The sequence below is a fragment of the Chenopodium album genome, chromosome 26, assembly GCF_948465745.1.
Source record: "Chenopodium album chromosome 26, dcCheAlbu1.1, whole genome shotgun sequence".
NCBI lineage: Eukaryota > Viridiplantae > Streptophyta > Magnoliopsida > Caryophyllales > Amaranthaceae > Chenopodium > Chenopodium album.
The window spans coordinates 10,413,885-10,485,973 of record NC_137859.1 but is presented as its reverse complement, the minus strand read 5'-3'; the positions used below and the strand labels follow the sequence as shown (position 1 = coordinate 10,485,973).

General features: G+C 34.4%; 4 protein-coding genes across 7 annotated transcripts; 2 read left to right on the top strand and 2 right to left on the bottom strand.

Annotated features, from left to right (window-relative positions):
- Positions 1 to 6,393: 6,393 nt before the first annotated feature.
- LOC145616783 (uncharacterized) lies at positions 6,394 to 7,632 on the bottom strand. Its single transcript, XM_081671512.1, has 5 exons — positions 7,627 to 7,632; positions 7,492 to 7,526; positions 7,199 to 7,424; positions 6,762 to 7,089; positions 6,394 to 6,698 (listed from the first exon to the last, which is right to left on the bottom strand). Exons 1-5 carry the CDS (start codon positions 7,630 to 7,632, stop codon positions 6,394 to 6,396), a joined length of 900 nt encoding a protein of 299 aa, XP_081527638.1.
- Positions 7,633 to 8,322: 690 nt separating this feature from the next.
- Positions 8,323 to 21,786, top strand: LOC145617950 (uncharacterized). Of its 4 annotated transcripts, XR_014107818.1 has the most exons (18): positions 8,323 to 8,425; positions 8,525 to 8,616; positions 8,737 to 8,845; positions 9,666 to 9,734; positions 9,810 to 9,965; positions 10,058 to 10,131; positions 11,424 to 11,526; positions 11,770 to 11,812; positions 12,179 to 12,241; positions 14,904 to 15,130; positions 15,350 to 15,470; positions 15,617 to 15,717; positions 18,031 to 18,144; positions 18,264 to 18,431; positions 18,527 to 18,670; positions 18,748 to 18,893; positions 20,255 to 20,570; positions 21,460 to 21,786. XR_014107818.1 is itself a non-coding variant. In XM_081672721.1 (17 exons), exons 2-17 carry the CDS (start codon positions 8,553 to 8,555, stop codon positions 20,404 to 20,406), a joined length of 1,854 nt encoding a protein of 617 aa, XP_081528847.1. In that variant the 5' UTR covers positions 8,323 to 8,425; positions 8,525 to 8,552; the 3' UTR covers positions 20,407 to 20,877. The 4 variants fall into 4 exon arrangements, 1 of the variants encoding a protein (XP_081528847.1); XM_081672721.1 differs by lacking the exon at positions 21,460 to 21,786 and having other exon boundaries at positions 20,255 to 20,877; XR_014107820.1 differs by lacking the exons at positions 8,525 to 8,616; positions 8,737 to 8,845 and having other exon boundaries at positions 8,371 to 8,425; positions 10,072 to 10,131.
- Positions 21,787 to 25,000: 3,214 nt separating this feature from the next.
- On the bottom strand, positions 25,001 to 26,597 carry LOC145618511 (uncharacterized). Its single transcript, XM_081673284.1, has 2 exons — positions 26,401 to 26,597; positions 25,001 to 25,642 (listed from the first exon to the last, which is right to left on the bottom strand). Exons 1-2 carry the CDS (start codon positions 26,494 to 26,496, stop codon positions 25,211 to 25,213), a joined length of 528 nt encoding a protein of 175 aa, XP_081529410.1. The 5' UTR covers positions 26,497 to 26,597; the 3' UTR covers positions 25,001 to 25,210.
- Positions 26,598 to 40,918: 14,321 nt separating this feature from the next.
- LOC145616115 (CLIP-associated protein-like) lies at positions 40,919 to 59,110 on the top strand. Its single transcript, XM_081670822.1, has 21 exons — positions 40,919 to 41,418; positions 42,135 to 42,290; positions 42,397 to 42,459; positions 44,343 to 44,411; positions 44,604 to 44,769; positions 45,068 to 45,229; positions 47,169 to 47,266; positions 49,938 to 50,012; positions 50,132 to 50,200; positions 50,301 to 50,386; positions 50,470 to 50,587; positions 51,301 to 51,399; positions 51,525 to 51,876; positions 52,035 to 53,836; positions 54,178 to 54,279; positions 55,392 to 55,496; positions 55,607 to 55,681; positions 56,115 to 56,183; positions 56,273 to 56,341; positions 57,951 to 58,052; positions 58,599 to 59,110. Exons 1-21 carry the CDS (start codon positions 41,086 to 41,088, stop codon positions 58,755 to 58,757), a joined length of 4,329 nt encoding a protein of 1,442 aa, XP_081526948.1. The 5' UTR covers positions 40,919 to 41,085; the 3' UTR covers positions 58,758 to 59,110.
- Positions 59,111 to 72,089: the final 12,979 nt, after the last annotated feature.

Sequence of the window (72,089 nt, the reverse complement as noted above, 5' to 3'; positions counted from 1 at the left end):
ATTGTGTTGAACTTCTAGGTTAATTTATTAACTCTACCTGTTGATCAAAACCCTTATAACTTTGTTCACATTTAAGTTGTTCCACATTTAAAATAATAAGAAATACGAAGTAATAGCTTTGATTACAACTCTAGCTTAAAAAGTTCGATGTCTTCCTAACATACCTAAATAAGCTAATTGGCCCGGCCTAGCTTATTACTTTTTACATGCAATTATACAATCCTCTTTTATAATGGTTTGTGAAAACTACACATCACATGCATATATATAGCTAGATCTAGTTATCTAATAAGCATAGGGAGTTACCTCTATTACCAAATCCTTTTGAAATGAAACCTCCTTTTCCTTGTAAATGGATCAAATTAAACTCCCCTTATTATATTAGTAGCTTATATATCCAAGCTCATTTTATAGTCTCTATAAAATTTAACGTACATATATTATCATCCAACAAATGCTAGTTGATGTTAGGGTTCCATTAATCATATGATCCCTATAAACAACCGAACACAATCTTTGCTATGGATAATACTTTGTTGACGTATAAACTTTCCAAATAACACATATAAATAAACAAGCCTTTAATCAAAGTGGAGTGTATGACCATCAAAGCTAGTTAAAGGCCCTCTTCAATACTTAAAAAAAATAATATTCACTAAAAAATAATTTCAGTTCAACAAAATAATTCCTGTTCAACAAAATGATTTCAATTCAAAATCAGTTACTATAATTTTAATTTACTTAACTGAAACGTTCGGTAATATAAATTTTAGTTCAATAAAAGTACTTCCATTTCATTACGAATAAAATAAGGAAAAGTGGAGAGTAAGAATAGTCGAAAAGCCATTAGACTTTATTTCACACATTATTTTAAAACTATTTCTAATATACAAAAATACGCTTTCTACCATGAAATTCATCAATATCTTGTTGATACAACAATAATAAAAAACCAAAAGAAGAGAGTAACTAAACAAAAGAAATTATTACATCATAATTAACGTGAAAATTTATTGAAATTACCAATAACAAATTATAGCGAGTAAAATAGGTTGACATTAGAACTTGTCCATTACTAACTGATCTGTATCAAACCACTAAAAACACGTTATATTATAAAAACAAAAATCAACCCGGCCTAATTTTTGGCAATGCGAAACAGAACTAAACCGAATTTTGCAAAACCATTAATGACCCATACTCACTATCAAGCCAAACTGTTGCAACCCGAAACAAAGAACAACCCAAACTGATTGCTTTAGAAACTTATAATATCCGACTCATTTAAATTGAAACCATTTGAATCCGACATAAACCCGATAAACCCGAACCATTTACAACTCCTAACTCGATATGTACAAATCGTTTACAACCTACAACTAGTTTAATCCAAGTCATTTCAACCAATACTTCGTTGTATCCAAATTAAATTGTTAACAACCCGCACTTGTCTAATCTACATCATTTTTAGTTTTTTACCCGCTAATCAGTACTCCATACAAAACAATTGTTTACCAACTGTTACCATATTTTTTTTCTTTAATTTGTATACCTTTATAGTTTTTTACTTAACTTATACATATATATATATATATATATATATATATATATATATATATATATATATATATATATATATATGTATATATATATAATGATTGAAACCCTTATAACCTTATTCACATTTAAGTTGTTCCACATTAAAAATAATAAGAAATAATAGTTTTGATTACAACTCTAGCTTAAAAAGTTTGATCTCTTCCTAACATACCTAAATAAGCTAATTGGCCTAGCTTATTACTTTTTACATGCACTTATACAATCCTCTTTTATAACGTTCTGTGAAAACCACACGTCACATGCATATATATAGCTAGATCTAGTTATCTAATAAGCATGGGGAGTTACCTCTATTACCAAATCCTTTTAATATGAAATAACAGGCTAGAGTCGTATCACCTAATCAAAAGTATTACCTAAATCCTCTAACTAAAGTAGATAGGGAGGTAGGGTCGAATCCACAGGGAAACTGGTCTTTCTACTCCTAATTAATTAATATAATCTAAATTATTAAAGTAACCAATTTGTTGTTTGTAATGTGAAATTAAACTACGGAGATCAAGTTCAGGGAGAAAAACAATAATAAGAAGGCCTAGGGTCACAGGTTCACCAATAATTAATATTCCAGGATAAAACATAACAATCAATAGTCAACATTGCACAAATAACATGATTAACAGGCTCTCGCAATTTATTAATCAACATAGATCTAACAGGCTCTCGCAATTTACTAGATCTAAATTCCTATTGAAAATAGCCTTTAATATTAAATTAACATCTGCTCGATTCATCAATTCAATATTGCTAAACATTCACAATCAAATTACATCTGCTCGATTCATAATCTAATTGCAAAGAATTAAAACAATTCAATAAGAAATTATCATGCAATATCAATGATCAATAATAACAAATTATCCCTTCATATTAATTATGGATCCCCATAAACCCTAGAATTAAACTACTCACACATAATTAAATCTAAAACATGCATAATAATAAAGTAAGCCATAAGGAATTGAAAGGAAGAAATTACTGAAATTAATTGAAATAGAAATCGTACCAAGACGGCGAAATTACAAAGTAAACAAGATCAAGAGTATGGTAGAGAGAAAAGTCTAGAGAGAGAAAATATTAAGTAGAGAGAGAAAGTGAAAAGAAAAGAGTCCGTAAAAATAATTATCCTAAAACGTACTTAAACAACTTCTAATCAAAACTCCTAAATAGAAACTAAGTGCTCGTCTAACAAGCTCCTCCAGAAACACGCGCCCGATCGGGCGCGCCTTTTGCTCGTAGCCCTTTGCTGCGCACTTTGCCCGATCGTGCTAAGCATCGCACGATCGGGCGCGCCTAGCACGTTGGCCCTATGATGCCTTCCTTACCCGATCGGGGCTATGCTTACCCGATCGGGCCCTTGTGGCTCCTTAAGGTTTTGGACTTCCGATTGGGCTCGACTCCTCGGCCCAATCCGGATCTCCTCTTCGGGTCTTGAATACTCGGTCCAAACCTCGGTATTCCGAATACCGAGCCCTTAATCACCGGCTCGATGGCTCTAGCCGGCCTTGGGCTTCAACGACGGTCATACTCCTCCAATGCTCGTAGTAGCTTCATAAAATCCCGGGAAAATACTCCAAAGGTGCAATTCCCTACGAAACTCAACCGAAACTACGAAAACACTAGAAAATGCATATTAGTAACAAAAGTGGCTCTAAGGAGCCAAAAACACTACTAATTATGACCAAGGGACGGGGGTAAAATACTATATAAAATGGACATATCATGAAACCTCCTTTTCCTTGTAAGTGGATCAAATGAAACTCCCCTTATTATATTAGTAGCTTATCCAAGCTCATTTTATAGTCTCAATAAAATTTAACGTACATATATTTTCATCCAACAAATGCTGGTTGATGTTAGGGTTCCATTAATCATATGATCCCTATAAACAACCGAACACAATCTTTGCTATCAATACTATATACTAAAAGACACACCAGCAATGACACGTGTCATCTCCTGGTGTGTCCTTAATTATTTTTTTTCTTTTTACTAAAAAAAAATATTTCAATTAAGGAAACAAATCACTTACAAAAATCATATTATTTATTTATTATTTTTTTTACATATTCCATATTAACATGTAGTAATTATTATATTTAAAATAAAAGATTTATTCACAAATCTTTCTAAAAAAATAATCAATTATATACCAAAAATCAAAATTTTAAAATAATCTTACAATAAGAAAAAACATTGCTCAGATTTTTTGCCTACTTTTGTTTTAGTTGTGTATTGGATGCTACAATTAAAATTGCAAATACCAAATTAACATATTTCATACTTTTATTATTTCTCGACTAATTTATGATTACACTGAGTACAGTAATACTTCTCAATCAATACTATATGACTATATATATAACTAAAGATCACCGTGCATGGCACGGGATCTAACCTAGTTGATAATACTTTGTTGACGTATAAACTTTCCAAATAACACATATAAATAAACAAGCCTTTAATCAAAGTGGAATGTATGACCATCAAAGCTAGTTAAAGGCCCTCTTCAATTCACTTTAAAAATAATAGTATTCACTAAAAAATAATTTCAGTTCAACAAAATAATTCCTGTTCAACAAAATAATTTCAATTCAAAATCAGTTACTATAATTTTAATTTACTTAACTGAAACGTTCGGTAATATAAATTTCAATTCAACAAAAGTACTTCCATTTCATTACGAGTAAAATAAGTCAAAGGTGGAGAGTAAGAATAGTCGAAAAGTCAAAACGGTGCATTAAAAAAAGGATTTTTTTTTTTTTTTTTTTACTTTTGTTACCTCTAAAACACATCACTTTCAATTTTGCTTTTGTTAAGAGTAAAACACATCACTTTTGTTACCTCTAAAAGTCAAAACTTTTAGCTTTAATTTTTCAATTTTGCTACCTATCAAAACTTTTAGTTTATTTTACTACCTAATATATGCACTTTTTTAAACTTTTGCTACCAGTACCTAACTCTGTTACTGTAGACGTTAAGGGGCCCCACTCCAACGGCTCTTTCCCATTCCCCTTCTGTTTAATTGAATTGTATGAACTTAATTCATCCAAACTTCAATTTTTTCACCCAGAATTGTTCAATCGATTAATAATCGAAATCCGACGCAATTTTTCCTCAGCAACGTTAATTTGGAGAGGGTTGTTGGTGATTAGGTGTTGATTTCGTCTACAACATAAGGTGAGTAGCTTTAATTTTTCCCATTTATTTGATTATGCGCAAATTAGGGGAAGGTCGAATTGTAGTTGATATAAAAATTTGAGCTTCTTAATTGTATTTGTTAGTGTTTGGGAATGAAACTGAATCTAAATTTGATTTGTAATTGGTTGTTAATTGCATTCTTGTTTGTTGGAATTAATTAGGGTTCATGTTTATTAGCCAAATTGGGGGTTTTTAATTGGGATATGAATGGATTAAATTGATGCTTATTTCTGATTCAAAACCTATTTCTGAATGTAATTTTCGATAAATTTGTTGTAAATGCAGGCTATAATGTCAATTGTTAGGTTTTCTCCCTCAAAACAGAGGAAGTGTGACTGTGGGATTCCTATGGGCAAGCTGACATCATGGACAAGAGAGAATCCTGGTAGGAAGTTCAAAGTTTGCAAATTTTATGATCCTAAGACAGAAACAAGGGGTTGCAAGTGTTTTGAGTGGGTTGATGAGGAAGATGGCACTAAGTAGCAACGCGACATAATCAATCATGTTGGACAAAAAATTGATGAAGGGAGAGATCAACATACTGCAATATGAACTTGAAGATTTAAAAGGCCAAAGAAGGTGTTTGGTAAATGAGAATGACAACCTCCTAGTGAAGTGCAATGCTCTAAATTCTGATAGGAGGAAGAACAGCAAGGAAGGGCACCATATCTCTCTTGGTGGATGCACAACTGCAGCAACAAGTGTCTTGTGTCTTGTTTTAGTGATTGTTGTTGTTTTAGTTGTATGCAAATGATACTAGAGTAGTGTTGTATTTAGTGGTTTTATTGAAGGAATGTATGAACCTATGAATGTAATGTCATGAATATTAATAAATGAAAGCTGAAATGCTATTATTTACCAATAAAATAGGCTTTCATAGCATAAGGAGCACAGCATAGAGTATGCAAAAGATTACATATCATAGCAAAATAAGCACAGCAGTGCATGTTCAAAGACTGAGTATAACATGGCACATGTGGCACATGAAAGTGTAACATAAGAGTACATGAAAGATGCTACATATTACAGTACACATGTAATCCCTTAAATGTTATGATACTGTGATTAACCCAAAAAAAAAAAAAAAAAAAAAAAAGAAAAAAAAACACAAATGTAGCCTAAGTCTAGTTTGGTTGCTTTTGTTGTACAACTATTGTTGTTGAGGCCTGTGATGCTTGGGTGCAGGTTGCATGATCTTTAGAGGTTGTCTACAGGTTGCTGGGTACAGGATTCTTGGGATTCTTTGTTGCAATGCTGTGAGGACCAGGAGTTACACCTCTATGTGAGACACACCAAAAAAACAAAAATAAGAGACACGATAAGCCACAAAAAAAAAAAAAAAAAAACCAAGAATAAGAAAATGCAATCAAACAGGCTGTTCAATTTAACAGAAAAGTCAGCATTTACCCACCTTACTAGCAGCCCTTTGCTCATTAATTCTTCTTTGTTCTATGTTCCAATCATCTTGGAGAATAGGCTTGCCAGGAGGTGCTTTAGGAGTGTGCAGTGGTGGATTGCCACAAGTCTTGGAATAATGACCAAGCTGTCCACAATTCTTGCATTTTTCTGGTTTTTCTAACTCTTAGCAGGTCTGTCAAGTTCTCCCTCACCTCTCTCCAGTTTTCTTTTCTTGGACTTTGGCCTTCCTAGCATGACTCTTATTGCTGGAGGTAGTGGCTCTCTGAATCCATGCTTCTCCCAATGCTTAGGCCCTGGCATGGGCTTGACAGGTTCGTCATATGCATACATATAAGTCCGCCTTGTGTAATACACATCAACATAGTCTTCATGATCAACTCTCTTGTCCAAGAGGCATGCAAACCCATGTACACATAGAATCCCAGTCAATTGCCAATGGTAACATATGCAAGTCCTTTTACCTAAGTCAACAAGCACCATATCACCAACCTCATATGAGTCTCCTCTTGAGACTTACATTATACAGTGCCTTGCAACCCTCTCAATCCTTTCAAAAATTTTAGTCACATTGGGCATTAGTTTCCCATCCATTTTCTGTATAGCCTCCCATTTGTCATTATGTCTCTTCATCATATACCTTCTTAACCACTCCATCTGAGTGAGTATTGGCTTGTCCCTAGCATCTCTAATGACAGCATTGAATGTCTCACATACATTGTTTAGCAGCATATTTGATTTGCAGTCAGTTGGGAATGCATGTCTAGACCAATGCTTAGAAGGAATGTTATCTAAGTACACAAAGGCATCTTCAGACAGAAACCTAATTGATTCCATAGCTATTTCAAAGTCAATCTAGCAAAACAAACACACAAAACCAGTAGGAATGAATGATTGACTGAACTATTCTCACATGAAACTAACTGAAAACAGTCACATACCAAAGCAAACCACAAATACAAACAATGCAAAGTTGATCAGAGCCATCTATTTCAAACATGAACTTCAAAATGGAAATAAAAGAAACGGGTTTGACACTCACAGCTGTAGTAGCCCTTATAGCAATCTTGAACAGCTCTTTGAAGGTGGAGCTTGTGAATTGAAGCTTGAAGTTGACCCATATATGCCTCACACAGTACCTCTTCTCAGCTAAAGGTACTGCCAATTCACTCAAATGCTTCAAGTAGGCCCTGTTCACAAGCAATCCACATTAGACTGAAATATTCAAATAAAAAATGTACTGTATTTAGGAATCACCTTTTGTCTGTCAGACATGAATGTCCAACCACCACCTTCACACACATCACTAAAGTCCTTTTTCAGGCACTCCAAGAACCAGCACTAAGTCTCTTTATTCTCCACCCTAATTTACATATGAAATTGCACAATTACCACCATTTTTGGACCACTTTAAGTAAATAGGGTTTCGTACCTTGTAGTCAAGCCTTGTCAGCAGATTCTTCGAGCAATGGTGTTAACGATTCCTTCCACCTGGTCGTCCTTCCTTGCTTCGCTGTACCACTCAAAAGGTTCCACGCAACCTTATTCAACCTCCAAATTGCAGATAATATTTGAAAAAGAAAGGTGGGAAAGTTGACAGATGATAGAGAAAGATTTGAGGTGAAAAAAAAAAGCTTCAATGGAGTAAATTTTTAGCGTTGAAGGAATTCAATGGAGTGAGAAAGAGAGTAAATGGGGTGGCAGGGGTTAGATTTGTGGAGAGAGAAGATGAAAATGTTAACTGGTAGCAAAAGTTAAAAAAGTGCATAAGTTAGGTAGTAAAATAAAATAAAAGTTTTGATAGGTAGCAAAAGTTAAAAAATCCTAAGAAAAAAAAAACGAAAGTATTTGTAATTTTGTATTGCTCTATTTTTTACAAGGGAGCCCCAATTAATCTCCGAGATTAACATTCCAAGCTAATCTCCTCTCACAACTTTATGCATTTGTTTTCGTGCCACCTTACTATTTCACTTTTATTATTTGGAAAAATAAAAGTAAAACAATATGTCGGAGAGGAGATTAACTTTTCATGTCGATGTCAGAGATTAACTTGAATTCTCCCATTTACTAACTACTGAGGACGACTATTTCTCTTCTGCGTTGTGCAACTGCAACAAAACTGCAGCTGAAGCTTAGGGCTATGGCATAAAAATGTCTCATCATTAGCGGATAATTACAATCACTAATTCTGGTAACTGCCTCATTTTTTTTTTCCATTTAGTTCTTACAACTAAATACCCAAATTTTACTGAAATTTTTTAATTTTCATCATTTACTTGACTAATTGCAGCATAATTGTGTTTAATTATCACGAAACAATGATAAAAACTCCATCTTTGGTGAACCTCTGCTTTGGTGCCCTTCAAAATCACATTCTTTATGGTATAATTATATTCTTAATTTTTCTTTTTGCCCAATTTTAGTTAATTATTAATTTGCAAATCAAAATTTTCATCTTTTTTTTTTGGGATTTTTTTTAAAAAAAAAAAAAAAAATTTGCAGGGGAAGATGATGAGATTGTGCAGGGAATATATGAACTACCCACTGAGCTGTTTGATGGCTTATTAAAGAAGTTGCCTGCATTAGCCCTTCAAAAATTGCAATTACAAATGTATGCTCTTTAATTTCCACTTCAATTCACAAAAATTCAAAAAAACCCACTTCTGATTAGGTTAAATTATTGTTTGTTTGCACTTCAATTTTCTTTATTTGATGTTTTTTGCTTGAATTTATTTCATTTATTTTGTTCTGGGGAGGTGAGGCGGGTGGGGCGGGGTTTGTATTGCTTATGTGTAGATAATCTTGTATAGTTGTATGTTGTTCATTGTATTGCTTATATGCCAGTTTTAGTGAGTTAATAATGTTTGGTTGACTTCGAATTTGGTTTGGTATCGACAAGTTGAAGTAGTGTGAGGAGTCCTGAGGACTATTGAAATAGGGCTCTTTATGTGTTTAGTCTTTGAGTTAAAAAGGACGGGGGTAATTCATAACAGTTTATTGGATAGTAAGAGGGGTGTGGACTGTGGAGTGCGGACCAATTAAGCCTAACCTTCTATTGCGGATGTCAAGCTTGCTGATTATAATCATAGTTATGCACTTTTGCTTGAACCAAACTCGAGTGGAGTGATGAGCTGCATTGCTTTTCATGTTTATTGAGCAAACAAGATTAGCTTTTAATGACTAGCCTTACTTGTTTATTTAAGCATCTTTGTTATAACAATTTTGGTATGTTGATGACTAGTGATGTTGATTATATATCCGTCATCCATCAATATCATCCCTTATGAAAATACACATCTTCTAGGTGCAAAGGAGGGGATACTTATTTTCGGCTATGGTTTGGGTGTCCCAATTTTGTTTGAGCATGAGTGTTGGAAATATTTCCACAAGTTCTAGATATTTATTTTTGTTTTATCTAAATATCCTGGCAGGCCTTTGGAGAGACAGACTGAGTTTGACCTTGAGTATGATTGCTCTGGAAATGGAAGGAAGCGTGTGAGGTTAGATTTTCATTTAATGGCATTCTTTCTCCTTTCTAGAAAAGTTGGACTGTAATATTTAATACTCTTGCGCAGATATGGCAGGTTCGAAATTGCATGGAAGGCATTATTTTCCTTACGCTGGCCTGAACTTGTCAAGCATTCCCAAGGGAATCTTTCGGCACCAAGTATGCTGGAATGTAAAGCAACATTTGACTGGCAATATAAGTATTGGGAATTACATCTTCAGAAGTATGTGAAACGATCAAACAAGTTACCTCCCCTTTTTTGTCAAAATTTCATTTGATCATTACTTATTTTCAGGATTCTCACCCAAATGTTAGTTGCTTTGATGCAGCTGCAGAGAGAGCAATGTTACCGTCTTTTGATGGATGTGTTGGGGATGTTCAAATTCCAGGTAGTTTGATGCTTTCTTCAAGGTTTTATCGGATGTGAAGTTTTGATGTGTTAGATTGGCTTTATTAGTTTATTTTAAACATTTTTGTATTGGACTGCCAATTGTATTTTATTTAGCCAATTCATCTGCTATACTATTATTGAATATGGGGCAATGGGCTAAACTTCTTTTGGTGGAAGCTCTGGCAATTAATTGAAGTTATGATCCAGCAGTCCAGCCCAGCTTGCCTATTTTGACTTTGTTTGCTGTTGGGTTCATCTATATGCTTCTGCAATTTCTTGTGTTTAAGTACTATCTTTTATTCTTATTAAGGACTATGATTAAAACGAGGTAACTCGTGTTGTATAAGATCAACAAAATTTTCTTAGGTGTGGTTAAGCTGTCACTTAGTCCTGTTACATCTTTTATGAAGTAGATTAATTTATGCTGGAGAGTGGGCTTATCACATTGTGGAACTGCTGAACCCTTTGTTATCTCCTAAGTTACAAATTACAACTATGTAGTGCATAGAAACTAGAAGTAGTTTGAAGTTTTCATTAAAATTAAATTTCTCTACATGGTAGTTGTTAATCTACGATTCTTTTTTATAGTGAAGAAATTTCTGGTGGGTCCTTTTACTTTTATGTGATCTGCTTAAGTGCATTTCTTTCAAACAAGGCTTAAATGATTTTTAATAGTTATTATCAATTTGGGTGACCTCCTTTTAGAGACTCAAGTGTTTGGCTGTACAAATGCAATAGCAAGCTTGAAAATAATATTTTGCGCCAAAGCCAATATTATTTACGTAGTACATAAAATTAGTAGTTTAATTTAATGCTACACTTGATATTATTATAAAAAAAATTAGCAGTATTAATTTACTAATGCAAGCTGATTAGTCTACAACTCAATGGAGCATAGAGTTCTGCTCCAGATACTGCCTAATCTCATTCTCAACTGCAGTTAATGCACAAATTTGGATCATGATGTGATTTATACTGTTTTCCCATCTGATAGTTGTACCCTTGCTTTAAAATTTGAGAGCTTGAGGTATTCATGTTATGCATTTGTGTTGCTAACTTACTGCTAAACTTTTTTCTTTTTGGTTTTTAGAGATTTATGACAATATAAATAATTTCGTCCTGAAACTCGCTGACAAAAGTAATTTTCTTGTCAGTTCCAATATGTATTCAGCTCTCATGTGTCCACCTGATATCTTTCATCTTGCTGCGTAACTTGGTTGTTGGATCTCTAGTTAAATGTTTAGCTTTTGCATGTTCATGTGCTAACTTATTGTCATGATTTTCTTCCAGATGAGCTAATCAAAATAATGGGTTATGAGGAACCAACCAAAGGATCAATGCATCATTACTCCAGATTGCGTGGTCATTGCCAAGACTTTGGATGTTATGTGAGGTGGACTACATTAAGCTATCCATGTCATCCTTGTGGATTTATACTTTTATGGGATAGATGTTTTGATCATCTTTTTCATCACTTCATGTGTTCTCTGAGGTTTTACGTGCATGTAGTGGTGACCATATTTTTGTTCTTCTATGTTAAAAAGATCTGTTTGCATGGCTAATATCATGTTGTAATTTGTAGTTTAGTTATCTTGAAACAGTTGAAGGTGCTTAAATGGTATTCTTGTTCTTGCAGATCTTTGAGACTTCAGAACATATTTTGCAATAAGGAAACTTGTGTAAGTGGCCTCCTATCTCCTGTTCTGAAAAGCAAAACATGTACTAGTATTAACTTGCAACTTGCTTTAAATTGTCAAGTTTTAAGAATGTTATCAGAAATAGTGTTACCTTATTCTGTAAAAAGAAGTGTGTTTCCTTGTATCAGAGATGGTTGCCTATCTCTTGATTTCTTCCCTTTCTCTTTAATTTTGTTTTGGGATTGATTTTCGCTTCTCTCTATCCCTTTATCTCTTTCTTTTTTCTATTTTTTTTCCTTTTTTTTCCTTTTTTTTAATTTTATTTTTATTTATATTTGGGTGTGCTTTGATTTCTCGTTTTTTACATAGCATTTTATATTGTTCGCTGATCATTATGCTCTGTTGCAGCAATTACTAGCAAACAGCAAGTTGCAAGGTTTGTTGCTAAGGAGAATTTCCTCCGACATGCATGTGAGTCCCCTTAAAATTTTGATTCTTCATAAGTTTGCGCTATATCCAGCTCCCTCTTTCTAGTAGCTTCATGTTGGAGCGTTTTTTATATGTACCATGAGTTCATGAAATTGTAAAAGCATTTACGACTGCTTATAATATGTTTGCTTTAATTTTTAATAGTACTAGAAAATTAACTGAATTATAGAATCACTCGTTATTATCTTTTCTATTCAAAATACCTGTGAGTGTATAGTAGAATTGAGAAGATGATAAGGAACTTTTTGTGGTCTGGGTCTAGTGATGTAAGAAAAGATCACCTTGTGGGTTTGGGATTGATGTGTCGTGTCATCTGGGAAGGTGGTGGCTAAAAGGACTATGCTTGTGAATAGATGGTTGTGGCGCTTCCCTCATGATTCAGTGTCCCTTTGGCACTCAGTCATAAGAGTAAATTCTGGTTAGCACAAAAATGGTTGGGATGCACTGAAAGATTTGTTGCCAGAGTTACACATGGTTGTCTTTGAATATTTATTTCAGGGGTGTTCACTTTATTCTTCCCTCTACTAAATTTCAAGATTGGGGCTGGTTCTCGGCCTCTCGCATTTGTTTTTGAATAGATGTTCAAAGAGGAGGGACCTTTTATGTTTACTAACCTGATTATACCACCAATGTCCTTATCTACATAATGCCCCTGTGTCTGGTTTTATCGCAAGAATGCTCTGGATCTGGAGGTTTCCACATGAGAGGGAGATGAAGGAGCTTCCTTCTTTGCTTGAGGATCTCAACCTTCAATTGACTGCAGTATAGGATTCAAATATATGGATGGGGAACTCTTAGGAGAGGTTTTTATGTAAATCTATACTCTGTTGTTTGACCTGATAGTAAATTTAATTGGAAAAGTCCCTTTAAAGGTGAGAGCCTTTTGTTTAGTGATTGGCAGTTGATAGAATTATACTGACATGCTTCAATGGTGTAAGTTGAGGCTATAGTTCTTTCACCTGATATTCTTTATTGTACCGAAGCGCTCTTGATTCTTGCTCACATGTTTTCCTTTAATGTAAAATGACAAGTTACTTTTGGAAGAGATTGTTTGCCTAGGATCTAGAATCTTGGTTTACTCTTTGATGGTGGTGAAACAATGCTCTTATGTCAATGTTGTTAAAAAATTTAATTTTCGAGGTTTGTTAAGGACAAAGGGAAGAAGGTGTTGTGGCACAATAGAGGTGACACAATGCTCTTATGCCAAATTTGTGATGATTTTAGTTGGAGCAAAACTTCCAGTCTCTTTCTAAAGCTTCCTTATCTTCTGAATTTGCACAGGAAAAAGTAACTTATCTAGCATCTATATGGGTTAAGGTGACTGGCCGGGGTATTTAAGAACTATTTAGTTGGTGTAGGTTAAGCAGGACTATGGAAACGATTCCAAGTAGTAATAATTGAACTAACTAAAAGTGATGAAATGGAATGCCTTTGATCCTGATATGGACGTTGTCTTTTGAAGTTTTGAATCCCCAAAAAACACCAACGTTTGTCAATACACTATTAACAATACTTAACTATCTAATAACTCCTAGATTGTTTTTGTATAATTGTAGATATTTCTTCTAGTTTTGGCTCTTTTCCCTTCTTACCATATTCTTTCCTAGTATAAATCTCTGCTAGATTGATTCTCCTCTAAAATTATAAGTTCTATGTTTTAATATGCTTAACTAATTTTTGTGAAGGTTAAAAAAGTGGTCCCAAATTTTGACACCACCTCCGATATTCCCTTGTAGTATAAATATAATTTGCTGGCAAAGGTTTCCCATTTGGGCCATGGGAAATTCCAACTTTGCAAGTACAAATTACGGTATTTGAAAGAAGTGCTTTACAATTTTGAGGGTACTTTACTATTTTAAGTTGACCCCCGCACTTTTCTGTTAGCCGACCCCAAATCATTTTGGGACTAAGGCTTTGTTGTTGTTTTTTACTATTTTAGGTTGACCCCCACACTTTTCTCTTTCTGAGTGGGTAAAATAACAGAGTGAGAGAACAGAGAAGTAAGCTAAAGCAGATATATATTTTCTAGACTGTGTTTGTCCCATTTTATGGAGAGTACGGACCCTTTACATATTGAATAAATTTCTTTTAAGCAATTTGTAACTGTAGGCTCTTTCAAGTACTCTGGCTCTAATTTCAGTGCTTGCGAAAGAGTGAATGCTCATATGTCTTGAGTATGGCCTTTAGTTTCAACCTATTCAATCATTCAATGATTGATTGAGTCTGTATTTGTAGATTTAAGTAGTTTAAAACAAAAAGTTTCATGTCCTATTATCTGTTAATATTTGATAAATCACCATGGGCATCTATTTATGAACCATAATTTGTTTTGTCAATGTGTTTTTGAAAGTAGGTCATCCTTTTGAAAGTAGTAACTTCTGATTCAGTATGTTTTATCCAGGGAACTCAAAATAAAACCTAAATCTAATCTTGAATTTTGATGGCTGTCTTGCATCATCTAGACAAATATTTCATTCTTTCTTTATACCACTGAATATTAAGCAGTGAAATGGTACAAGGTTGATTATGGGATATAGATCCTTTCACATAGCAGAAACAGCAAAGAAAATACCACTATCTAACTCAAAGAGGCATTTGTATGTACATCTGGTATTTTCTAAGAGTATGTCATATGTTGTTGCAGTGTGATGGGTTGTGTATAATACTAAACCAGAACAGAGAAACAATAACATCCCTGGAATTTGTCAACTGCAAGTTTTCATTGGCGGTTTTGGAGGCAATCTGTAATACATTGGAAATGGAAGGTACACAAGCACATGGAGTGAAACATTTTTCTGTGAAAGCATCAAAACTTTTAGAAGAAAATCCAGCGTCTTTTCCGCCAAAACTCGTATCCTTTCTGTCATCAAGGTACATTCCTTGTAAATGTTTTACTATTTTGATCTTAGAACTTGTTATTTCGAGTTGGAGTATTCTTCATTGTCTTGACAGAGACCCATGTTGGGGAACATTTTTTAAGTGAAATTCGAATCAACAAGCACATAGAATCAATTATATGATGCTTTACTTCTCAATAGTCTTTCCTCTAGTATGAGATTTGCTTTTTATTGAATTTCCTTGTCAACGCAGATCACTGGAGTCATTAAGCCTTTGTGATGACCATATTGGGAGAAATTATGCTAAATTGACTCTCATGGCACTTCTTGATGCTTCATCTGCTCTCTCCACCCTAGAGCTGTCAGGTAACAATGTAAGCAAACTTTATCATCCGCCTATTAAAAACCTTGTGTGCTTTCTTAATCAGAATCATCTTAAATTTGGAACAACTCACATTAAATGCTTGTCCTCTTTGTTGTGAAGTTCATTTTATCAATACAAGTTTTTACTTTACTGCAGATTTCAGGCTGGCTTTCTGATTTTCGTCGTAGCTCTTCCGATCAAGCCTTGTCTTGCAAAATAAGCAAGTCTTTGGAGTCTTTACGTGTGCTTAATCTAAGGTATAGACTGTATTACCATCACCAACCTTATTAATCAAATGTAAGGTGCAGACTGAAGTGATGCAACTGGTAATGCAATTTTCGATGACTATGAAGAAAAGTAGTCTACTTTGAAACTATGTTCTCAGGTTTTGTTCTAGCTGATTTGGGGGTATGAATAGTGTTTAGAGAGCCAAATATAGTGAAGACTTCATAAGTTTGCAGCTTCCCAAGAAGGGAAGTGTTGGAATTAACTTTTATATAAAGAATCTACATACTATTACATACTCATACAATTAACTTAACGTTTCTAGCATAAGCAATGTGTTACAAGCATAATACTAACAAATCTTCATCATCTACAACAACTTTGACACAAACACAAAGTTTTGTGACTTTTGTCATGCATTCCATGTTTACACATCTACGTTAGTACTCTTAGAAATATACATATAGCAAACCAGCCAGCCTAACGTTCAGCTTACTCTGCTAGACCAAGCCCTAAGAGCTCTTTTGTAAAACAACACAAGAACAACCTATTCATGGTATAATTAACGGAAAGCCTTGCAGATAATTGTTCTGCAAATATAACTTAGAATTCTCATCAACTTATTGATCAACTCACAGTAAGATACATTTGGCCTTTTCACTTTTCATTATTGTTAGATTTTGGAATTGTTATTGCTGTCAATGATCTTGAAATTGATGAAAACAAGGTTTGCAAAAAGCATCAAAGGATACACATATTAGTTATGAATCTATCTTATTAACTTTGATGTGTGCCTTCCCTAGCCAATTCAACCAGGTTACAAAATTTAGAACTTCAATTGAATCTCCTCTAATGGTTGGCACACAGCATCGAACTACAATAAGAGTTGACCACTTAGATCGATGTAAAACGTTGCAAGGAGAATTTTTCTCACTTTATCTCTTTCTCTCTCATATGTTCTATGTTGCAAAAAGTTTTTGAATTCATGTGTTTGTATGTGATCATATAAACTAATTATTCATCACTTGTATCTGATCCTATGAACTATCATTTAGAGTAATGCCCAGGACATACTTCCAACAAAGGGAGTGGTTTAGAAACTCACTTTGGTTTCGTACTTTCCACTCTCTATTATCAATGTTGGAATTTGACTTTATTGAGATTTTGGGATTATCCGTTTCCAGATTTGATAAAATATGCTTGGATAATGGTGGATGAGATAAGCAAGTGAACATTTTATTCAATCTCAGATGAATCCTTTCACAGAAACCCCATTCCTCCCAATTCAGTGCTTCTCAATTGATCTCAATTCGCTCATTGTGCTGCTTTTTCTAACTTCATTTTCTTCGATTCCCAATTTACCTTTTCTGCACCAAAACAACCTTGATCTGATTCAAATCTGGTTCTTTGTTCTGAATTAGAGTTTCTTACAGCTCCGTCAGCTACCTCCTGTAATTACATGCAATCGATTAATATCCCAAAATCTAGTTAAAGTCATAATTTATACTGTCAAAGAAAGGAGAAAGATAAATAAAAACATTTGTGAAATTCATATTCTCAAATCAATGTCAGTCTGGCAGAATTTTTTGCACCCTTGGAAGTAATGGAACAATTTAATGTACCTATTTGCCACTTGATTTTTTAAAAGGGTGATAAAATAATACACCCATTTGGCTAAGAATCTGTTTGGCAGAATTCCCATTGAATGGAAGCACTATGAGAAACCTTTTTTTACTGGACTGGTTTATTAAATGCCAAACAAAAATTTGATAAGGAAATCTAATTTATGACATGCTTTTACTGGCTTTAAAAATTTTCTGAGCTGTGATTTTGCTGATTTCCTCGTGCAAAAAAAAAGCGTCCCAAGAAAAAAGTTTTTTTTAATCAAAATTTGTAGCCCTGAACCCTTGATAAAGTGAAGGATTTTGTGCCACATCTATCTATATACACCCTTATTATAATCAAGACTTCACTATGCGAATTTGTTTACACTTAACTGCCTCTCTGGTGTTGAATGCTGTTGGGAATGGAAGAAGAATATTCTGTTGGGGAACTATGTGAAACTTCCCTAATGTAGCTTCACTCTGAGCTAATTAAAAGTGTCCACCTTCAATCTTTATTACTTCCATGAATTTCGTGATTGCAATAAGTGACTGATAGTAAACTCGTTTTCAATTTGTTTTTGGTTCTCTTTATGGCAGCTTTAGCTTTGTACCACTTTATTTTACTTGTTAAGATATTGATGTCATAAAACTTCGTCTATTTTTTGCCCTTTAATAAGTTCCCCCCTCCTCTCCATCCATATCTGTGGAAGTTGTCTTATTAAGACCTATCTCTTACTATAGGGGCAACAACTTGCGGAAGAATGACCTTGAAGACCTTGCATCTGCGCTCATTCATATGCCAGTTTTGGAGACTCTAAATTTAGATGACAATCCCTTTGAGGATGATGGGATCAAGTGAGTTTGTACTTTGTAGTCTTGGCCTTTTTATTTTATTTTATTTATTTTTTTGACAACTTCCTGCCCATTTCAATAGTGAGAGCTATAGTTTTATGAAACTTTTCTTGACATCGCAGGTGTTTAATCCCCTACTTTATCAGGACTTTTGAACAATTTTCCCTAGCCAATCTTAATTTGAAGAACTGTAAGCTCTCCTGTTATGGAGCAACTGAACTTCTGGAAGTTCTTTTAGCGTTAAAATACCCTCTGACTTCTCTTTCTCTGGCAGATAATGATCTTGGAAGGTTAGTGTTTTTTTTTCCTTTCAAAATCTCTATTTATTTTGGTAAATAGATGTTGTTTTATATGTAAATGATGATTTCTTGTCATATTTTTGAAGTCAAATAGCACCATTACTCGGAGATTTTATGCACACATCTATAAGGTCGCTTGATATTAGGGACATTGGCCTAGGTTCATCTGGATTTTTAGAACTAAGAATTAATATGCCAGATGTGGTGAAGCTAATCAGCATTAACATAAGGTACTTCTTAGACCCCTTTTTACGACTTTTCCAATAATTTGTAATCAATTTGAATGTTGATTGTGATGTTTTCATAGTGAGAATCGTGGGGGGATCCAAGCTGCGGAATTTCTTGAAGATCTTATCTCAAGAGCTTCAGAACTTGTTGATGTGCATGCAGGATACAATTTAATGCCATCGGAATCCTTGAAAATTATATGTTCAGCCCTCACAATTGCTAAAGGTATGCTACACTGATTATAGAAAATTATAGCAAAATTCAAATGGTAACCACAGCCTAGTAATTTTCTTCTACTTCTTGATTTATGAGCAAATGATTCATTTGGAAATGTACCAGAAGTCACCCCTTTATCAGTAGGTAACTGCATCTTACTGCATAACCATTCCAAATTTGTTAATTGACTCTATATTGCTTGATATATCAACATAATTTGCAATCCTATTTTTTTCTCTGGATAAAATTAGTTCTCCGGCCACTGTGTAGTTAAAGGAAATTTCTTTTTTGGTTGCTATGTCATTAATAGAACTGGAAGGACCCGCTGGCCTCTTATGATATAGCAAATCTATATTGGGAAAAAAAAAATAATAAAAATCATTCCACAGTCCAGATTAGCAGGGAAAGAGCTCCCTGGAATAAGCAATTGAAACCTTTGTTTCTAAGCACCCCACCAGGAAGAGATTGTGATTTGCGAGAAAATTTGTTTTTCTAATCCACCCAAATTCTTATTTAGTCGTCAATGAAGCTCCCAAAGCTCTTCAACTTAACCTGGGGATACAAAGTTAACGCTCCTTCTAGGTCCAAAAGGAATGATGATGCTGAAATAGTGCTCAGCATGATCCCCTCTCTGGAAACACAAACATTAGCATACATTGCCTTGTGTTTCCCTTTGCCATTAGTTTATCTGTACATTCTGTTTAGGACTGCAGTTTGAGTTAAGCTCTAAACTCAACTTTGTCCTTTCAAATCAATCTTCAAAGAACAGGGTCAGGATGGTTGTAAGATGTTGCAAAACAGATCTACTTTTAAAAAGCGATTTATCTTGATTTCAGTCAACAAATGCCTATTATCTGGTAGAGATTTTCATATGATTATATTAAAATTATTAACTTGTGATTACGACGTATACTTTCGTACAGCTCTCATGCTTTTTGACCTTCCATGTTAGCCTATATATTCATCATTCTTGTCAAGTGACTATTTGGAGTAGCTGCTCTAGGCTAGAGTTGATCATGGATCAGGTTGTTTTGGGATTCAGAATTTGATCAAATCTTCATTTGGCAGCCTTCTGTTTATGCTCTTTAACCTGGGAATTCGGGAAATATTTATAGGGGATGGGTTGCTAATATCGAAATATTAGTTATTCTTAATAGAAGGAATCTTTGCTTCAGAGAAGTGTACAACAACCTGTACTTTGTAAGCGATTAGAAATGTACAAATGTCCTATTAGAGTAGCTGCTACTTTCAGATAGCTACGGCAATTACCAATGCTGAATGATCTTCTACATTGATTAAATTGATTATATTCATATCAGGTTAGAATTATTTATCTGGTTCTAAAATGAACTTAAATTGTTTTGAATCAGGGAACCTTCAACGTATTGATCTTACAGGAAACCACAAGATTTGCCAGGCTGATCACATATCGACGCTTTCTGAATTTCAATACAATGGAGAACCAATTGTGGTGATCTCAACCTCGCCTTCCCAAGACACGCTCTATGATGATGATCCATAGAGCAGTGGCGTGTATAAGACGTACATTCCCTACTTACATCAGTATCCATGAGAACAATCACCGCTTTTTTGTCCCTTGCAATCCATGAATGTCAGCCATAGATTCTCGTTGTGATGTCAATTCATCATTTAATAGACAGTGCAACTAGCATGTAGAAGTTGAAGGTAAAGAAATTCCAATCATTTGTTAAAAACTCTTTTTACACATATTTTTGTTTATGCTACACTAGATGAAGCCCGTGCGATGCACGGTTTGTTTGATTATTTTTTTTATTTTATTTTTGTATTTATTAGCTAAAATTTGTTATATATTTAGATAAAATTCCTAATATTAAAAGATAATATTTAATATTTAATTATTTTAAACTTAAAAATCTCATTCTCCAATTTTGCTTACGTGGCATTTGAATTATTTAATTCTAAAAGAAATTAATAATCTCTTATTTAATTGGCTAAAACTAAAATTTATAATCCTACATAACACGCTAAGAAAATTAGATCCTACGTGGCGCTCTAAAATCTCGGGAAAAAACTCCCCTTTATATATATATACTAGATGAAGCCCGTGCGATGCACGGGTCGATTTTTTTTTTTTTTTTAAAAAAAGTGTTTTTCATATTTATGTGATTACATTTGTTATTTTATTAGTTGTACGAATATATCATTTTCTCCGTATTTGTTTTAAAATATTAGATAAAATTCCTAATCTCAAAAGATAATATTTCGTATTTAATTAATGTAACTATTAAAATCTCATTGGTCAATTATGCTTATGTGGCACTTGAATTATTTATTGGATATAGTTATAATTTATAATCTTACGTGGCACGTTAACTTATCTTAGGTGGCATAATCCTATTATAGCTTTTAAAAAATATTAATTCTATGTGACGCTCTAATTATTTTTAAAAAATAAAAATTCTACATGGCGCTCTAAAATCTCGGGAAAAAACTCCCATATATATATATATATTAGATTAGATTTTTTGGTACAAGTGTTGTTTATTTTATTTTATTTTTTTGGCGCTTTAAATTTTTTAATGTTTTTTGGCAGGATCACTGAAGCAGAAAGTCATAAACTAATTTGAACAATGTAACATACCTCTTTTTTTCTCATAAGATGTAACAGGTTTAATATTCGCTGTAATTCGCGTTACTTTGGTTTTCAGTCTGAAATTCTGAGAGGCAAATGCCAAAATGGCAATAGTATTTGTTCATGTGATATGATCATTGTTCAATCACGGTTAGAACAGTTGAGGGGATGTAGCTTCATTTAATGAAAACCCCACTGCCGTGAAGTTGTTCACTTGTATTACTACATCTTGTACCATTTATAAATTATTCGACCCGACAGGGGAAAGGGGCAACGTGTAGTATATTGGCTCACTTGTCAGTTGCGCTACGTTCCTGGAATGTGTTTCAGAGCTTATAGGAACGAGTACTTAACTAATATCATGTACGAACGAGTACTTAACTAGTGTCATGTACGATAAACTACATCATCATCATCATGCCTTGTTGGATCACTAGCTCATCCGTTTAACATCCAACTTTGCTCTCTTCATATTTTTCATCAGTTCGTTGCATTGCTCCCAATCTAAGCACACACCGAGAGAGGATCATATCGCAAATTCATAGTAGATGCATGCGAATATGCAACAATGTGTATGAGTATGCTAATTTAAGTGCATCTATATCGCAAGTATTATGTACTTCACCTTACGCTCCATATCTTACAAGGTGAAAGTTTGGTTACGATTGTAACCCTAGAGCATGGATGGATGACTATACACGAAACACGACACGAAGCGATGACTGCTTGCTTTGGCTGTATTACATTAAACTACTGCATTATTTCCTGTCGTTGACAATCATGCGCTAGCAAGATCCAGTAAAGTACTGCATGTCCTTATTCGTTGATAACTAAGTTTTCATGCACATAATATGTCAATATATGCAGTAGCCTCCATACTATGCTGTTTATTCTGCTCAGTCGTAGAAGTGCGTACTAAAGATATTGACAACTCTTGTATTTGGCTACACTAGTAAATTATTTTATTAGCTAGGATGTTGAGTTTATTCTATACTAGAAAATGTTGGCCTCAAATTATATATTTACAAATTAAGATAAGGTCCATATAATGAGTTATATGATTTGCATTAAACCGACAACATTTGGCTTGTTGTTAGTTTGTTGTCACTTAAGCAATGAAATTTCAACTTCATCAATTGAACATTTAGTACAATGTACTTTGTATCCCTTGTGTTTAATCATGAATTTATAAGGTACCTATCGAATGTCATGCTTGAATAATGAAATCAAGAATTGGGTAGTATTTTCTTAAGAATACTTTTAGACAATAAGATTGCATTTTGAAAATTGACTGAACTCCAAAAAAAAAAAAAAAAAAAGGAAAAAAAACTACTATATGATTTTAGTTGAAATATAGTGTTGAAACTCGTAGTCAACATATTCTTGTAAACCATGGTCTAACAGGTTCTATTTATTAGGTACGGTATTAATTAGTTACTCCATCACAAAATAAGGAAAAGTACTAAGTCTTATGTATGGCTGGTCACATCGTGTGGCAGGGGTTACTGCGTTAGTGTAATAGGGGTTATTTGGTCAATGTTAAAGGGCTACAATGTATTTATTTATAGCGATTTAAAAATAAAAAAAATTAAAAAAAAAAAAAAAGCCTTTGAATATTCATAAAGCAACACTCATTATGAAAACAAGGTTAAAAGTTAAATAGTCCAACCGAATAGAAATCTTCAAACCATCTGGCTTGAAATCAACTCCAAGTAGCATTGTTGATAACTAGGTATGGACCATATGGTTGCCCATAGTTAGCCTAATTCATACTCCTTCCTTAATTTTTTTTTATTATTATTTTTTTATTATTTGACTTTTCCAGGGAAAAAAAAAAAAAAAAAAAAAAAAAAAAAAAAAAAAAACAAAACTTAGAGGAAAAAAAAGAGGAAGAGGATAATAATAGAGCTATAAATCTATAATTGTATAATGGCCTTTGATTTCAAATCAATAAACTAGGCGGCCTAACTTTTCTTTTTTGATTTGATTATTAGGATTATTGGAATATATACAAACTTACTAACAACAAATATTTACAAAATTACAAATAATGGTTTTTGGCTCAAATGATGTCATGAGTCTTTACAATTGTCATTAAGTATTTAGTTTTAAAGGAACTTTAAATGGATTGAAATTATAGTACTAGTAGTTCGTTTGATATAATAACAACATCAATTAAGTAATCGCATAAATTCCTTACAAAACAAAAAAAGTAATTGCATAAATCAAATTCTAAAGAAATACCTCGTATGGTTAGTTCAAAAATAATATAAAACTATAAGAAATAACATGTAATGGAATATAAAGTATTAGTGCATATAAGTTAGTAAGGTTTTTATTATTAGAGATTAAGGGCATGTTCTGATTTACTGAACTGAACTGAACTGATTGAAGCTGAACTGAACTAAACTGAGTATTTTATGAGAGGAGGATATTTGGGACTGAACTGAACTTAAGCTAAAAAGAACAGACCCTTACATTCACTACCGATCACTTTCTATTAGCTTAGGCCCTATACTTTTAAATTTGGATGCAGTTAATTTTAGTTAATTATTATTATTATTATTATTATTATTATTATTATTATTATTACTACTACTACTATTAGAATAGGGTTTTAAGTTTAATCTATCCATCCTTTTTTTTTTTTACAAATTTGTGATTGCTTTTGTTATTTTCTTCCAAATTTTCGGAATCAAAACCATTCATTTCCCTTTTACTTTTCTTCTTTCAATTTGTCCACATTGTTTTTTTTTTTTTTTATTTTTTAATTTTTTTTTTTTTAATATATACTAATTGTCAACTTAAACCTAAAATAAATTGGAAGTTGGAAAATATTGACATTTTTGATTAGATTCTACTAAAACCTTAAATTTTGACCCTTTTTTTTTTTTTTTTTTTAACTTGCAGAAAAATCGAGTGTTGAATTTGGATCTCCGGTTGATGAACAAATTAGGCCGATGGGATGCACTGCAGTTCCAATTTGTAATGAACACAATTGCGGTTGAGTTTGTTGATGCCAACCAGGGGGACAAATGTGTTGGTGTGCGGAAAATAAATTATAAATCGCGCATCGCACTAGCACTATCTATTTTGATATACTCCAATTTAAATAAGCCTGCCATACATTAAAAAAGAGAAAATACCAGTTAATCAATTTGATAAACAAAATTTGTTTATCAAATGGCAAAATTGTAAATAAATTAACAATTTTGTATTAAATTTGGGTTCCACTGTTGTTGATTTATTTACGAAAATGCCATGATGACTGGACATATATGTTGTTTTATTTACCATTTTGCCATTTGATAAACAAATTTTGTTTATCAAATTGATTAACTGGAACTACCTCATTAATAAATAAATAAATAAAATAACAAGATCCAACTTCTCTAGTGGAAACTCCTACCTCTGGCCTCATTTATGTCATTATATACACCTTATATACACCTAATTTCACAGATGGTGCTACATGATATATAGCTCATAGATTATATTGTTCTACGCAACTTTTTCCTTAAACTCAATGTTTTCAATACACATGTATAAAGTATAAACAAAGTCAATTTAGAGGTACATGAAAACTTATTCTCATTATTATTGTTATTTTTATTTTGCAAATTATTATCAAATTAATAAAATAAGTTTAGTAAACACATTGCCTTAAGAGTAACGTCATTGTATATATATACACACAACACACACAATAACACTATGATTGGAATTGCCTTTGATAATGGTCTCCATATCGTTCCGGCCTAGACCATCTTCCATCCATCTTGTAATCTCTACTTGAACTATTGAGCCCTTCCCAGCTAGCTTGCTTTCCGGTACGACGTTCCGTGTTATCCACCGGAGATGGATCATCCGATGACGATGAATGACCTCGAGGCGGGGAAGAAGGTGGAGAAGGCTTACTACTCCTCCCAATGCACCACGACCAAAGGCGTGAACAAAAACACTTTGATCGTTTTTTCTTTGATCTTTCACTTCTTGGTGAAGGGGATGTGCAACAGCAACAACAACAACATGTAGAGCAGTCTGTATGTGTATTTGTATTTGTAGATACCCCTCTATTTGTTCTTCTTGCATTGTCATTAGAGGATGGAAACAAGCAACAACATAGAATCACATTGTTTTCACCCTGCATACACAAATACACGATATAACACGACTAATGTATACAATATACTACGTATTGAGCTTGTTGTGCTTAGTGTGTAAGGGAACCCCCACCTCCAAATACCCTAACTTAGTTAGATTTGAATTTAAACCTTTAACGTTTAATGTAAGAAGAAGTACTCTTATTGAGTAAGTCGACCCTTATTTGGTATAGACTATGTAAGAATGCACGTGTTTATGCTTCAAGACAAAGTATAAAAAGTCAATATTTGACTTATCAATCATGAGATTAAGGCAATCACCTCTTATTTCGAAAAGTTCTTCTTTAAAATTGAATGTAAGAGTAAGGCCATGATTATATATGAATATCTCTTTGATTCATTTTTTATCAACCATATATTTAGCTATTTAATTTTATACTATCGGTAATAATACAATTTTTTTTTTTTCCTAATCATTTGAAAATATGAATTTTCTTTAAAAAAAAAAAAAAAAAAAAAAAAAAAAACAGAAAATATGAATTAGGTTAATCCTTGTCCACATAAAAAATAAAAAATAAATAAATAAATAAGGTTAATCATCCTGTTTTTCAAGTTTAGCTAGACATAAAATTTTCGTTCGAAATCCTTCGTTAATTAGCCTCTCTTCATACAAACCTTTCATTCCAACATAATTACCAGATAATTGAACGAATTACCAAAAGATTTAAATAAACGCGAACAATCAAATTAAAATAAAACAGGGCAAAATTGAGCAATTTAATCAGTAGTGAGTTCGTACCGAACAGCAGTCCTCTATACAGCAACAATCACAATTACAATCACAATCACAATCGCAGCCGTCGCAATTGCAATCGCCGCAATCTAAATCTCCCATTTATACTTGAATCAAACCGAAGGAGTAACAGGGTGTTTAATTTGCTAAGAGTCAAAGATTATTTTAGTTACAAAATTAGTTGTTAATTTGGAATGAAAATTCAATTGCTAGTATAATAATATATGAAGAAAAGTATTTGACTGTTGAAAATTCGTTACTTACATCGCTAAGGTTATGATGATTCTTTATATTTGTAAATATAAAGCTTTATTCGACTTCCCTTTATCTCCCTAAATTTACATTTCACAAGTTCTTTCAATATTTACCTTTGACGACTTGTATAATATTCGAAAACTTTTGTTCAAGCATTGGATTTTTAATTTTTTTTTTTTTAATTCGCAAGTTCTTATACGTGGTTAGTCATATGGTATGATCACTTTACATAAAAAGGTAATTAATTGAATTATAGGGATTATCGTGATGACGTGATGAGCAGGCCCGTTTCTGAGATTTTGGTGGCCTAGGGGCGAATAAAAAAATAGGGCCCTTATAGGTTAATATATTAGGAAAAAAATCGGGTGTGCAAAATTTAAAAAAAAAATTATAACACTTTATTTAATGCAATTTTTTTTAATGATTACATAATAATAATTTCTACATCAATATGCTCTAACATAATAAAAATTTAAGAATTATATCACCTTATCCCGCTAGTTAAAGCCAAAATCCATCAATGATTTAAAAATCAATCATGAATTTTCGATTACACTACTCAATTCAATAATGTATGTAGAATTAGTAATACCTACAATTTCGTACAAGTAATTTTTAATGACACAGATTAGACATTAAGATATAATTGAATATTAAGTATTTAACTTATAAAATAAAAATATAGAAATAATTAAAAAAAATTAAAACACATAATTGTACTAAAAAAAAAAAGAACATTCTTATAATAATTAAGCTGTATCATAATTCAAATAAAAATCGAAACAATCATCAATATCATAACAATAGTAAAATTGAAAATTGACAAGCAAAATAGCTGAATAATTCTAACAAAACTAATAGTATAAAATTGAAGAATTTATTTAAGATTTTTAACTGTAATTGCCGGCGGCATCACTAACATATATATTGCTCTTAGATATGATAAAATAACATAAGCCAAAACGGTGAAATGAAAAATTGAGATGTAAAGAACAATTTTTTTTTTTGAAAAGCTCCAAAGAGCAAAGATTAGAAAAAATAATCAACCAAGATCAAGCTCAGCAAGGGACATCACACCTTGCGGGAAGTTCTCAACATACAAATGCTCGACACCATTAAGTGGGTATTGCCTCGCCATAAGGTGAGCAACACAATTTCCCACTCTTTTGATATGAAAGCAAGAAAAACTAACAAACTCCCTACTAATCGAACGAATATCATCAATAACCAAGTCCAAAGGAGTCATGCCATTCTTTGTCGAGTTGATCAGATTAGTCACAGCAAGAGCATCAAATTCTAACTCCACCCTTCCATACCCAAGATCTTTCGCAACTTGCAGACCCAATCTTGCAGCCATTGCCTCGAGCACCTTAACAGACGGCTTCCCCGCAATTCGCTTCACCTTGGCAGCCAAGATAACCCCCTGATCATCTCTTAACACTACCCCAATACTAGCAGCAGTTTCAGAGATTACAGCTGCATCAGAGTTAACTCTGACCAGCCCTGCAACAGGTGGCTTCCACATGGTCCTGGTCGCAGCAGCAGGAGCACGAAGACTCACAGCGTTGCAGTAGCTTTTGTAGTCCTTCACGAGCCTAAGAAACCCCAGCACTCCAATGTCTCTATTCTGCCAGGGGTTCTCAAACACCACCGAATTACGGTATGACCATGTTGCCCAAGCTAAAGCCGCAAACACTAACAGCTCACTCTTACTAACCTTCCCCTTCATCCATGCAAAACGATCAAAGAAATTCTCACTAGGTGCATCACGAAGCAGGTCAGCAAACGGAGAAAATTCCCACACTTGGTTCACATTCGGACAGGTAAAAATCGCATGAATAATGCTCTCTTGAGCACTGTGACACAAACCACATACACCATCATCCCTAATATGTCTCTGCTGCAATCTTCCAAGGGTTGCTAGTGACTCCGTACACGCTCTCCATAAAAATTGACAAAGTTTAGGGGGACCTCCAATATTCCAAATCGAATTCCAGATTTCAGCCCTATCCCCTCCAAGACGTGCAGTCCATCCTCGTACATGCCCCATCCTTGCCAACCAATAACCCGACTTGGTGGAATAAATTCCATCTGTTGTAGGCCACCAATACATCGAGTCCTCCACCAGATTGAGGCTCAATGGAATTCCCTGGGCTAGAATAGCATCTTCGGCAGTCAGATGTTGATGCAGAGCTGCAATATCCCAACAGTGCCTTTCATTATCAATAAACTCCGCAACACGAAGATTTGCAGAGCTCTCTACATTAAATGCAGGAATCTTAATCCCATTCTCACTTGGCAGCCAAAACTCATCCCACACATTAATGCTTCTACCATCCCCCACCCTCCATTTTAAACCATCAAGCAATATCGACTTCGCACCCCATATACTTCGCCAAACAAAGCTCGGATCATGACCCCTAAGAGACGATAAGAAGTCACCATTCTTAAAATACTTAGCTTTAAGAACCTTAAAGATAAGGGATTCCGGGTTGTTCATAAGCCTCCATCCTTGTTTTGCTAGCAACGCTTGGTTGAAAATTATCAAATCTCTAAACCCCATTCCACCTAGAGACTTTGGAAGACACAATTTTTCCCAACTCAACCAATGCATTTTACGTTCCGTACCCGAGGATCCCACCAAAACCGAGCAATCATAGCATGTATTTCATCAATAAGGGTGTCCGGAATGTGAAACAAACCCATCATATATGTGGGAATTGCTTGGGCAACCGCTTTGATCAACACTTCTTTACCCGCTTGAGAGAGCAATTTTTCCTTCCATCCTTGCATTTTCTTCCAAATTCTTTCCTTGAGGCAAGCAAAAACCGCCTTCTTTGATCTTCCCATTATAGTAGGGAGCCCTAAATATTTCTCATGCTTCTCTACTTGTCTCACACCAAGAACCGCTAAAATATCCATCCTTCTCATCACATCCACACATTTACTAAAGGACACTTCAGATTTATCGAAATTAATTTTTTGCCCAGATGCTCGTTCATATATGCCAATTATTTCAGCAATTTTCGAGCAATCCTGAAGTGTCGCTCTAGCAAATAAAATGTTATCATCCGCAAAGAACAAGTGAGATACTCTAGGAGCACCCCGACATATCTGAGCTCCGGTAATAGTTTTATCCTTAGCAGCCTTAGACAACAGAGCAGAGAAAGCTTCGGCACACAAGAGAAACAAATATGGAGATATTGGGTCCTCTTGGCGTAACCCACGAGAAGGAACCACCTTCCCATCAACCTGCCCATTCCATTTGAAAGCATATGACACAGAAGACAAACACATTAAAATCTTGTCAATCCATTCCCTACAAAATCCCAGCCTACTCATTACCCTTTCCAGAAAACTCCACTCCACCCGATCATATGCCTTACTCATATCAAGCTTTAACGCCATCGTACCCGCCCTACCCTCCTTCCTTCTCTTCATAGCATGAAAAATCTCAAAAGCCACAATAGCATTATCAGTTATCAATCTACCCGGAACAAAAGCACTCTGATGATGAGAAATAAGCCCAGGAAGAATAACTTTAAGACGGTTTGCGAGGAATTTCGAAATAATCTTGTAGACAACATTGCACAAACTAATAGGACGAAACTCAGTCATTTTTTTCGGTTCTTGGCACTTCGGAATAAGCACAATACATGTCTTATTTATAACACTGAGATCCCCCCCATTAGTCCACCAATTCTGAACAAAAGCAACAACATCATGTCCTACAATGTTCCAGCATTTTTGATAGAAAAGAGCATGCATACCATCAACTCCAGGGGCCTTGTTCGGGTGCATTTGCATAAGAGCTCCATGAATCTCCTCCGCCGTAGGCGTAATAGTTAACATGTGATTCATCTCGTCAGTCACTAAGCAATCAAGCCCTGAAATTGCCTCCTGGAAATCAGAAGGTGTAGAAGACTCAAAGATATTAGAGAAATATTCAGAAATAATTTCTGCAATTTCCTCTTCATTGTCGTGCATTTGACCACTATTATCCTCGAGCTCATGAATAAAATTCCTCCTTTGTCGATAACTCGCCTTGTGATGGAAATAAGAGGTATTTTTATCCCCATCCTTAAGCTCATTAACTCGAGACCGGGCATGCCAGTAAGATTCATCTAACCACTGCAACTCGTCCAACTCCTTCACAATCCCCTTACATCTTTCCAGCATTTCCGCATCAGGGTCCCTACTTTGCCACTCTTGCAATTCCTGTTCTTTCAAAACAATTTTTTTCTTTACATCTCCAAAGACTTCACTTGCCCACTTACTTAAATTATTTGCACAAACAGCAATTTTCGAACTAATGGGCCTGCCAGCATCACCATCCCACGCATTCTTCACTACAGACTGAAAATCATGGTTCGACAACCATAGCGACTCGAAGTGAAATCTCTTCTTCCTTCATTTCTGACGGGCAGCAGCATTTGTAACGAGCAAAATTGGTGCATGATCAGAATATGTAATGGGGTAATGCCGAACACACGTCCTAGGAAACAAGGTCCTCCATACATCACAAGCCAAAAATCGATCCAACCGTTCTCTCACAACTTTACTAGGATCGATCCCCCTATACCAAGTAAAAATGTTACCTGTATATCCCAAGTCCTCCAAACTACATAAATCAATAGCCTCCCTAAACATCTCCATCTTCCTTTCACTTCTCGGAGCCCCGCCTTGCTTCTCATTCTCACCCAAAATTTCATTAAAGTCTCCAAAAAATACTACAGGAAGATGGATGGAGTTTTTGAGGGATCTCATCAGCTCAAAAGTCAAATGTTTGTTTTCATTCTCCAGCCATCCATACATGTCAATCGCTGCCCAAATGGGGACATTATTTCTATCACGAATCTCTACCGCAAAGTGATGTGCCGAGTAAGACAAGGTAGTTGCATTTATATCCTTCCACCACAAACCAATTCCACCCGAGTTTCCGGTACTACTCAAGCAAACACCCTCCGTAAATCCACATTTATTTCTAATAGTCTCCAACCTTCTCGAATCAATCATAGTCTCCATTACGAAAACAATATTGGGGCTCTCCCTCCAACACCACGATTGGAGGGCACGAACTCGCCCGGGGTTGCCCAATCCCCGGCAGTTCCAACTGAAAATTTTCATTGTTGTTCGGAGGCTTGGCAATCGCCAACACCTCCTACTTGGATGTTACTGTCCCCAGAGTTTACCACATCAAACTTCACCCGTTTCTCACCTCCCTGCACACTACATTCATCATCCTTGTCAAGCCAATCACTAGCAGCCCTCTTACTTGATCCTACATCAACCATAGTAGTATCAAATCCATCATCAACATAACCCCCTGCTCCACCCACTTTCCCTCTTCGTACTACCTTCCTTTTCCCACTCAAAACCCCTTTTTTTCCTCCCTCATTCACCTTTTCCACATTGCTAACAGTTTGAAACATATTTCCCCCCATTAAGATACCATCTGGGCACAACAACCTAGTTTCCCCAAAAAGAACATCCCTAACAATCATATTGTCCCCACTCACCTCATCACCATTCATACTCCCTGATTGTGTTTGTTCCCCCCCCCCTACATTCTCAACACTCCTCCCCTCATGCACATTACAATCCATATTTCTGTTCTCTACATTTTCCCCCACCTCCTTCCCCCCTTCTCTCACCATTTTTGGTCTAAGAACCATCTTTTTGGACCTCTCTTCTTCCACCAAAGTCAGCTGAACCTCCCTTTCCACGGGTGTAGAGCTAGTCTTCATACTCTTTGGTGAGGCAAAATGCAGTTTACGAGCAGCCCCAACTGGTCCAAGTCTAATTACATTCGGTGTACTATAGGATTTGACGATTCACACTTCCAAGAGCTCAACTTCTCAACTAACTTCTTATCTCTCTCGCGGGCTGCCATGGCAGCCTTTGAGATCTTTAATGGAGATGCCCTCAACCAAGGCCCGTATTGATACACCACATCATCCCTAACCTCCCTATCAGATTCCTTCTTCGCACATTCTCTATCCGTGTGATCAAGTATACCACAATAGAAACAAAAAACAGCAAGACGTTCATATTTCACATCAATCCATTTGGTATTCGATTCCCCTGCTGCCATAAAGAGACCTCTTCTCAGCGGTTTCGTCACATCCACCGAAACCCTCAATCTCATGAATTCCCCCCATCTTAAGGGGTCAGAATCATCAAGTTCAATGAATCCACCAAGCCGATTCTCAACCTCACGCATAACCGAGAGATTTCGCTTGTTAAAGGGGACATCAAACAATCGAACCCACATAGGCGTTCGATCAAATAGCACCTATGACGGTTGCTCTTCTCCATTGATGTCTTTCAGCAGCAATAATTTCTCATCAAAGAACCAAGGCATCCCATCAATGACTCTTTGTTTATCCTCCTCCGATACGAATTGAAAAACGAACAGATTATTGTCCATCGCACGATTTAGGACATTGTCCTCAATCTTCCAGACGTTCGCAAGGGTTTTTTTCATAGCTTCTACATTAAAGGGTCTAACAGTGCACAACTTTCCAACCAGGGCTAGTCGGAAGAATTCAATTGATTTATCATCAGTTTAATCACCCCTTCCTTCTCCAACAACATCATTCTCCTCTTCAGTTAATTGGAATTTTTCCCAATCCTTAATCAGTTCCTCAGCCATACTCCCTAATAATGGTACCCACGCACGATTGAACACGAAAACTACCAGAAATTTGCAAGAGAGATTGGAATTGATTGAGAAAAAGCAAGAGAGACAAGAAAAGGCACGAAACCCTAAGCAAAGGACCACAGACCCCACTCAAGGGACGGGGTGGATTAACTTTTAGATGTAAAGAACAACTGAAACACTACAAGAAAAATCTCTTTTCGTAGCGAATATTTCGTAGCGATTGTACATTCGCTACAATATGCAAGTATGCTTGTGAAATAATTAAGGATGTCGTATCATTTTTACAATCGCCATGTTTTCCCATATAAAATAAATACGAAAAACATAATAATACATATCCATACTATTTTTACACATTTATATAATTTTGAGAGATCGTATCATTTACAATCGCCACTAAATCCTAAAATCGATACGAAAAGCCTTTTCAACACTAGATATATTATATTGTTTGACAAAGAATACATAAAATATGTCATAACTTATTGGTGAAACATTTAATATAAGAGTTTGAGGTTGCATGTTCGAATCTTGTAAAGATCATATGCATGTTTTTTTTTTAAAGAAAATGAGTTAAACATTTATAGCGATTGTAATCGCTACAATAATCACCACGATTGGATGTAGTTTTTCGTATCGATTATAGAGGCCAACCCCAATGATATTGAAAACCACTACTAAAGGCTAAGGCAACGGGGGATATTGTATCGAATGACCATTTGTTGGGAAAGCTTTTTGTTGCAATTACAATCGATACTAAACGTTAAAATAATCGCTACGAAAATGTTATTTTCTTGTAGTGAAAGAGTATAAATATATAAATAAAAAAAAATTGTAAGTATTAAATCTTCTAATCCCGTTGAAATTTATTGTGGAAAATATGTATATGGGAGAATCCATCTTTTGAAAATAAATTTGGGAAGGAAGATGAAAAATCAGAAAAATAAAGGTAATGAGAAAAATAAATTTGGGAAGGAAGATAAAAAAGATTAGACGTGTAAAATTGAATTGAGTGGGTGAATTTATTTGAGATTATCTACTTCCCAAAATTGAAGGAGCTATTTTCTAGGAGATGATTAAATGTGATTGAAGTTTCAAGGGAGTTAATTAATATTTGCACTTACAAATTTACAATGTACGTACATAATTTAATTGTTTTTTTTGTTTTTTTTTTGTTTTTTTTTTCTGGGACTTGCATTAGCATATGTGGGCTTCAAAATTTGGGGCCCTGGGCGGGCGCCCCGGCTGACCTGGTCCAAATATGGGCCTGGTGATGAGCAAATGAGATCACCTTGATCGATGTAGGGTTACTCCAATGGAAAAAAGGGGATACTTTCATAAATAAGTTGAGTTATTCTTTTATTAGTTGAAAAACTTAAAACAAAGAATAGGGGTTCCTTAATAAACAAATGGTGTTATTTTTTTAAATTAATTGATGTTACTCGTATAATTAGTTTGAGTTACTTGTATTACCCTTGTGAAAAAACGAAGTTACTCAAACTAAAGGGCATGTTCACTTTAGCTTAAGTTCATCAGTTCAGTTCAACTCCAATCAATTCAATTCAGTTTCTAATTTCCTTCTCTCATAAAATATTCATTTTAGCTCTATTCAGTTCAGTGTTTAGTTTAGTTCAGTTCAGTTCAGTATATGTGGTCAGACCCTAATATATACAAAGTACCCATATAAGGGTGTGTTCTATTCACCTGATATTCACTAATCTTAACTTATCTTAACTTATCAAAATTTTTAAAACTTATTTTAGTTGTAATTTGTACTTGGGTAACCATTATCAGAACTTATTAGACTTGAACTGAACTTATCTAAACTTATTACATCAGAAATAAGTGAAACTAAGGTGAACAAAACTAACCCTAGCTAAATTAGTACATAAACTTTTTGGTGCATCATAAATTACTCGAGTTATTTTGTTAGGGGTTATCAGAGTTAATCAGTTAGGGGTTATTTGAGTTACTCGGTCAGGGTTTCTTGAGGGGTTACTCGAGTGGTTCACTCGGTTGAGGGTTATTTGAGGGGTTACTCGGTTAGGGATTACTCGAGTTACTCAATCAAGGGTTACTCGAGTTCTCAGTTAAGGGTTACTCGAGGGGTTACTCGGTCATAGGTTACTTGGTCAAGGGTTCGAGTTACTCGGCTAGGGGTTATTTAAAGAGTTTGATCATGGGTTAGTCGAGTAATTTGGTCAGGGGTTACTCGGTAAGGGATTACTTGAGGGTTCAGTCAGGGGTTACTTGAGGGGTTCGGTCATGGATTACTCAGGGGTTACTACGTCAGGGGTTACTTGAGTGGTTACTCGATTAGAAGTAGTAACCCCTAACGGAGTAACTTGAGTAACCCCGGCAACTCGAGTAACCCCTGACCGAGTAACTTGAGTAATCCCGGTAACTTGAGTAAATTTTGACCGAGAAACTCGAGTTACCCCTGCCGCACGATACAACATGCTGCATAAAAAATATTACGAAATTAATATGGTCAGATTGAATGGCTACCACACACATGACTTATCGTTTTCCTTTTTATACCTAAGACTTCATATGCAATTTTGGAATTAAGTATCAAAGAAAATTGTTCCCTGGCCTCTACACGTTTTTCTTACCAATTAGTTATCTTTGAAGACTTCATTTACTTCCCCTCTTTTTTTATTTTTATTTTTATTTTATTTTTATTTTTTGGAATGAATGAATTTTGAAAATTTGAAGACTAATTAAGGACAACTATATTTCGTTATGTAAGATGTTAGATTCCAGCTGGTTGCACCTAATGGATAGATTAGGTGAAGCTAAGTCTTATTAAACACTAAGAACATAAACTAACATAATTTTTCTTATCCTATGTCATGTATGTGGAGCCAAAGAGTTCAAAATTAATTAGATAATAATGGGAAGCTTGATCTTGTTGGAATAATTTTGTAGCATGAAAAGGATGAACATCTAATTAGTTTCCGTCTTCATAATTTGCATCCACATATTTCAATTATTCAAAATTAGTTGTCATATTATGTCGCGTATTCAACTACTCATAATTAATAACAAGACACATCTATATCTATATCTATACTTAGTATTTAAAAAAGCAAACCAAAAAAACATGTGTCATCATTCTATTACACTTCCCTATCTTCTTTTTCAACTCAACGTGCCACATGTCGACATGTCGTTTTACATTTTTTATTTTTTATTATACAATTTTTCTTAACACTTTCATTAAACACTTCATCTTCATCTCCCCTCTTTAATTCAACCTATTTAATTTCTCTCTTTGATTTTAGTCCCTCCATCTTCTTTCTATTAAGTCTCATTTCAATTAAAGTCCCAAAATTTTTATTTCTTTAATTATGTTTTCATTTACATATTACACTCATAAGTATTTATTGGTATTTTCTCACTCATCTCTCAATGCAATTTTCTATGAACAAGCCGTGTATTGCACGGGCCAGAAGACTAGTTTTTATAAATACTCTTCAATACGGAATAACAGTTGTACTATTTCTATCAATTCTACTATGTCAATTTAAGTGGCTAGCACTATATTTTGGAATTATAAGCGTATGGTACTAAGGTAACATGAAATATTGCTTGAAAAACCACGACAATAGTAAATTAAGGCCCTGTTCTCTTCACCTTAATTTTGCTGAACTGAAATTATTTTTACTGAACTGAAATTATTTTTGCTGAACTTAAATTAATTTTACTGAACTTAAATTAATTTTACTGAACTGAAATTATTTTGCTGAACTGAAATTATTTTTACTGATTTTATATTATAATTCTTCTTTAAGAAAACTGAATTTTACTAAACTGAACTTATTTTTACTGAATTGAAATTATTTTTACTGAACTGAAATTAATTTTACTGAACTGAACTTATTTTTACTGAACTGAAATTATTTTTACTTAATATTATTTTTGTAAGGTGAAGAGAACAGGACCTAACATATGCGACTATTAATTTCAGACAAAGGGATCATGTTGTAACGCTTACTGTTTTAGACGAGCACGTGTCATACCCCTTGTGCTTGATGATGCCTAGGCCATACCAACATCCTTTGTCATCCAGCCTGTAAAAGCTTATGATAATACATACATTAATCCAGATTGTAATGACCACTTAATCAGAAATAATTGAATAATAGTAGTAGTATAAGATAGTTGTATTAATTAACATGACAAAACCTAACAGGAAACATGATTGAACAAAAGTTAAAGTGGACGAACTTTTTTTTAAGCATTGTCCAAAAGAAAGGGTGGTTGGCTTGGCTTTTCCATCAAGTTAATTAAGCCTATATATTCTTGTTTGGTTGTGTGTTTTTCACGCCCTCTACAACAATCTTTTGTTTTTATTTAGGATCTTATCTTTTATAATATGGTTAGTTAACTTTTATATTTATGAATATCTCTTTGATAGACTCGTTGACAAAACATTGGTGGTTTAGAATTTTGGTAAAATGTATGATCAATCCTAACTTGAATCATTAGTTAGGTTGTTCTATCTCAAGTTCACATTGAGAAAGTCTTTCCATTTTGACCCTTAACATCGTTAATTGTCTATTAGTAATAAACCTAAATTTATAAAAAGTTGATGATTTAAAATTATGTATTGATAATGATGATAAAAATATAGTACGTAAATGGTGTTAAACACCATTATGGACTTAGGGCCTGTTCACATTTACTTAATTTCAGTTCAGTTCAGCTCCAATCAGTTCAGTTCAGTTCCAATCAGTTCAGTTCAGTTCAGCTCTTAATTTCCCTCTCACATAAAATATTCATTTCAGCTCTATTCAGTTCAGTTCAGTTCAGTTTTAATCAGTTCAGTTCAGTTCAGCTCCAATCAGTTCAGTTCAGTTCAATTCAGCTCAATTCAGTAAATATGAACAGGCCCTTAGTGTACAACTAAAAATAAACGAGTACTTTTTAGAATGTTTTAAAGATTAGATACGTACTAGAGGATGATAAGTTATTAAGTTGTATTAATTGAAGGGTTGCGTAGCAAATTGCACAAAAGATGGATGAAAACTACTTGAAGTATAAAATGACATGACTTGGCCAGTTGCCAACAACCAACATTTATTTGATTCATAGTAAATAATTAGCCGTTAACTAAAGCTTAATCTTCCTTTGCTTTAAGCTCGTTCCAATTGTTAGGAAGATATATTTGTCATTGACTCATTGTGCAAGGTCACAAGGGCTTAGCTAGTGATTATTATAATGTAGGCCATTATTTGATGTAGCTCTAAAAACTAAAAACTAATAGTTTACTCAAAATCTAATACTACATAGAAAGTATAACCTAGTTTTACATCCATTGCAATGCCTCCATTATCTTTTTATAATAACATTGTGAGTTTTATACACGTCCAACTATACTTTAATCCAACTAAAATCAAGGAACAAGGTCAATAAAATAGGGGCCTAGGCCTCCAAATTTAAATTAGACAACTTACCTACAACAAAAGTTTGCAATATTGCTTTCACATTATACATTGGGCCTAATTTGATTGTTGTTGAAGACCTCCATAGTTATTGAGACGACTTATTTCATGCTTGCCATTGCACATTCGATACCATTACTTCTCTAATAGTCTAATGTGAAGTAACTTTTAAGTAAAAGCAAGCTATAGTACGTACGTTTATATGACATGATGAATATAACAAGTCTCACATGCGTGGATCTGAATATTTCTTTAGTTAGTATCACTTGATCGATAAATAATATAGCAGTATTAATAATAAAAAAATGCATTCTAATTAGTAATATTCGACTATGAGTTGAATCAATATACTCCATTTGTTCTTTATGAATCTTTTTATTTTCCACACAGGTATGTTCTCACATATCTTTGACCTTTTCTTTACTCAATTCTAGTAAGACTCTCTTTTTTAAAACCTTATGCTTATGTCATTCCAAAATTCTCGTTTCTACCAAGTAAAAAAATTACATGTTTAGTTCACTTAATTTTTTGTTGAATTTGAAATTATTGTTACTGAATAAAAACTCACTTTTACATATTGAAACTTATTTTCACTAAATATAAACTATGCAATATTATTTGTTAGGCCTTGTTCACTTCACCTTAAAAAAATAATATTAAGTAAAAATAAGTTCGGTTCAGTAAGAATAAGTTCCGTTCAGTAAAAATATGTTCAGTTTAGTAAAATCAAGTTCAGTTCAGTAAAAATAAGTTCAGTTCAGTAAAATTCAGTTTTTTTAAAGAAGAATTATAATAGCAAATCAGTAAAAATAATTTCAGTACAACAAAAATGGTTTCAGTTCAGTAAAATGAATTTAAGTTCAGCAAATATAATTTTGCTTCATTAAAAATAATTTCAGTAAGATGAAGTGAATGAGACCTTAATGAGCTTAATTTAATTGTTCATTTTTGTATTTGTTGGTTTTTTCAATTTTTACCACTAAAATCTTATTTTAACTAAATACAATCGACTTTTACCTATTGAAACTAAATTAAACTATTTTATTCTCGAGGTAGAGTAAACATTGCTTAAAATTCTATTTATATGGCTTATTACGTCTAAATTCTTATTTTACAATATTGAATTTATTTAACATTATCCAAATTTATCAAAATATATGTTTTATTGAACTTGTAAGAAATTAAATTAATTGGTAAAAACAAATTAAAGAAAACAATACTTAGAATCGTTAGTTTCATTTTACTTTCACCTATTATCTTATTTCATAAAAACAAGTTCATACAAAATTTCAAATAAAATCTATCTATCTATTAACTATTACTAAAACAAAACGTTGCTGACGTCATCACTTCCCACATGTCACTCTCGTATTAAATCTTTTTCCATCTAAATGCAAAGATGATGTCATTTTTTTTTGGAACTACCATATTTAACAATTTTGAAATTTGAATATTAAAAGCTTCAACATTACAACTACAATCTATCAATTTATCCTAAAAAACAATGAAACAATTGTAAATAGCCCACACTAATAAATGGACACCTACATTGAAATATGTATTAGCCAACGTTGATCAGGTATTATATTATTAAAATTACAAATATTTCTGTACATGGTGCATAACTCTTATTTAAATTTATCCATTTTTTTAAATGTACAAATTATAAAAATATATTTTATATAAACTGTGCAACGCACGGGTTCTAACCTACTATACTTATATTTTATGAGTTGAAAAATAAGTTCATATCATGTAAAATAATTTCAAACAAAATAAGTTGGAAAAATCAAAGAAAATATATTTTTTTTAAAAAAAGATAAATTCAGATAAAATAAAATAACTTCAGACAAAATTAAATTTGTTCAAAATAATAAAACAAGTTCATTTTTTTTTTAAAATTCAAAAAAATCAGTTGATCCAAATAAAATATGAGTAAAAGCAATTTATTCATCAATTTTTTTTTTTTTGAAATAACAATTAATTCAACAAAGAGAAAAATGAACTTATTAATAAGTGAGTTAATTAAATTAATTAATACAAGTAGAAAAATGAAAATTAAAAATAACCTTGAGAAGAAAACAATGGTTGAAAATAATCTCGTAATCCACAAACAGTAGTAGAATTTAGATTCGCCTCGTCTATGCCTTGTCACTCCAACTTCACAAGTCACAACCCGTCGATCTAGCCACCTTCACTTTTCACTCACCACCACCAACACTCCCCCACTCACTCTTTAACCCCCATTCCCACTTTCTCTCTCCTCAAACAACATTCCCAGATCTGCTCCATTTTCTCTCTCCTCTCCTCCAAACCCTAACAATGGAGGAGGCTCTCGAACTCGCCCGAGCTAAAGACACCAAACAACGCATGGCTGCCGTCGAACGTCTCCACCACCTTCTCGAATCTTCCAGAAAACCTCTTTCTTCTTCCGAAGTCACTTCTCTTGTTGATACTTGCTTAGATCTTCTCAAGGATAACAATTTCAGAGTTTCTCAAGGCTCTCTCCTTGCTCTTGCTTCTGCTGCTGTCATTTCTGCCGACCATTTTAAAATTCACTTTAATTCTCTTGTTCCTGCTACTGTTGAGCGTCTTGGTGATGCTAAACAGCCTGTTCGCGATGCCGCTCGCCGCCTCTTGCTCACTCTTATGGAGGTTATTACCATCCTTTCTTCGATGTTGATCTTTTGATTTCCTTCTTTTATTTATATAACATTAGAGATTTTGACTGATTCTAATAAATATTTGGGGAAATTCTTAATTTTAATTATATAATTGGTTTGATTTTTTATTTGTGATGTTTTTTTTTTTTTTTTTTTTTTTTTTTTTGTTTGTTTCATGCAATCACCTGACTGCATTTGTACTCCTGTTTAATAGAGTCTTTGATTTTTCGCCGCGATAAATCTAAGTTGAGTTGAGCTGATTGAGTTTAATTTATTTATGGCTAAAATAAGTTAAAATCAGGGATAATAAGTTTTGATAGTTGGTGTTTAGGTGAACAAATTGAAGCCTTGTGTGTAGCTGATAATTTAATTTTAGTAATTATGTGAAGGTAATTTTATTCTTTGATACACTAGTTAGACAAAAATGTAACTTTTTATTTTTCGATATTGTGGAGTAATTTTGTGTTGTGGTAGTAGGGGTGGTCTATAGAAAGCTGGATTGTGTGAAGTAAAAATCTGTAATTTCTCGATTTGGAGCAGTATAGTGGTCAGGAAAGTATACATGGTTGTTGTGAACATGTTTGTATTTGGTGCATTTAGTCCTCTTTCACTGAAGTAACTGGATTCGTTTCAGTGATTGTATGGTGTTTTACGACGTCTTTGGATCACTGTCTGATTGAATGCATATCATACTGGTGCATTTTGCAGGTTTCGTCACCTACAATTATTGTGGAAAGAGCTGGTTCTTATGCTTGGGAGCATAAAAGCTGGAGAGTCCGGGAAGAATTTGCTCGCACAGTGACATCAGCAATGAATTTGTTTGCATCTACGGAGCTCCCTCTCCAAAGGGCCATTCTTCCTCCAGTAAGCTTGTTGATTACCTTGCTATGCATTGCCTTTATAGTTGAATAAGTTGTCTTGATTCCTATCACTAATTATAACTGATTTAAAATTTTTGGCACCTTCTCAGATATTGCATATGTTGAATGACCCCAATCACAGTGTTAGGGAAGCTGCAATATCCTGCATCGAGGTTGGTGAATTTATATGATCAGCATAATTTATTCCCTATTGTTTTACAGTTGCGAAACTTGCAATAGTTACTTGTTTAATTTGTTTATTTTGACTTTGAGTTCATTTCCAAGAAATTATAATATGACTCGTATATTGTGAATTTTATGGTGTTCCAAAAGCTTTTGTTGTCTCTTGGGTCTCTATGCTTTGCATCACCGTATTTTAAACCTAAATTCAATGTACTGAACTAAGGAAAGCACTTAAATCATTGTGTTGACTAGCACTATTCAGGTCTGACCCACTGTTTTTTCGAGTAATTTTATTTCTGTATATTTCAGGTCATTGGGTCATATAATTGTGTTCTAGAGCTTAGATCCATTTTCTTCAGGTCAGTTTCGTCTGAATTTTCAGCCAAATCAACTTTTGCCAACTATGGGCATGGTGTGGGATGTGGTCTTGTTTGGGAAATTAACCTTTTTGCTCACCAAGCTGACTGAGGTCATCTACATTAGGCCTTATTCCATAAGTCGTTTGGAGTAATGAATATGACCTGTTTTTATATAAGAACTAGTTATTATACCTTGGTTATAGCTAATTGACATAAGGCCAACATTTAATGGTGGAGATGTAGATGGAATACTCATCACATAGCTATGCACTTTCATCCAAAGGAGAATCGCATACTTATCACAACATTATTGGAAGGATTAAATTGCCATAGTAGTAGAGAGTTGTAAAGATGGAAGAGGTATAGATGGTGCTGATTTGTGAGAGAGGAGGGGAGTTCATATTTGGGGTAGCATATGATGAGATAATTGGTTAGGCTCAACTGTAGTTTAGCGGTTGTGTTAGACAATCTTTGAGAGGCCTTAGGTGTAATTCTTGTGGGCCTGTGTTTATTTTTTTCTATGCAAGAAGACAACTAATACTATGTTATGCCAAGTCACTTGTAACTCATTAAGTAACATGTCATTGTTAGAGGTATAATATAGATGCCAAAAAATAGTGGAATTTCCCTTGATAGTTGGTAGAGAGGAGAAAATTTTTTGATAGTTTACTAAAGATGGTTTTCAATTGGAAGAATGTGGCAGGGTTTAAGAAGGGAAGAATATATCATGCATTTCATTTTACCATTCCTTCATGTGCCGGTTTCGAGTATTTAAAAGCTTTGAGGTTGAATATAGAGATTTTAAAATTTTAAGGATTGCTTGATTAAGTGCCTTGTACCTAATCGTGTATTTTAACTCATAACTGGGTATATTTTTAAAAAGCAATTCCCATTTTCATTTAAACTTAGAGAACAACCAAGTTTTAGTTCTATGTGGACCCGCTACCATTAGGAGGCCTAAGACCAAAATAGTGTACCCACAAGCTGTCAAATGTATTAATGAAAACTATTGTGAGGGATATGGTTCCTACACTTGTAAAATCTGATTTATTGGGTAATTAGCTTTCATAGCTGTCTGGTAATTGTAGCTTGTTTGAGTGTTGGTGTAAATCAATTATCATATTAGCAAGCTGCTAGTGGCTGGTGGGTAGTGAAACAAAATTGGTAAATTAAAATAGTATATGTATGTCTTTTTCATACAAAGATTTAAGTCAGTTCAAAATGAAATCATCTGTTAGAATCTTAATTTGGAATTAGTCAAATTCTTAGGTATCTTTGATTTAGCAAGTACCATAACTTCATAATCTTTGTTCATCCAAGAAGGGTGGAAAACTGTTTTCTTCATCAGGGAATCCTAATAAAAGGAAAGGCAAGAATTACAAGTTTAGTATAGTACGCTTGTGGTTGCTCTCATAATTTTTATGTATTTTTACCGAGTCCGATCTATTCAATTCTTGTCGACACAAATGTTTCCTATGTCTAAAGTGAATACATTTTTCTCTCGTTATCTACAGGAGATGTATATGCAGATTGGGCCTCAATTCCAAGAAGAACTACAAAGGCATCAGCTTCCATCATATATGGTATTGTCATTGAATCTAATTTCTTTTTAATTTTTATCCGAGATATTTCTTTTAGAATGGCTTGTTAAATTTGTAAATTGCTAAGATTTCATTCTCTCCTTGATTATGATGTAAAGTCTGTGGTCTTCACCATTGAACTTTGTTTTTCAGTTTTGTATCTTCTTATCATTTTTTTTGGTATTCGGGTTGCAGGTAAAAGATATTAATGCGAGGTTGGAGAGGATTGAACCAAAGCCCCGTTCTTCTGATGGCGCTGTTAGTAGTAGTATTGTTAATGAGCATAAGGTTACTAATCATAATCCCAAGCGCAACAGTCCCAAAGCGAAAAATTCTTCTCGTGAAACGTCTTTATTCGGAGGTTAGCTTGTTCAACTATCTCAGTTTTGGACTCTATTCCCTTAAATTTATATATGTAGATGTGGAAAGCTTTTACAGTATTTTGTGTGTGTTGACATTTTGTTTTTATTTATCTTTAAGTTCGAAACAACTAACCAAGAATAGCTTATTTTGAACATTTTTGACAAGCACTTGTATGTTGCTTGTGTATGTAGCTCTTTTAATTGTCATTTCTTCAGCATCATTCTCGATAGTTAAAGGAATTCCTAGGCTCCTAGCATCCTTTTGGCAAAACCTTGATTCGTTTTTTTGGTTTGCAGCTGATGGAGATGTTACTGAAAAGCCAGTAGACCCTGTGAAAGTTTACTCAGAAAAGGAGCTAATCAGGGAATTTGAGAAAATCGCTTCGACACTTGTACCAGAAAAAGATTGGTCTCACCGTATTGCAGCCATGCAGAGATTTGAAGGCCTTGTAATTGGAGGTTTCCTCTCTATTTTCTGTTATCATGTGTACCAAAAACTGTTTTACTTCTCGTAAATTGTGATCTCCTATTTTGGTCTGGTCTTTAATTCTGCTACTGGCATGTCTGAATAAGGCCATGTTCTCTTCAATTTAATATTTAATGTTTAGTAATAATAAGTAATGTTTGATAAATATAGAATTAGTTAAGTTACAGTGAAGATAAATGTAATGGTGAATCCTTAAGTTTTAATTAGTAAAAATAATTTAATTTCAGGAAAAAAAATTTAGATTGAGAGATACTCATTAAATTTCATTAAAAATAATTAAAGCCGGTTAAAAAAAAAAATTATATTCCGTAAATATCAGGTGAGGGGAACAGGGCTTAGATTGAGGAATTATAGCATGGTGCAGTGGGTTTTGACGATTAGACTTAGTATCTTAACTAATACTTTTTAACTACATATGCCCTTTATCTCCCTCTTGCTGCCTACCCATGCTAGGAAGTTTTTACACTGATCTCCCAACCAGTTTATGTTCTTAGTCTATCCTAAGGCATGTTCTTATCCTTTTTTAATACTTCCTTTCGTCCCATTATTAAGTGCCCATTTCTAATATTTCATGGGAATAAAGAAGAATGGAGGGAGTATATAGTATTCTTGATAGTACGGGATATTTATATGGAAAAGGTAAAAAGTAAGTAATGACATTTTGGATACATGTGTATTTTGTATGGGATATGTTAAAAAGCATTTAATAGCACAGAAATTTATGGATATGTAGGAGAATTTAATATGGGAAAGGTAAAAAAGTTTGTGGATTGAGAGTTTTAGAAACATGCACTAACTTTTGGGATACCCAACATGCACTTGATTATGGGACGGAGGGAGTATTACTTATGTGATGTAGATGCTATAATCTGTCTTGTGATGACTGTACAAAGACTACGAACAGCTTTCTTGCATTTTTGTTTGTTGAAACAATGGATAGAGTAGAATTAGTCTTATGGCCTGTTTGGGGACATAGAATTCATTTCAATTTCTGGATTGGGTCAAGTGACTTGTTTGGATTCTCTAAGAATTTGGATTGGGTCCATTTCCATGTCGTTTTAAAAACCAGCCATCGTTTTAAAAACCAGCCAGATCATTAGAAATGAAATCCAACATGATTCTTAGAATTTTGAAATCCAATTTAGATTTCCACTTCTCTCTCTCCTCTATTCTATTCATGACACCTTTTAGTCCCAACCCTTTTGCTCTCTCATTAGTCCTATCCTTTCTTTCTCCTCAGCTTCCATCATAGCAAGATTGATTTCCTTTAAATTTTCACTTTTATGTTCAATTTTCTTGGTTTGTTTCATAATACTGCTCGATTTTCATGGTTTTTATTCATGAATATGATCATTTATAGCGTCGTCATTACTTTCTCAACTCCATTATACCCCATCATCCTTCTTCCCTCGACGATTCTTTCCCTTCTCCACCAATTACTTTTGCCTTCTCATAATTTCTCCTCTTATAAATTTATAATCGTTTCAGTCACTCTCCCGCACTCCATTAAATTATTCCTTCCACTCGCCTCTCCCACCTTTGCTTCTACTCCAACATTAGTAGCAATTTAGGCATAACATCTGATAGTGGCATTGGTGAAGTCTAATGATAGTTATGATTCATCTTAGCACTCCAACAACCGTGGAATTTTTAACTTTGTTAGACATGAAATTCTACATATTTCTCAAACAATAGGGTGAAATTGAAATTATTAGAATTTTCTATACAATTGTTTTGAAATTCAATTTCACCATTTCGAATTCTGGAATTGAATCCAAAGATATCAAATCAAATCTAAATTACCAAACACTATGTTATAATATATGCTTCAACCTTGTCACTGTGTTTGTGAGATAGTTATAATTGTAGATATGTCTAGAGCTAAGTTTTTCTGTAATATATCTTGTTCAGGTGCTGCTGATTACCCATGTTTCCGGGGATTGCTAAAGCAACTTATTGGTCCTTTGAGCACACAGCTTTCCGATCGTAGGTCAAGCATAGTTAAGCAAGTATGTTGTCTCCCTATAAATTATTGATCTTGTGAATACTTTGTTGCTGGGTTGCTTTTTGTTCTGCTTTATCTTCTTTCTTAACTCTAGTGTAGTTTGCTCTATTTTTCCATTTGAATTCAAAATTTTGTTGAGTTGCTTCTTTCGGACCATATTAGCTAGTATGTTCATGCAAGCAGTTTATGGTCTTATAGTAGAATATTGCCTCTCTTCTACTTTTCAAAGGTGTGAGGCTTCCTGGTGGACCGTTTTCCATGCCTTAAAAGAATTTCCCTTAGTAGTTCAGCTGTATTAGAACTACATTCAACCTCATAATTGTCTTGGTACCAGTTTTTATATTTCTGCAGCCTGTTTTCTTTTTCCTTACTTAAATGTCTGACAGGGTAAAGTCGTATCCCCTAATCAAAAGTATTACCTAAGTCCTCTAACTAATGCAGATAGGGAAGTAGGGTCGAATCCACAGGGAAACTAGTCTTTCTATTACTAATTAATTATTATAATCTAAATTATCAGGGTAACCAATGTTGTGTAATTAAAGACTATACTACGAAGAATATGAGTAGGGAAAATAAAGTAGGGAGAAATCAAATATTAAAAGGCTTAGGGCATAGGTTCACCAATAAACAATATTCCAGGGTAAAACATAATAATCAATCATCAATGCATTAATTAACCAGATTATAAAGGGCTTTCGCTACGTATTACAATCACAGAATTAATCTACCGGTATTAAATCTCATCTCTCGAATCTCGACTTAACCATTTATAAATTAACCTGCCTATTGAAACTAGGCCTAAAATATCAATTCTCATCTCTCGAATCTCGAATCAATATTGCATAACTCATACAATTAGACCAGCGCTAATCTAATTGTATAGCATTAAATCAATCAATAGGAAACTAATTAAGCATTGAAAATCAACAATAATAAATCATCCCATCATATTATTTATGGATCCCCATAAACCCTAGAATTAAACTACTCTTGCATAATTAAAACTAAACTAATCAAAGCGATTAAACTAAGCATAATAAAAGCAAGAATAATGAAAGCAATAATAAAACAATAAAATTAAACTAAAGTTAACACAAGATAAAACATTAGAAAAGTATAAGAACGAAAATCGGAAATCAAGAAAACAAAGTAAGTGGAAATTACAAAACCAAAACAAACTAATAAGTCTGACAAAAGCTTAAGAACTAAATTAAAGAATTAATCTAAAAGAAAACAAAATTATAAAAGCTGCCACTAATTATAATTCAAGAAACAAAACTAATAATAAAGAAAAGCAAGAACTAGAACTATCTTCCAAAAAACTAATCCCCTCAAGCTGCGTAAACCTTGGGCATTTATAATGACCCACGAAACCGACATCAAAATTGCTAGAGTAAGGCCCACGAAACCGACATCAGCTATTTAGGAATAAGATGTCTCGCCCGATCGGGCCCGCTAATTCACACCAATTTGTAACTTCGGGCTTCATTCAAATTGGCCCAATTTCCTCTCCTCATTACTTGGTCCATGCTATAATTTCTTCGTAGCCTACTCACTTAATCGAGCCCTTAATCACCGAACCAAATTTCTTTAACTCGGTCTTGAGCTTTAAATATACGGTCATAAAATACGATTTAACTCCAATATCTTTGTAGTGGCTCAATAAGCTCGGGAATTATTATAATTCTGCAAATTCCTACAAAATAATACTAACTCTACAAAAACACTAGAAAACGTATATTAGTAATAAAAATAGCTCCGTAGAGCTCAAATAAGCACAAATATGACCGTGGGACGGGGAATAAATATATATATATAAAATAGACTTATCAATGTCCCAGCTGAATGCCAATCATGTGTGCACTATGCAGCTGCCTATTATTAAAAGATGGTTTTGCTTCTCATCTTTGTAATTGTGATAGGCATTGGGTTGGAATGTTGGATTCCCTGTAATGGTGAATAGTAGTAAACTTTGGTCTTAACTCTCAAGTGAATAGTATTGAATTTTGGTCTTTCTGGATTGGCTAATGTTATTTGAGATGAACTTTCTTTAAATGGGCAAGTCTGAAGATGTTTTGAAATGATGAGGTGGTTGATGAGTATGATACTCAGATTTAGGGATAAGGAATGAGTAGGTATGTTCCCAGTGGCCAATCTTGTCAAATTTCAAGGACTGAGTTGAGATGATACGAGGACACTGTACATAAGTAAAATCGATGCATCCTGAAATTTATTATGATGGAGCCCAGCAATAGCATGTCAAATACGTGGAAAGAATTGAAGGGAGGGTGGTATGGTTATTTCTCTGCTCCTTCCTTGCCTTGATTATTGCCAGTTGTCCAGAGAATGCTGTGCAAACACTCCACTGGCAATTGACTAACTGTGCCTGTAAAAGTGATTCTGCTCCTGGATGGATGACTGTTGCAGCCTTGCAGGGTAATTTGAAGTTGCGGGATTCTTATGGGGATAACACCAGGGTTTCATGGCTGATGATTCTATGCTTTTTAATAATAGTGAATCTAAGAAACCAGTTGTCTGGATTGCTTGACCAGTTGTCAACTAAATTTTCAGTTCATTATTTGTCTTGTCCATTTCTTCCTCTTCCTGTATAGCTGCAGAGATTGTTATGTCTAATGTCTGGTTTTTCTCTTATTAATCTGTTTCACTATCTGCAGGCTTGTCATTTATTGAATTTTTTGTCAAAGGAGTTGCTGGGAGACTTTGAGGCTTGTGCGGAGCATTTTATTCCTGTAATTTCTTTTCAATTTAGTAACTTTTTTATTATTTCTTTTAAATAAAGTTTTCTTTATGTTCATGATTGTGGTTGCACTACACTTGGCTGTCTCTGACATTGCAATTATGTTTGTAGGTTCTTTTCAAGCTTGTTGTGATAACAGTGCTCGTAATTGCAGAGTCTGCTGATAATTGCATTAAGACGGTACTTTTTCTAATTCCTCGATTAGTGTTTCTAAACTCTCTTTATTTTTTTCTTTTTTCGTATAAAATTTTGATACAAGTTGCAATCTTTGCGATCCAAGATGTTGCGTAACTGCAAAGTTGCTCGTGTACTTCCTCGAATAGCAGATTGTGCTAAGAATGACCGAAATGCAGCGCTGCGTGCCAGGTTTGCATTCAGCAATCAAAGTGTGAAATTTGAAAAACTTTCAGATTCTGAATTGATGTTAATCCTTTCGTCCTCTGATGTAGGTGTTGTGATTATGCACTGTTAGTCCTAGAACATTGGCCTGATGAACCTGAAATACAGCGAGCAGCTGATCTATATGAAGATATGATTAGACGTTGTGTTGGTGATGCTGTGAGCGAGGTATATCTTTGATTACTCTCTGAAAGAAAATGATAAATACTCCCTCCGTGTTTTTTTAAGTGTTACAGTTTGACCGGGACATAGTTATAGGCAATTTAATTGACTTAAATAACATAAGAGGTAAGTGGGGGTTTGGAGTATTAAAAAATTGTAAAATAAAGATAGTGGGGTTAATAGTATATTGAAAAGTAATGAATGTGAGAGGAAAGATATAATAAAAAAAGTAATAGTGGGTTTGGGTGGGGACCATGAGAGGAGAGAGATATAATATTTTAATGTAGCTTTTTGCCATAAAAGGAAGTTGTAACACTTATTAAAACACGGCCGGATTTGGTAAGTGTAACACTTATTAAAACACGGAGGGAGTAAAGGACATTTGAATATTCTCGGCAACTTTAATCTCATTAACACTTCATAAATTTTGGGCTGTAACCTTTTTTCGATGTATGCATCTATTTTTTACATGGTTAAACTGGTTTTTCTATGATAATACCATCTGCAGGATGGTCAAACATTCAGAGGTGACAATCCTGGTATTAATATATGGAATATTTCGACCATCCCACAGTACCAAGGACAAACTGAACAGAAATAAGTTATAAATTTAGGACTGTCTTTACTGTTAGATCATGATATATGTGGGAAAGGAAATTGCCTAGTCAAATGTTGTTTCAAGTATGTTTATTCTCATAACTAATATGTTTTTGTTTTAGGTACGAACAACTGCAAGGGCTTGCTATAGAATGTTTGCGAAAACCTGGCCTGATCGTTCTAGAAGGCTATTTCAATCTTTTGATCCTGTTATACAGAGGGTAGGGTCTATTTCTCCTACGTTTGGGAACTCATCTGTCTTTGTTATTGGTTGGATATTGAAGACAATGGTTATTCCTGCTTTTCCCTTTGTTTCTTAGCAAATTGAAGTTGGTTTTTGTTTTAGATAATTAATGAAGAAGATGGGGGTTTACATAGAAGGCATGCATCTCCTTCTGTTCGCGAAAGAAATGTGCCAAATACACTTCAGTCATCTGCTTCTTTAAATATGCCTGGTTACGGTACTTCTGCTATTGTTGCAATGGACAAGACTGCAACTCTATCCTCTAGAGCATCAGTTTCTTCTGGGATGCTTTTGTCTCAATCAAAGTCTCTTGATAAAGGGTCTGACCGTAGCCTGGAAAGTGTACTGAATTCCAGCAAAGAGAAAGTTTCGGCAATTGAAAGTTTGCTTAGAGGTCTAGATTTGTCTTCAAAACATAATTCGTCAACTATTAGATCTTCTAGCCTTGATCTAGGTATGGATAACTTCTTTTCTATTTACTTTGTGTTTTGTTTACTAATTTTATTTGGAAAATATGTTGTTAGAACTACAGTAAAACCTGTATTTTTTAAGAAATATTTTTGGAACTACATTGAGAAAGGGTAAATTTTTCTTTTATTGCCCCTAGTGCAGGAGTTGACCCTCCTTCGTCTCGTGATCCTCCATATCCCCTTGCCGTTCCTGCTTCAAATCAAGTAACAAGCTTATCATTGGATTCAAAGTTGTCATCAGTCACTGGAAATAAAAACTGCAATGGTGGCATGGCTCATTCTGACATGTATTCTCATTTGCATGCTTCGAAAGATGCTGGTAAATTATCATATCGTAGTGGTCTCATGAATGAGCCATCATCAACATTGATGTCATACTCAGCAAAGAGAGCTTCAGAAAGAGCACACGAGAGAAGCTTTACTGAAGAGCAAGCTGACATCAGAGATTCTAGAAGATACATGAACTCACACATGGATAGGCAATATGCCGATACACCTTATAGAGAAACAACTTTTAGAGATTCAAGTTATGTTCCGAATTTTCAGAGACCACTATCAAGAAAAAATGTCACAGGTAGGAGTACATCTTCAAGCAGGAGGAGAAGTTTTGATGACAGCCATCTTCCTCTTGGGGAAACACCAAGTTTTGTGGAAGGCCCAGCTTCTCTTCATGAGGCTCTAGGTGAGGGACTAAGTCCAAGCTCTGACTGGTGTGCTAGAGTTGCTGCTTTCAACTATATACGATCTCTGCTGCAGCAAGGCCCAAGCGGTATTCAGGACATTGTTCAAAATTTTGAAAAGGTGATGAAGCTGTTTTTTAAGCATCTGGATGATCCTCATCATAAGGTTGCCCAGGCTGCTCTTTTAACTCTCGCAGAGATAATTCCCGCTTGTAGAAGACCTTTTGAAAGTTACATGGAAAGGATTTTGCCACATGTGTTCTCCCGGTTGATTGATCCAAAAGAGGTAGTTCGTCAGCCTTGCTCGACAACATTGGATATTGTGGGCAAAACCTATGGGGTGGATTCTTTGTTGCCTGCATTGCTTCGTTCACTGGATGAACAGCGATCACCTAAAGCAAAATTGGCTGTTATTGAATTTGCAATTGGCTCTTTTAATAAGAATTCTGTTACATCTGAAGGTGCTGGTAACATTGGCATATTGAAGTTGTGGCTTGCAAAATTGACACCTCTAGTTCATGATAAAAATACTAAACTTAAGGAGGCTGCTATTTCGTGTTTTATATCAGTCTATACCCACTATGATCCCACAAATGTATTGAATTTTATCCTAAGCTTATCTGTTGAAGAGCAAAATTCATTGAGGCGAGCTCTGAAGCAGTATACACCTCGTATAGAAGTGGATTTGATGAACTTTTTGCAAAGCAAGAAAGAGAGACAGCGTTCGAAGGCTGCTTATGATCCATCTGATGTTGTGGGGACGTCTTCTGAAGAGGGCTATATGGGAGTATCTAAGAAAACGAGCTATTTTGGAAGATATTCTGCTAATTCCCCTGACAGTGATGGAGGCAGGAAATGGAATCCAATGCTGGATTCAACATACTCAAGTGGTCGTACCAATCACGCTACTACTGATGAATCGCATGCTAACCTGTACGAGAGTCATGACAGTGGATCTGGTCACGAGATGCTAGATTCAAGAATTAAAGATAAGTATATGGGTAATAACAGTGGTGAAAGTGTAGGATATTGGGCCAGTCGAATGGAAAATGTGGACAGTAGTGACAATCCAGGTGTTTTGTCCACTCCACGTATGGACACTAATGGACTTAAAAAGAGTTCGGACAGTATTGGGGCCAGCGCAGAATTGCAACATGAAAATGGTTTTTCAGATGATTTGGCTACAGACCATACTAAACCTGGAGTGTTGAAGATTGCCTCCAGTTCAGAATCTGGTCTGAGCATTCCTCAAATTCTTCACTCAGTGAGTTCAATGTCCTTTGTTTATAATATTGCTTTGCTTCTCTTTTGTGGTTTTCCTTGTCTAGAAATCTAAATCATAAATTGTGCTTGCATAATTCAAACTGGGCTAAAAGGGTTAGAGAAAACACAGAACATTAATAATGCGGTCCTCTTGAAAATAAGTTGTTAGCCTTTTACACATTCACCTGGAGCTGCAATGGGGTATCTTTCTTCATGGGCTTTTTTTATTTTATTTTGCATTCTATTGTCTCCTCCTTAGCTTAGAGCCCTAGATGATCCTCTTGTGCAAGAGATGAACGGAACAGGTTTCATGATTAATTATTTGGTCATTTTTTCTTACAGATTTGCAACGGGAATGAAGGAAGCTCCGCCGACAGCAGGCAAAGTGCAATTCATCAATTGATCGAAGCATCTGTATCAAATGATTCCTCCATGTGGAGCAAGGTATACTTGGACTAACTTATCACCTTCTCCGCAATTTCCAACCCTGATGATATAACTCTTTGATAACATTGAAGATGGGTTCTACATTCATGTGTTACTATTGTTGACTTGTTGAGTACTCTGTATAATCGCATTTAGGTACATCATGATGTTTCCCATCCAGATGGTAAGGATTTTATGTTACTTATCACAGAACCCTTGACATCAATTGTATCTGTTGCGTTGTTATATTCTTGAGTTAGTTTTATATGCTCTTTCCTATATTTTGGTAAGCTGGGAATTTGTGATTTTCATCTAAATTTCGCATGGCTCTTTTCATTGTCACTATGTGCAGTGCAGCCAATGTTCCAATGTGAATTCATGTAAATTTGACTAAGATAACCAGATAAGGATCATGGGCCTGTTGTATGCTTGTACTGGCCTTCATTTAAGAGTTTGTGCTGTCAAAAGTTAGAAGAGTTCTCCTTTAAGCTCCATAGCATGAAACTATTTTAAAAAATGTAGAAATTAAATATTCTTGCTGAAAAAATAACCTGGAAATGAAAATTGTGTTTAGCTGGATAAAAGTATTTGATTTGAAGATGAATACATCTGGTCTAAGGAAAAAAATTTTTTAGACAACTGGGGGATTCTTTGATGTGGCATCGGCTTCACTTTTTTTCTTTCATGTTGTTCACTTGATTTTGCATGCTCTGCTCATAATGCAGTGAGATTTCCCCTTCATCTCTTCTCTTCCTTCTCTTGATATTTTCCTTCCTCTTTCCTTTGATGCTTCCTCCCCCTTTTCTCTTATTGTTCGTCATTTTGCTTCTGCTAATATGGATGGACTTTTACCATCTCTGTTCCACTTAGATTTCCCCCTTATCTCTATTTTGGGAAATTTCGTAAGTTTGAGGTTCAATGTAAAAAAAAAAAAGTTTCTTTTCATTTTTGAATCTCAATTGACATGTATAGCATCTTAATTATGTATGGGCATTCTTCTATTGACATGTATAGTGGTTCTGAAAGGTAATCTTTTGTATTTGCCTTTAGTTAAAACAAATAGAGAATTGTTTTAGTTGATATTGAAAGTGTGAAGGGTATGCTAAGTACTGTTGCTTCCTGTTTTGCAGTACTTCAATCAGATTTTAACTGCTGTACTTGAGGTATTAGATGATCCTGAATCTTCTGTTAAAGAACTTGTACTATTGCTGATTGCTGAAATGCTAAGAAATCAGGTGAGCTGTTCACTTTGTCAATATACTATTTGCTCCCAATGGACTATGGTTACTTTCCAAGACATATCTTACTTTTAACATGTTGATTGCCACTTGACTCCAAAATCCAGAAAGAAGCCATGGAAGAATCTGTTGAAATTGTAATGGAAAAGCTGCTTCATGTTTCAAAGGATACTGCTCCCAAGGTAAATTAATGTTTTTTTTTTTACAAAAATTTTATTTTATTTTATTTGAGAATTTGTTAGACATAATGAGCTGCCCTGCATGGGCTGTAATTGCTTGTCTCACTGCACTTGCCAGTCCTAGCCAACCCTTGGGCTTGTGGAATCACAAACCTGCCCCCAGAGAGGACTAGCTGGTCACCACATTCTGTGGGAAATCATTAAAATTGTATTTTTTTTTATGAAAAATAATATTTTGTTGTCCCAGCAATCGATGTAGGATGGCCGGGATCTTATCTGGCCAAGCCTTCCCTAGTGGGCCTGGCTTAAGCCTTGTGGACAAAAAATGCCTATCTTGCCTGGCTCTGTGGATTGGCTCAATTTAGCCAGGAATTGTCCATTGATCATGTCTAGTTATAATTATTTTTCAAGTCTAACAATATACCTTCATATTCAGGTTGCTAATGAAGCAGAGAACTGCTTGACTACGTTGTTGGCCCAGTACGACCCATTTAGATGCTTGAGTGTAAGTAGCAAGATTTGTATCTGCTCTCCCACTGAAGTTTCAAATATTTCTTGCATTCTTTGTGATGCTCTTTTTTGTCAACTCTGCAGGTGATTGTTCCTCTGTTGGTTGCAGAGGATGAGAAGACTCTTGTTGCTTCCATAAATTGTTTGACCAAGGTATTTGTTGCTGTCTATCTTCTATTTGATGCACAAAATTCACTTACTAAAAAAGTAAAAAGTATGGTTGGATATTGAATTTTGGGTTTTGTGCAATCTTGCCATTACTTGTTTTCTGACTGTTTGACCTATATTTTGATGTCCTCTCTTCATCCTGCCTATATATGATGTCCTCTCTTCAACCTGCTCTTTTGAAGGACAATAGAAACTTGGAATGAATGTTAGGTAACTGCAATCACCACTACAACAGTACCCTCACACTTAGGATATTGCCCTTAGGGACTAAATCTGGGTTCAAGATTGCATAAGGCTCAGTTATTTCAAAAACTTTTGCATGTCCCCGGTTTACAATAATTTTATTGTACATCGAACATTTTGCGGAAAGTGACCTTTTTTTTTGTCACAAAAGTGACCTTTTTTTTCACAAAAATGACCCCCTTTTTTTTTCACATAAGTGACCCACAAAAGGTACCCTTTTTCATGCATAAAAGTTACCCTTTTTACCCACAAAAAGTACCCATATTTTTACAAAAGTGGCTCATATTAATAAGAGTACATTAACATGGAAATTACTAAAATCAAACTAACAATGCAAAACAGAGCTTGAAAATTAAAAAATTAAACAACGTAAACAGTATTACACACACACACACACACACTAGAGCAACAAATTCCAAATTTTCAAACTTGAATAAATGCATGTAGATCATCTTCAGCAAGGTAGATTGGGAGTTTTCTTCATCGTGTTTACGAGTAGCAACTAATTTGCAAATTTGTTGAAAATTGAAGAAACAAATCGGTTAAGGAATTTAAAAACAAAAGGCAAGAATTAAATTACATCAAACTAAGATAAAACACAAATAATTGAGGAAATAAACTTGATACTCGAAAGAAGATTGTTTCTACATGCTTGAATCACTAGAGATAAAATTGAGTAGAGAGGAGAGTGGAAAAACCAGAAGAGAGAGAAAGATGGTAGCCAAAAGAAAAAGAAATGAAATGAGGAAAGAGAAAAGATACATAAGAGTATTAATTTTTATTTTTGGGTGAGTAAATTTGCACACGTATGAAGTAGGGGTAAGTTTCCTCTTGTCCGCCACACACTAATTATTGTAAACCCGCTTTTTTAAAACTTTTGTGCAGTTACATAAATTCAATGCTCACTATAAATCAAAATTCATTCCAAAAAAAGTTTATTAATCATTGTAGTCTCTTTTTAACTGAGATTGTCTTCTCCTGTGGGTTCTTGCTTGAAAAATGATGTGAGAAAATAAGTACATTGGAGAAGGGTTCCACTATGAACTAAAATTTTTGTGTGATTATTATTCGATTGCTTTCATATTAGATACTGTATAAATCAAGTATAGCTGAACATGATGGGTTAGCTCAGTTCTGGGTTAATGTTGGTCAAAATTTAGAATTCATGAGAGATTTGACTCAGGAATGAGGTATTACTCTTTTACATAACCACATTAATCTGTCTGGATTTGTTTGCTATCTTGCTTCTACTCAATGTTGGCTGGCTACTTTTCAAATAGGACTGTTACATGTGGCCTTTTGGCTTTCACGTTTTTCGAATAAATGATGTCAGTATATTTTCTTCCTTCAGCTTGTGGGCAGGTTGTCTCAAGAGGAATTGATGAATCAGTTGCCGTCTTTCTTGCCAGCTCTGTTTGATGCATTTGGGAATCAGAGTGCTGACGTGCGCAAGGTAACTGTTGTACTTTATGTCAGAACTAGTATTGTGGGATTACATCCAAGTTTGAACTTTGTTGGATCTTATAAACTTGAAGTTTAGTTGCCTGTAAAGAAGAATTGAGTTCAAGAATGAAAACCAAAGAAATACCTTTTTTATATAATATCTCACAAGTTTATAAAGCTTAAACATGATTTGGACGTCAAAATTAATATCGAAACTACTACTAAGTGCTAAAAAATATAAGCCAGCTTAGCCTTTTGAATCAAATTAAAGTTCTGTGATGAACTTAGTAGCTTGCGAGCTGAACTAGGCTATATTGTTCCATGATCGGAATATTAGAGGACACTGAGTCATAGGTAACAAGTCAATTTTAAAGAACACTTTGGTACCTTGGCAAAAAAGAAACAATTACATTATTACTCCATTATTTTACCCACAGTAGTTGGTTTGGATCTGATTTTTTTTCTGATAGTTTATATCTTTCCTACTGATTGTTCTTTTGTTTTTGTTTTTTTGTTGTGTTTTTTTTTTTTTTTTTTTTTTTTTCCTTTTTTGCAGACAGTTGTATTTTGTCTGGTTGACATTTATATCATGCTTGGGAAAGCATTCCTGCCATATCTCGAGGGACTTAACAGTACCCAATTGCGTTTGGTGACAATTTATGCTAACCGCATCTCCCAAGCTAGAACAGGGACTCCAATAGATGCTGGCCAATGATGTTATTATGGAGGGTCTTGGTAGTTCCAAATTCATTGTTGTGTATTCTGTAAATGGTGTGAAAAATGCATCGTGGTGTCCGTGTGTGGGTATTCATTTGTGGCACTTATTAGTTTTAGAAATGTAGTTTTTGGTGTTCACCCTCGTCTGTTACAAGCAGGGTGGAGGGTATGGTGTGTGGAAAGAGATTTAATGAATATTTTTTCTTCTGGTGTTAATATTAAATTATTCTTTCCGAATCATACTCTGGTTTGATATTGTATTGGTTTTGAAATGATTGAGGTTTTTGGAATGTATATAACTGTTGATTACATGATTTATAACTATATACATGGTTTTGGTTCGCCTTTATACGTACTTCGTATTTAACTAGTTTTGTTTTGGATATTGCAAGTTTTAAGTCGCTACTTTGCTCTTTTTTTTTGACAAGACTCTTATATCGATATATGTAGACTTAGTTTGCAACAAAAAAAACATATGTAGATTTAGTGGCACATGGTTGTTTTTTTTTTTTTTTTTTTTTTTTTTTTGGGAGAAAGTCAAACCCCACATTGTGTATTTTGGGTTGATATTTTTTTTGAGAAAACACAAAGCAATACGAAGTATTAGTTTATTATTTTGGGTTCTTATTGCATATAAATAAAAGGGATAATATTTCTATGGAACAAGGTTGATAATATTCATTATAGTCCTAGAATTGCTTGGAGATTTGTTACTATGCCTTTAGCTGCTGGTGGTTTGGGTATAAGGAGATTAAGAGAATGGAATATGTATTTTATGGCTAAGTTAGGATGGACTCTTTTAAACAATCCTTAGAAGTTATGGGTGAGAATTTTCAATGAAAAATATTTAAAAAACTCAGCTCTCTTTGATTGTGTTCCAAAACCTTCACATTCACCAATTTGGAGAGATCTCCTCAAGGGTAGACACCTTCTAGCCTCAGGTTTGAAAATTGGAATGGGGAATGGTGTAACACTGTAACCACTTCTCTTTGGTATCACCATTGGGTGGGTAAGGCTTCTATTTATCTCCTTATTTCTCATGACATCCCTCCCCATATGGCTCATTGGTTAGTAAGTAATATCATAAAGGATGGAGCTTGGAACTTGAATGTAATTAGGCATTTGTTATCTGACTACTTGATTTCTGAGATTTTAGCAACTCCTATTTCTAAAGTATTTAACTTTGAAGACTTCATTCATTGGCCATTATCCAAAACAGGTGAGTTTACTATCAAATCTGCCTACCAAGCTCTCATATCTCCTTCTTATCATCCTTTTCTGTATTTTTCTGCCTGGAAGTCTCTTTGGAAGGTGGCTGTGCCTTCAAAATACAAGATGCTCTTATGGAATGTTGTTCACTCTATCCTCCTTGTGGCTGAAAAATTGTCAAATTTTATGCCCTTCATTTCCCCTATTTGTGCTAGATGCAATATGTACAATGAGTCTCACTTGCACCTTTATCGAGATTGTTTTTCATCTGCTATATTATGGAAGGATATTTTTGCGAAAATTCAGTTGCCTTCTGATTTTAGCTTCCATAATTTCTTTGCTTTGGATTGGTTTGAGTGGATTAATTTCAATTTAGCTTTTGATAGCCATTGGAAAATGACTTTCACGATTGCTATTTGGCACATTTGGATGCAAAGAAATATTACTGTTTTTTACCTTAAGAGGTTTAATTCTCGAATTGTGTTTAGTAGATTCATTTTGGATTATCAGTGTACTAATCATATAATGCAGGGTAAGGCACAGGTTACTGATAACTCAAGCAGTTCTCTCGTCCAGAATTCTTGGAGTCCACCTCCAAAAGGATGGGTAAAAATCAATACGGATGGAGCTTGGACTGCCATCAATGTAGCTGCTGGAGGAGGTGTTGTGAGAAGGGATGATGGTACCTGGATCATGGGTTTCTCGAGCAAGTACAATGCAATTTCAGCTTTTGCAACAGAATTGCTAGCTTTAAGAGAAGGTGTTGCAATGGTTAAGAAGCTGCAGTAGTGAAGGACATTGAAGAGGATATCATGCTCAAGTCTGCTGGCAATACTCTGCATCATGAACTAGCTGCAGTAGTGAAGGACATTGAAGAGGATATCAAATTTTTCGATACTTTTGAAATTCTTCATGTGAAAAGGAATAACAATGCTGTTGCTCACGAGTCGGCTCAAATTTGAATATCTATGAGTGTTGGGCACTGTCTTCATCTTGCTTGCCTTGAATCTATCTTGCCAATTTACAATGCGGAGCTTGCTGTTGTGGCTGCTCTGAATGTCGATGAAGATTCTGACGAGGAGTAATCTGCCACTAGGATGTTTTAGTAATAGTATAGTTGTTATCTTAACTCTTAGTTTACTTGGTTTATTTACTTTTCGAAGGGGCACAGTGTTGCTGGGAAGTAAGGCCATTAATTTTGCTTTTAGTATATGGTCTTACGTTTTAAGCTATTTATCAACCTCACATTTTGCAAAGCGAAATGAGGTTGAGCTTATTATGTGTAAAACTCTAATTAATTAATATTATCGTCTATTATGTGTTAAAAAAAAAAAAAAGGGATAAATTTCAATGGTACAATTCTACATTTTTTTTTTTTTGAAGTACAATTCTACTATTGATTTGTCTTAACGTTACACGAAAAAGGATAATTTCTATATCCACCCATTTCCAGAACAAACCAAAGTAGCAAACGTTTCCCATTATATTTCTCCTACTCAAGTTTTATATGAAGTGGGATTAATCGTTATTTAGTTGAAGTAAATTAATTTGAAAAATGAACGATATAATAAACTTCACAATTCCTCCAAAAAAAAAAAAAAAAAAAAAAAATCACTATTTCAGATTATAGGATAAAAATAAAAGGATATTCCCCCCCTTTTTTTTTTAATGGAATAGGAGGGGTAATTTCATTAAATAAAGTCATTCGGCACTTACAATCACCCTTTAAGAAATCTAAATTCTCAATACAAGAATTAAATACCCCTTTTTAGATATCTTTGCATCGTTCTTGACGGAGCTCCATTGATGTATAGTCGCAAAAGAGATATAACTTGATTGATCATCAAAATCTGCAAATTTGTCAAACGAATCTTCTAAATCTGCACCCCCATACCAACAGACGCACAATTCCACAGATTTACAAGACGAATCTTCTAAATTTGTATCCCTGCACACACTAAAACCAAACAACCAAACAATCCTAAACCCTACATGGAGGGACTGACAAAACCCTACACTGAGGGACTGACAAAACCCTACATGGAGGGACTGACTATAATCACCATACTGATGGTGATCTTTATTGGCCAAAAACATTAAATTAAAGAAAAATTTGGGGCTTACCATCGATAAAAATCGACGGCAGCCCCTAAGTTTTAATATGGTGGCTAGGTTTGAAGAGAGAGAACATAGAAAATTTTAGGGTTTTTAAGAGAGAGAGAGAGAGAGATATGCACGGGTTGTTTATAGCATTATAAGGATATTCCCTTTGTTTCTAATAATTTTATGTAAAATTATTATTATTATATTTTTTTTCCCACCAAAAAAAATAAGGGAAATTCCCATTGGTATCACTATGGTTTTGACTTGTCCCATTGATACACTCCTAAAATTTTGCCTTCCCATCGGTACACTCGTGGTTTGGTCTTTTTCCCAACCATGACTAACACCGTTAAAAACTATTTCATTATATTAAAATAATTAAAGAAAAGATTAAAATAATTAAAGAAAAGACTATTAGATATGGCTAATGTTTTAATGTAAGATTAGTGTTAAATAAATTGAATGTTAGCTCTAAACATGTGAAGAGTATTCTCCACATGAATACTCATAATCAGCCACTTGGCACCCTATAAATATGCAACATCACCTTCTCATGTACTATATGCCACATTATACATTACTATAAATATTATCGGTATAAACACAAGATTAATAAGAAATCAATTAATAATCTTACCATTTTTGCTATATTTTAATTAAGTTTCTATTCAATATAATGTACTAAATTCTTTGTATGAAAAATCGATTTGAGAATGGATATATAGTTGCATTAGTCATTATTACTCACTTTCTTATTTGATTATAAAGTTTATTTTTATAACTCAAATAAGTAATATTTATTGATGTTCAACTTAAAATCTGCTAGGCCTTACACAGTGTGTAAAACTTATTTTGGGTTGTGCTAGTTTATTTACTATACACGTGTTTGGACTCTGAATCTATAAGAATAATTTTTTGAATCCGCCACCGCTAAAGTTTGTACAAAGTATTATAGAAGTTATAGCAGTAAAACTATTAACTAAGGGTTCGTTTGGTATCATTGTGGTTTTCTGTTTTTTGGTTTTTTGTTATTTAAAAGTATATTATATATGTCATATAATAAATCAAAAATTATTTAGACTTATTAAAATCATGATAATTTTGAAAACTGACAATAGAAAAGTGAAAACACCTTTTTCTTGTTTCCTGTTTTTGGTTTTTAGTTTTCAAAAAAACAGGAAACTGAAAACAAAAAATGATGCCAAAGAAGCCCTAAATTTAGATGTTTAAAATTATATGAAGTATAAAGTCGGATTAGTTGATTTGTTGCCTTTAGAATATTGGTACATTAAACTTAACTTCAATTAACCTAACGAATGTTTTGTTCTTCCTGGCCACCTGACATGCTAAAGTCGTATCACCCAATCAAAAGTATTACCTAAAACCACTAACTAAATATAGATAAGGAAATAGGGTCGAACCCACAGGGAAACTGGTCTTTCTATTCCTAATTAATTAAAGCAATCTAAATTATTAAGTAACAAATAATTATTATCGAAGGGAAACTAAACTACGAAGATTAAGGGTAAAGAGAATTAAATGAATAAAGGACCTAGAGCATAGGTTCACCAATAAATAATACTCCATGGTAAAACATAATAATGTATCATCAATGTATTGCAATCACAGAATTAATCTACCGGTATTAAATCTCATCTCTCGAATCTTGATTTAACTATTTATAAATTAACCAGCCTATTGAAACTAAGTCTAAATATCAATTCTCATCTCTCGAACCTCGAATCAATATTGCTAAACTCATACATAAAAGACCTGCGCAAATCTAGTTGCATAGTGTTAAATCAATTAATAGGAAATTAATCTAGCATTGGCAATCAACAACAATAAATTACCCCTTCATATTATTTATGGATCCCCACAAACCCTAGAAAGGAAACTACTCACGCATAATTAAATCTAAATTAATCAAAACAATTAAGCAAGTCATGATGAAAGAAAGAGAATAAATTACTGAAATTAAAGGAGAATAAATCGTTACCAAAGTAATCGGGAATAAAGAGTTGAATAAAGAACAAAGTTAATAACAAAGTTGTAGTGAAAGAAAGTAAGAGAGAAAACTAAGTAGAGAGAGAAAGTCTAAGAGTAGAGGTAAAAGTAGTAGTAGAGAGATTCATTGTAACAAAATGACCCAAAACGTATTTATACTAAGCTCCTAAAATACTAAATAAAAATCGCCGCAAAAACACGCGCCCGATCGGGCGCGGCACCGTTCGGTCGGGCCCGCCTTTTTGCTTCAGGGATCTTCTCTCGTGCCTGACCAGGCGCGAGCTCGGGTGAGAGACTTCGTTCTTCATTAGCCTCGCCCGGTCGGGTGCGCCTTCGAGCGAGGGCCTCTTTGGCCAGGCAAGGCCACTTGGGCTATTCCTTGGACTTCGATTGGGCTCCGATCATTCGACCCAATAATCCGGATTTCTTCTTCGGGTCTTGAATACTCGGTCCAAATGCCTCGGTATCTCATGAGTCGAGCCCTTAATCACCGGTTCGATGACTCCAACCGGCATTGGGCTATGTAAAGTGGTCGTGCTCCTCCAATCTTCGTAGTCGCTCCATAAAATCCAGGGAAAATGCTCCAAAAGTGCAATTCCCTACTAACCTCAACTAAACTATGAAAACACTAGAAAACACCAATTAGTAATAAAAGTGGCTCTAAAGAGCCAAAAACACTACCAATTATGACCAAGGAACGGGGGTAAAATACTATATAAAATAGATATATCAAACTCCCCCAAGCCAAACTTTTGCTTGTCCCTAAGCAAAGAGCTCATCAATGAATAAATAAAACATGCCTCACCCCAAATAGTCAAATACAGAACAAACAATTCAAGGCAAATCTAACAAACATGCTTCAACATCAACCAATCTCATCCATCCAATCACTCATTTTCCCTAACAATTGACAAGTAGAGCAAACCACAAGAGCATATAGAATTCAAGACTAGTGCTCACACACTCAACTCTCATTTATGTGGGCGAGTAAAAGATGTACTCGATCGCTCTCCATCCCAACCCCTTTATGTGAACAATTCCCTCCCAACTCACACTCTCGTATGTTTAAAAAAACATACACTCAATCTAATAGCCGACTCGGAATATGTCAAGTCATTCCTTGCATTGATAGGCAACACTTTTACATCCACACAACTCTATGCACAAAGGTCAGAAGGTCTTTAAAGCTTGTAATGTAAGGCTAGGGTAAAGGGTAGGAAATATTTGGGAAAATGTGAGAGAAAAGCCATGCTTAAAGGGAGCCAAATCCTAATAAAATTAAACCATGGTCAAAAATACATAATGACCAATCATCTCCAACATACTCAACTCCACCAAAAATTCACCAAATATAACTCCAATCATAACAAACAATCCCAACACTTACAATTTCACTCATAAAAATATAATAATGTAGAATTAGAGTGAATAAACAAACTTCGAACTCATTCTTTCTTTTTTTCAAACTTGATACTCTTTTTTTTTTCTATTGAATTCTTTTTTTTCTTTTTTTTTTGAGCAACCTTCACATAGAATATTTGATCAATTTTTTTTCTTTTGCTCTTTTTTTTTTTTATTTTTTTTTTATCTGACATTGGAAATTTTCAACTTTGAACCACAAATTCTTATTTTTTTCAATCACAAAATTAAAGAACAAATTACTCATCTTATATTCCCACATTGTGCAAATAATATGCACACTACAACTCCCTCACCTACTAACTAAAAGCTCCCCTAAGCCAAGCTTGGAACTAATAACCAATGGGCTAAATAGGCTTGTAATGTGGTTAATAAACAATAAAAGGGCACAAGTAACAACATGGGTAGCAAGAAGGGAACAAATGTATCTAATATCGTCTGAAGGCTACCTAACAGAATGAACGCCTTCGTCTTCCACAATGTGCATAATAGTGAGCCATGAAACATTACTCATAGTTGCAAACCAATACTCAAATTCATTGACATACCAGGAACTTACACACATTCCTAACCAAATCAACTAGTCAAACACTATATTCACAAGCAGTATGGAAAACTTGACGCATGTTAAGGTTCCAAAGCAATCAAATATCAAATCATGATCAACCTATCCACGTGTTCATCATCATATACCAAGAATCAAGTATGGGGTACAGGGAAGCATGATTTACAATTCATTGGAATGTATTTTTTGTATTTTTTGATTTTTCAACTTTTTTTGTATTTTTCATATGGGAAAGCAGTAAGACTATACTAGAAAGCAATAAATCTATACTAAGAAAACACACCAAAAAAAGAGAAAGGGAAAAAAAGGATACCAAAATCCAAAAATCACCCCAAGCCAAAATCAGACAATGTCCTCATTGGCTCGGGAACTAGCCCAGCATGGCTAATCCTCATAGTCCTCATCCATGGAGCCAAATCCTCCACCGCTACCACTTGCACCAGTAGAGCTACCACCAAAATAGTTAGGGTTAAAACTCTCCCCCCCCCCCCCCCGCCGGTCCCCGAAAGGAATGTCCTGGCTATACCCGTGGAAAGATGAATAGTCAGTATAAATATCACGGGCGGTGGGATCTCTAGCGTATCTCTGGGGTGGGGGCTGAAACTAATCAGGGTAAATAGCATCGCCAGAAATATTAACCCGATGAGCATAATCACCGTACATGGGATACAGGGCTCTACCCTGGTTTCTCTCGAAGTACCCTAATCGCGAATCTAGGGAGCTAACCAACCTCCTAAGGTCACCATGTGAATGCTCTATACGTCTTATGGCCTAACCTATACTCTAAAGGTCCCAAACTGTATCAGAGTCACTCTAAGGGGGAGGTGGAGGCATATGAGACATGCGGGGTGGTGAATGCACTACCTCGGGCTCAGGCTAGGGTGGTGGAACTGGTGGTGCTTGCCCCCGGGCGTGGGCAACTAAAAGGTCATATGTGTAAGACTCTTGCCCAGAGGAAAAAGCGGTTAACTCGGGACTAGGCAGGCAAAAGATAGGCAATGGTTACTCAATTCCTGTCCTAATACACCAATGGGGGATTTGTTAGCTATCCAATCGTACCCAGCCCAAATAAACTTGATTACATAAAACATAATTGTACTCTGTATCTAATTAAATGGATGGTGACATAATGTGAACAAAATAACCTATAAAGGCTATAATATAATTAAAATTTTAGTAAATTAATGGTGTTTTTATCTTTATTATATAGTAATTTGACAATAGTTCAAAGTCTTAAACTAATAAGTTTTGTTCTTCAAAAAAAAAAAAACCCTAATAAGTTTTGTGGGTTTGTGCAGGGAGTGGCAGTTGTTGCACTGTTGAGAAATATTGGATTATTTTCTGGTAAAATTTGTGCCTCAATCTATTAATTTATGTAATTGGACATTTCCTTTCTTTTTATCGCATGCTTATTCGGGTTTTTCCTTGTTTTGTGAAGCTAAGCTGGGAGTTTGCAGCAAATCAATTCGAAGAAGGCGAAGCCGAGATTTGATACTACAACCTGCGTGGTGTTAAACTCATCAGCTAATTGCTTGGAGAGCCTGACAAAAGCTTGCTTGGAGAATAGGTACCTTACTGGCTTACAAATTATCTATAAGACTTAGATTTAGAACTAGAAAATTTGTCTATTAAATGAGAAACATGTTTGTTTAATATAATAGTTCATCAAATGACTTATCAGCCTACTTTAACAAATGCCAAGTAATAGCAATGTACAATGTTGCATAACAAATGACAAATTCAACATGTGAAAAGCCACTTCAACAATTATATTTATACATGTGATTATGTGATCAGTTTTTCGTTCATGTTTTGAAATTTTATGACAGTTTTAAATGAATTTAAGATACTATAGCTGCTAAGATCATTTATACATAATGCGATAAACTGCATTCTCTGTATACAAGCAATTTTTGTATTATATAGTATCTAAAATGCCATGAATGTTTATTAATTAGTCAAATCTCATTTCAACCTATATAATCAATTCTAATTAACTTTGATTGAATATAATTTATCATTAACCTATGTTAAAATTTAGTCTCTCTCTATCTTGATTTAGCTGACCTAAATTATTTTTGTCAAATCTTCCATTATTCAATTTATTGTATGAGGTCTAAAAGTTGCATAAATTTTGGTTGAAACCACGCACACATTTAGTTAAAACGGTTAGATTTTTTTTATTTGCAAGTTGATTACAAAATGGGGTATAGGGATATATTGTTCTCTTGGGTTTTGATAGTTTCTCTAGGCTATTACTTTTCATATAGAGCTTTTGGGAATGATAACATTTTGATTGATTGTGGTTCATTATCGAATACTACGGTTGGGGATCGTGTATTCTTAGCCAATAAGTATTTTTCCCAATATTTGACAACCTCAGTAGATATTCTCTTAAATGGTTCTTATGATAACAATTTATTGTTGTATAAGACAATAAGAATTTTTAAGGGAAAATCACAATACAATCTTCCAATTAGTCAAATTGGAAGATACTTTGTTCGGCTATATTTTTACCCTTTTGACCATAAGAGTGTTGATTTAGGAACAACCAATTTTTTCGGTTTCTGTCAACGGATTTTATATCCTTAGGAACTTCAATCCTCAACCATTTAGTGTCATGAAAGAGTATTCCTTTAATGTGACATCAAGTAGCCTCCTGATTATTTTGGAACCTGCACATAGTTCTGTGGCGTATTTAAATGCGTTAGAAGTAGACTTGGTTCCTGATACTTTAATTCATGATGAGAACTCAATTCACCATTCAACTCTTAGGCTTAAGGGAATTGAAACCATGTTTTGGGTAAATATGGGGGGTTCGATAGTCAACTACAATAGTGATTCTTTATAGAAAACGTGGATTCCAGATGATAATTTTGTAGGAAACAAGAATTTTACTAGGGTTGTCCATAAGAGCACTAAAATTGTTCACTATGTTAATGGTAGTGGTTTGGCAACACCAATTGATGCACCTCCGGCAGTGTACAGTAGTTGTAGAGGAATCAAAACCCAATATAATGATCCTAATGTAAATGTTTATGTAACATAGAGTTTTAACATTGACCAAGGGTTTCAGTATTTCCTCCGGTTTCATTTTTGTGACATTGTTAGTAGAGCTCTGGGTGAAATGCATATCACTGTATATGTCAATTCTTGGGTGGTAGCACAGAGTTTAGATATCTCTGTTATGAGTGATAAACATTTAGCTACTCCTATTCTTTTTTAGTTTGTCACTCCTACTATCTTGGATAGTGAGCAACTACATGTACACATTAAACCACCTCTTTGGCCGGTGTCGGTGTCTGTGTACATATAGTTGCTCACTATCCAAGATAGTAGGAGTGACAAAATAAAAAAGAATAGGAGTAGCTAAATGCCTATCACTCATACCAGAGGTATCTAAACTCTGTGCTACCACCCAAGAATTGACATATAAGTGATATGCATTTCACCCAAATCTCTACTAACATTAAAATAAACAAAAAAAGCCATATTATGAACTTTATATCAATCGAAAATTCTACAGTAAATGACATGTACTGCTATGTACTACTAAAGTAATGTACCGCTATGTACCACTAATTTTAATTATTAAATATTTAATTTTTGTATTTTTAAACAAATTTCAAATCTAGCTAAGTTGGTGGAGTGTTTTCTTTTATTACTTTAAGGTACCATGATCGATTCTTTTATAAATCTAATTTTTTTGAACGGACATTTTTTTTATTTTTTTGGACATATTATTTAATTTGAATACCAACACTTAGTTTTTTTTTTTTTTTTTTTTTTTTTTAGATTTATATTCTTTTTTCCTTTTCTAATTGCCAAAAATATGATAAAATAGTTAATTAAAATTAACTATAGTTAGATTTAACACTTCAAAAAAAAAAAAAACACAACCACCAACCAGCCACCCCACACCACAACCCCCACCAGTCAGCCAACCTTTCACCCTCCCCCTTCGCCGCCGGCGTCCGGTAAAGCTTCTCCACTGGCGCCCAATCTTCCCCCAGCCGTCCAAAGCTCCAAAATCAAAACCCCCAAATTCCCAGTGGTCGAGGTCAGATGGTTCCAGCGCATGGTGGTCAAGGTCGAAGGGTTCGGGGCGCGGGGTGGTCAAGGTTTGGATCAGGGTCGGGTCTGGTCACTAGTATGGCTGACTGAAGATGAGGGTGGAAGTAAGGGGATTAAAATTGACAAAAATCAAATTAGTCACCTCAATTGAATCTTCAATTTATATTGAGTGATTTTGTTCCTTCTAATTATAATTTGCTTCAATAATAGAGAAAAAAAGGATGCGAGAGGAGAATGAATCTGACTTTTGATTTGATTTTTTTTTTAATGAAATTTTTATTTTAATTTGTAATATATATATATAATTTAGTAGTACATAGCAGTACATATCGTTAGTAGTACATAGCAATATATGTCATGTAGTGTAGACTCTCCCATAAAAGTTACTATTGGGTAAATAATTCTCATCTTTAGCGTTCAAACGGTTAATGTATTATTCTCATCTTTTTAAAAAGTTATTATTCTCATCTTTTTAAAAAGTTATTATTCTCATCTTTATCCACTACTTTTTTTAGACAAAATCTGTTATCACTTACTTCGTAATAATTTGCTCCACTACTTGTTCTTAGAAAAAATCTGTTATCACTAGTAATTTGCTTTGTCAAACGCATTCGGAGTCGAAGTATTAGTTAAAAGAATAATGAAGCTCAAAACCAAATTGTAAGTTTTGAATTGACAAAGTCTTTGACAATAATAGAGACCAATAAACGCTTCTAGGTTACAAATTCTAAGAACCTCTAAGCAGGGCAAGAGCCAAGAGGTGCTCAAAAGCGAACTGATCAAATAACCTGCCACCGGCTTCTTTTTCGAAACACAAATTATCCTTTGAATCGATCACAGTACAATGCATATGATTGTAGGCAATGAATCGATTCCTTTCCTTCTAGTATTTAAAGGAGCCCTTCTTCAACTCATTTCGACATGGACGACCAAACAAAATATCCTCCTTAGCTTCTTCTCAAAAATATATACTACACAAATTTAATCAATAAAAAAAAGATAATTTTGTCAAAAACCACCCGCTAAAAACACGTTTTTGCCAAAAACCACCCATTTTAAAATTTGTTGTCCAAGGCCACCCAATTTTAAAAATTTGTTGTCAAACCCCACCTGACTCCATATTCCGGCGTTGACCCAAAATTCCGGCATTGACGGAGTTAAGCATCTTACAGGGGACAGAACTTTCAAGAAATGTAAAAAGAGGGGACTGCAGTTTCGAAAGTTAAAAGCAGGGAACTATGCAATTGACCCGGACCCGATGACCCGACTCGAATGACCCGAAATTGACCCAAAAACATTGACCCGAAAATTACCCAAAAACATTGACCCGACCAAGGTTACCTTCTACTAGACCTAGCAATCCTGACCCAGACCCGATGACCCGACCCGAATGACCCGAAATTGACCCAAAAACATTGACCCGAAAATTACCCGAAACCCAAAATTGACCCGACCCATACCCGACCCGAAATGGAGCTGTCCTGATCCTGACCTGACACCCGAATTGACCCGACCCAAAATTGACCCGAATTGTTTGACCCGAACAGACCCAATACCCGAAATTGACCCGAACTAACCCAATACCTGAAATGACATGAACTAAAATTACCTTATAATTGAACTTAAAATGTTTTGTACCAAAATTAACTTAAATTGTTCATCTTTAATTGTAGATAAGCTCATAAACTGAATTGGTAGTGTTGTTAAAACAACAACAAAATATATACAACGTATAAAATTATTGATTTGAGCTTGATTCACAAATGAAACAACCCGAACAGATTTTGACCTGACTCGAATATGACACAAACATACTTGACCCGACCCAAACTGGACCCGATTCATGACCCGAAATCCGAATCAACCCGACCCGGCCCATACCCGACCCGACAGTGACCCGACCTAGATCCGACCCGAATGACCCCATGTGCCAGGTCTACCTTCTACCACCGG

Coding starts and splice junctions, on each gene's coding strand:
- LOC145616783 (XM_081671512.1), bottom strand. Junction 7,090..7,198: donor GCTCTGATCAACTTTGCATT/GTTTGTATTTGT, acceptor TTGTTTTGCTAG/ATTGACTTTGAAATAGCTAT. Junction 6,699..6,761: donor TGAGAGGGTTGCAAGGCACT/GTATAATGTAAG, acceptor TTGTTGACTTAG/GTAAAAGGACTTGCATATGT.
- LOC145617950 (XM_081672721.1), top strand. CDS start 8,553: ATGATAAAAACTCCATCTTTGGTGAACCTCTGCTTTGGTGCCCTTCAA. Junction 9,966..10,057: donor TGGGAATTACATCTTCAGAA/GTATGTGAAACG, acceptor CCCAAATGTTAG/TTGCTTTGATGCAGCTGCAG. Junction 18,671..18,747: donor CTAATCAGCATTAACATAAG/GTACTTCTTAGA, acceptor ATGTTTTCATAG/TGAGAATCGTGGGGGGATCC.
- LOC145618511 (XM_081673284.1), bottom strand. CDS start 26,496: ATGGGAGATTTAGATTGCGGCGATTGCAATTGCGACGGCTGCGATTGT. Junction 25,643..26,400: donor GTATAGAGGACTGCTGTTCG/GTACGAACTCAC, acceptor TTGTGTATGCAG/GGTGAAAACAATGTGATTCT.
- LOC145616115 (XM_081670822.1), top strand. CDS start 41,086: ATGGAGGAGGCTCTCGAACTCGCCCGAGCTAAAGACACCAAACAACGC. Junction 47,267..49,937: donor GGTCAAGCATAGTTAAGCAA/GTATGTTGTCTC, acceptor CACTATCTGCAG/GCTTGTCATTTATTGAATTT. Junction 50,588..51,300: donor TTGGTGATGCTGTGAGCGAG/GTATATCTTTGA, acceptor TTTTTGTTTTAG/GTACGAACAACTGCAAGGGC.